This window comes from Sciurus carolinensis, chromosome X (genome assembly GCF_902686445.1).
Source record: "Sciurus carolinensis chromosome X, mSciCar1.2, whole genome shotgun sequence".
Classification (NCBI taxonomy): domain Eukaryota; kingdom Metazoa; phylum Chordata; class Mammalia; order Rodentia; family Sciuridae; genus Sciurus; species Sciurus carolinensis.
In genome coordinates this window covers 41874191-41946279 of record NC_062232.1, presented here as the reverse complement: position 1 = coordinate 41946279, position 72089 = coordinate 41874191, and the positions used below count along the sequence as shown (strand labels likewise).

The 72089-nt window shown below is 37.3% G+C and overlaps 1 non-coding gene and 1 pseudogene across 1 annotated transcript; both read right to left on the bottom strand.

The window, feature by feature from the left end:
• Nucleotides 1–2532: 2532 nt before the first annotated feature.
• Trnav-cac (transfer RNA valine (anticodon CAC)) lies at nt 2533–2606 on the bottom strand. Its single transcript has one exon. It is a non-coding gene; the product is annotated as a tRNA-Val (tRNA).
• A 21541-nt stretch (nt 2607–24147) lies between these two features.
• On the bottom strand, nt 24148–24432 carry LOC124972348 (small ubiquitin-related modifier 2-like; annotated as a pseudogene).
• Nucleotides 24433–72089: the final 47657 nt, after the last annotated feature.

The following is a 72089-nucleotide window of genomic DNA, read 5'->3' as shown; positions in this document are numbered from 1 at the left end:
AACTGTTTCTGTTGTTGTGATTATGGGGAGAAGATCACTGGAGGATCCTACTTAGTCATCTTCTTGTTCTGCCTTCCCATCAAGATTTATTTTATCAGATACTTCGTAATCTCTCTTTCCTTCTTATTTTATATATGATTTATTTTGGTACAATTGAAAACTCCCAAGAAACTCTAAAATAGTGCAGAGAGTTTACCTGTACTGTTCACTAGCTTCCTCTAAATGCAGTAAAACCATGATGTATAACTGTGGTACATTATCAAAATCAGAAGATCCAAACAGGTTTATATTTTGATTCAAGATCTTATTCTAATTTCACCAGTTTTATATGTACTTTTTGTGATATCAGGGATTGAACCCAGGTGTGCTTAACCAATGAGCCACATCCCCAGCCCTTTTTAATATTTTATTTAGAGACAGGGTCTCGCTGAGTTGCTTAGGGCCTTGTCAAGGTGCTGAGGTTGGCTTTGAACTTACTATCCTCCTGCCTCAGCCTTCTGAGCCACTGGATTACAGTCATGCACTACTGCTCCTGACGTATATGTACTTTTTATGGTGTATATTTCTATGAAATATTATTAAATAATATATTTGTGTTACATCATCAAAATCATGATATAGAATTGTTTACCACCACAAAGAAATATCTTCCTGCTGCCCCTTTATAGCAAACTCTCTCCACAACCCTAACCTCTAGATGGTACTAATATCTTTATAATCACTATAAATTTGGTTAATTCAAAATCATTGTGTGAATGGAATAACACAGGATGTGACTTTTCAAGATGGACTTCTTTCACTTAGCATAATGCCTTTGACATTAATCTAAGTGTTGCATGTCTCAAATAATTTGCTACTGTTACTGTTGAGTAGTAGTAAATGTTATGTTTATACTATAGTTTGGTTATCCACTAAGCTTTTGAATGGCATTAGGCTACCACTTTGGGGTGCACAATTCCTAAAACATTAATAACATTCACAATTTGTGCAAACTTCACTGCTATCTATTTCAAAACATTTGCATTGCCCCAATAGAAACTCCATACATATTTTTCCCCCTTTAGAAGGCAATGTAATTATTTTATTTGAAAAGGCATGACCAATCTTTGAACTAGTTTTAAAGGATGTTTCCCATGTCAAGTGCACAGTCATATTGTCTGGAATATATCCTAAAATGTTAGCAAGAAATGGTGAGGATTTTAATTGTACTTTACATCTCAATGGCAAAAGAACATGATGATTATAAAATCCTAACTTTTGATCAATTATAAAATGAGTTATACATGAAATATAAACACATGATTCTGTTTTTAACATTAAGATACTATTAAAGAAGTGAGAAGAGTTTTGCAAATAACTTCTTATTTCTTGTACCATTAAACCAACAGTTAAACATCACAAATTCAGGGTTTACTAGTTTAGAATTGGTATAGGTAGCCAGAGAGTACATTGAAACTTATCTTCTGGACACTTATATTAAAATAGGAAAATGTTTTACAAATCTATTTGTTATTCATTCATTCACCAATATTGATCCAAGAAGTTCATGTTTAAGCAATGAACAACAAATAAAATGTTTTTGGATCTATTAAATAATAGCACTCCATTGTCTTTTTCCTTGCCACAATTTACTTGCTCTCTATGAATTTGACCATTGTAGATATTGCATAAATGTGCAATCATAAAACATTTGCCCTTTTATGTCTGGCTTATTTAATTTTGCTAACTGTTTTTAAGATTCATTCATGTTGTAGCATATATCAGAACTTTATTCTTTTCATACCTGAATTATAATTCACTGTATGGGTAGAACACATTATGCTTATCAGTTCATCTGTTGATGAACATGGGTTCTGCCTTTTGGATACTGTGAATAATGCTGCAATGCATACTATCAAACAAGTGTTTAAATCACTATCTTCAGTGCTTTTCTTTTTCAGTGCTGAGGTTGTAACTAGAGATGCACAAATGCAGGGCAAACACTCTACCACTGAACTATATCCCCAGCCACTATTATCAATTATTTTGGGTAATAACCTAAGGGTAGAATTATTGGGTTATGTGGTAATTATATGTTTAGCTTTTTGAGGACCCACCAATATTTTGCCACAGCTGCTGCATCCTTTTATATACCCACCAATATGAGTGAGCATCTCAATTTCTCAAAAACCTCACCAATACTAATTTCTATTTTAAAATATTACCATCCTAGTAGAGATAACCAGTATGGTTTGACTTTCATTTCAATATGATTAATTATATTAGGATTTTCTGAAGTGCTTATGTGCCATTTCTTCTTTGAAGAATGTTCATTCAAGTTATGTTGATTAGAGAGCTCAATCCACTTACATGTATTTATTTTGCTTGATGATAATAATTGTATATATCACGTACAATATGACATGTTGAAATATGTACACAGTGTGGAATGACTCACTCAAGCTAACATATGCCTTACCTTATCTATTTACCATTTTTTGAAGAGACAACACTTAAAATCCTCTTTAATGATTTTTTTTTTTTTTTTTTTTTTTGCGGTACTGGGGATTGAACCCAGGGCCTTGTGCTTGTGAGGCAAACACTCTACCAACTGAGCTATATCCCCAGCCCCTCTTTTAATGATTTTTAAAATATAATACCTTGTTATTACTACACTCACCAAGTAATACAATAAATATCCATGAGCATATTCCTCCAATCTTGTTGAAATTTATAACCTTTGACCAGCATTCCTTCTTTTCATACATCCTCTCCCAAGGCTCTTATAACCATCATTCTACTCTAGTATGAATGACATCTGACATATGATTGTATGTCATTTGCCTTTCTGTGCCTGGATTATTTCCCTTATAATGTCCATATTTTTACAAATGACAGACTTGCCTTCCTTTGAAGCTGAATATACACTACGTTTAAAAGAGTCCATTTGTCCTTTTGTTGATGGGCATTTACGCTGTTTTCATATCTAGTCATAGTGGATAATGTTACAATGAACATAGGCATACAGATTTTTCTTTAACATCCTGATTTAATTTCTTTTTATTATATATCCAGAAGTGATATTGTTGAATCAGTTGTCAATTCTATCTTTATAGTTCTTATTTTTGCCTGTAGAAGTGGCCCATCCTTCCTATTAAGGACTAGAACTTCCACCTTCACTTTCTGGAAGATGCTGCAAAATTTTTATGCATGAAAGGCAACAGGTGGCCACTTATAAACTACCCCTACCTCTTCTCTGGGATGGCAGGTTGAAAATTAGAGTTAAATCTCATTGTAATGCAATGGGAACAATCTAGTCCTGATGAAGGAGGAAAGAATCCATGGACCTTACAAATTACAAAGACTAGATTCCATGTTCTGGTAGAAATCTAGGGAGTGGCTTTAGGAGTGCATTTTGAGGGTGCATGATTAGGCAGATCAGAACATACAACTAAATAGGCAAAAATTCTTGGACTTGAGGGAATTTATTCAGGATATGGGATTAACACTCCAGCAAAAGTCCCAGGGAATGGGGCAGATTCATCACTAGATGGTTTTAGGAAGCCTAGGAAAAAAAGGCTAAATCTTAGTAAAATAGAAACACATGAATTGCTCTGGACAGTATCTGAAATAATAAAGAAGCTAACAAGATGTGACATTTTATTGAGTCTTAAAGTGTGAGCTCACCTGAACTAGTGAAGAAAGAGGACAATGAAGATTCCATAGGGACAGCTATTTGAAATAAGAGACCATGCTAGTTCTTACATCCATTCCAGTCCAAACTTGGAAACAGTTCTCTCTGCCTCTGAATGTGGGTATTGCCCTTTCATTCCCAGTACAGTTTCCATAAAGTATCTTGCTCAATTAACTTTGTGACTATCTCTCCCCAATATTGTGTCTACAGTTCAGTATTTTTTGGAGTTCCAGAGCTCTCTAGAGAAGAGACTTGAATATGAAAAGAAAGAAGGAAAGGAAGGAAAGAAGGAAGGGAGGGAGTGAGGAAAAGAAACTTAAGAAAGTGTAATTGCTGGCATGGACAGATTATGTAAAACTGGAAGATATGAGAGGATTACATTCTTTTCAAGGGCCCAGAGGACACACATTCACCAAGGAGTGCACTGATCAGAGGGACTCCTGAATCACTGAGAAGTTTGGGTGTAGCTCTTCTCAGTAGGCCAAGGATAATGGTGGGAAATAGTCACTGAGCTATGTTCATTAATATTCATGATATTATATGACCATGATTTAACAGAATCAGCTTGCAGCACTTAACAGACTGAAGGCAATTACCATAATGATCACCAACATTAAAAGGGTTGTCAATAGGGCTCAATCTTCAGGTGACTGTAGAGATGGTTAACAGGCAATGATATTCCTAAGGGTAAATAAACATGAAGCCATAAGTGTGCTCTTAACATTTAAATCTTTTAAAAAATGGAGAAGCAGAAGGCTTCATTGGAGTATGATCACGCCAATAAAGTTAGGGGTTCCTTGGTTAGTTCCCAGTTCCAACCAATTTTGAACTCTGAAAACCATTGACTGAAGAGGTGGTCACCGTAGGAGTACCAAAATATGGTGAATGTATGATGTAACAATTCTCTTCTTCTTCCTCAAAAGAGAAAGTCTAAACAGAAACATGGTATATAGTCCAAGCCTTTATGATATTCACCAAAGTTGCATCAATTCCTGTGCCCAAGTTGGCACACAGCTGTATAGGGAATTCCAAATGACCAGTTTAAAATGAATGGAAAAACTAAACTTTGGTTTACAGATGGCCTAAACCAAAATGTAGGTGCAAGCCAAAAATAGATGGAAGCAGCATTATTGTCACATTTAGGAGTGGCCATAAAATAATGTAGAAATGGAAAATCTCAATGAGCTGTGTTTCAGTATATCTGACCATCTGCTTTGTGTTGAAAGGCAGACAAACCAAAGTAAAGATGTATACAGAATCCTGGGGGGAAGTCAATATCTTAGGTGTCTGGTTAGAAAGACAGTGATTGGAAAATCAGACAAGGAGGTCTGAGGTAGAGGCATGTGCTTTAACACATTGGAGTGGGCACAAATGTGAAGATTTTTGTATCTTATAGTAATCCCATCAGAAAGTATATACCATAGAAGAGGAAATGAAAGTCAAGTAAATAAAATGATTCAGCTAGTTGACATAGGCAGCCTTTGTCATTGACCACTGCATAATAGCAATAACTACATGAATGAAACTGATTTGATGTATATATTGAATCATAGAACCCTATGTGGCACTTTGTCCTCAGTAGGGAGGATATAGGGGTCTAGGAACCTAGGGACAGAGACAAGTGTCACCCCCACTTGCAATCACTCTTGTTCACCTACTACAGATTTCAAACTCAATTCTGGACTCTACACTAGACAGGAATCTTAATTCCAAGAGTTCTCCTGGTGCACTTTTGTCAGGGAACACAATCTGTGTCCAATAGATCTACAAATTATAACTGTCTCACCTCTTCTCTCAGCATTTTGGACTTGTACTTAGAGGCTACCAGGTGAGAAATGAGTCATCAGGTTGACAGAGCTATCAGCTCTGCTTCGGAGAAAGGGATAGATAGGGCTGCGACAATACAATGAGGGAACAGAAGTACATATGAAGCCCACATGGTCCTTCTAGTACTCTCTTGTCCACTGTAACTGAACAAAAATGTGGGGATCCTGAACTGAGAGGGATATGATGATCAAGGGTTCAGTTCCTTCAGGAATGAAGGTTTGGTCATACCACCAGCTGAGCCACCAAACCCTGCCAAAACGATAGCTGTTGATGAAGGGAATTTAAATGGATAGTGAAGGACAAAAAGATGAACACCACTTGTGAACCCAGTACTACTGCCCATAATTTCTCTCCTTTCATTTTCACTTCAGGATGAGAGGTCCACAGAAACTGTGATGGAGTTGCTTCCCAAACCTATAAGGAAGTATAACTGTGCAATATAATTATGGGGATGCTCTGGTGGCCACAGATTGTGCCTCACAGACCCCTGAGAGGAAGCATAACTGACCCTTTAATCCAATCTTGGCATCTATTTGTCAGAGCACACAGACCAATATAGAATACTATAGAGAAATTTGATTTTTCCACTGAACAGTATGTCTTAAAGAATAATTCAAAACAATGGATAGAGATATCAGGTTGTTTTTTTTTTATTTATTCTTTTTAGATACACATGACAGTAGAGTGTATTTTGACATATCATACATACATGGAGTATAAGTCCCCATTCTTGTGGTTGTACATGATGTGGAGTTTCTTTACTAGTTGTGTATTCACATAGGAACACAGGAAAGTTATGTCTGATTCATTCTACTGTCTTTCCATTCCCCATCTCCCCTCTCTTCCCTTCACTCCCCTTTGTCTACTCCACAACTGCTTTTTCTCCAATGGATAGATAGACACTTTGAATATTCCAATTTCTACTTTTTATAACAATGCTGTATTTATACGCCTCTTTGTACATTTTTGCAAATTTTCTCTAGGACACATAGGAAGATATGTAATTATTGGGCCAGAAAATATTAGAAATTTAATAATATTGCTATATTGTCCTCAAATATGAGATATCACCTCGTATTTTAAGGATGGCTATTATCAACAAGAGAAGAGATAACAAATGTCAGTCAAGGTATGGAGACAAGGGAATGCTAGTACACTGTTGGTGGGTATATAGATTATTGCATCCATTATGGAAAACAGTATGGAGGTTCCTAAAAAAATTAAAAATAGAACTATCATATGACTCAGTAATCTTTTATAGAGCTATACCCAAAGGAGGTGAAAGCACACCACCATGTAAAGATATCTGTATTATTTACAGCATTATTCACAATGGTCCAAGATATGAGAATAATCTAAATGCTCATCAAGTATAAAGAAAGAAGAATATTTGCCATATATATATGTACATATGCATATATGTATACATATACATGTATATATGTTTAATTTAGCCTCATATATGTATGTATGCATGTATATATGTATTAGTGCTTATATATTATAGTTCAGTCTTATAAAAGAAGGAAATTCTACCATTTGCCAAACCATGGACAGTCTGGGAGGACATTATGCTGAGTGAAATAAGAGACACATAAAGAAAAATATTATAAAATCTCACATGTGAAATATTTTTAAAGACTCAGTTGAACAAAAAATAGAGAAAGAAACAGTGGTTTCCATAGGTGGGTGGGAGGAGGGGAGAGGAAATGAGACATGAGTTAAAGGAGATAAAATAGATATTTAGGATAAACAATTTAGAGATCTAATATACAACTTGTCAACTAAAGTTCATAAGATTATATTGTTTTAGGATTTCTGTTAAACAAGTAGATTTTAGATTCTCCTTCACACAAAAATTATCTTTGTGATGATAGATATTTTAAAATCAACTTTGCTATAATAACATCTAACTATCTATAGGTACCTATAACACCATGTTATAAATCTCAAGTATACAAAATTAAAAAAAACATTTTTAAAAAAAATGCAATACTATATAACACATTACTACCTGTAATGGTAAAATATTTTCTCTTACCCAGACTTAATATTGCTAGTGCTTTTTCTTCATTTTACCAATCTGATGCATGAAAAACTAACTTATTATTGCTGCTTATATGCTCATTTATTATTAATTATAATTAATGCTTCCAAGATTATTCTGCATTTATCTCTAGGTAAATGCAATAAATGTATTGGTTTTATAAAAGTATCGGTTTTATTAGATTCACTAAATAGTTTGCACTAAATTATTACATATGACTACTATATTTATCTTTGCTATTTATTCTTATTTTTACACAATATCTTTATTTTTATTTATTTATTTTATGTGGTGCTGAGGATTGAAACTAGTGCCTCATAAGTGCTGAGCAAGTGCTCTACCATTGAGCTACAACCCCAGTCCCCTATTTATTCTTTCTTTTCAGTTCTTGGAATTGAACCCAGGGCCTCACACATGCTAGGCAAACCCTCAGGCCTATCTTTGATATTTATATAAATTTTAAATATTTTCTTCCAGTTTGTCTCTTCACTATTGTCTTTACTTGCTATATATTGTTCTAAATGTGTCTGTTGTCAACTTAGTCTTCAACTTTAAGATTATTTTTATCTTCTTTAAGAAATCTTTCTCTATCTCCTGGTCATAAAATCAGTCTCACCTTTGTTTTCTAGAATGTGTATAGCTTTGATTTTTACCTTTGGTACTTACCCATCTTACATTTGTTTGGGGGGATGATATAAGAGACACATGGTTTTTCCAAAACCATGAGAGCCTATGTTCTTAACACCAATAAAATGAAATATTCCATCTTTTCCCCCACTGAGTTAAAAATTCCATGTTTGTTAAATACAAATTCCTATGTCTGATGGGTTGTTTCCAGAGTCTCTTTTTTTGCAGTTGTGTATTACTGTACCATTGCTGTCCTCTTCTTTAAATTGTTAGAATTTAAATACTTTTCATGTGTACTTTTTAATGACAAATTTTCACATCATGTTTAAAAAGATTTTTAAAAGTTGTTTTAAAAATGTTTGGATATTGTTTGGAATAGCTTTCAAATATATGGGTTCATTTGAAATAACTGTATTGGTATTCATCAAGAAATAAGGTGTATCTCTCATTTTCTGCATGACTTATTTTATGTTTTTTTCTTATAATTATTATATATGTGTGTTACTATATATGTATGTGTCTATATAAAGATAATTTATGGATTTGGACTTTTGCCACTGTATAGAACAATACTTGTTATTTTGTGTGATAATGGAGAAGTCTGCTTAGATTTTTAAATTTTCATATTAGTTTTGAAAGTTTAATGGTTGAGTCCTTTGCATTGCCTAGGTATAAAATAAATCCATACCTTTTTATTTCTAGGCATATTAATTCCAAGATCCCCATTATCCCAGTGAATGGCATTGTCAATTGTGGTTTCAATTGTTTTGGATATTAAGTATGGTGATTGCTATAGCTTTTGGTACACGCAGTTTTCCTATAGTTAAGAACATTTCCTTCTTTTCCATTATTTGTTTAATCAATAGTAAATGTTCAATGTCTCGATACTTGCACTGCAACTATTAAGATTGTTATATTCATTATTTCTATTTTCTTAACTCCCATTGGACACAGAGTTTGAATATCATGTTCACCTGGAGATCTGCAGTGTGATTATAACTCCACAGATACTTAGTTTAAGGGTTTAGAAACTGACTTAGTTCTAGCAATTGAGCAAGGGTTTGCACCTACTTTTTACTTGAGTGACTTCCCTCAGTCTCCTGTGTATCCAGAGTTGATTTTTTCTGTTGATACAAGCAGAATGGTATACTCATTAGCTTTCCATCTTTTTTCCCATAGGGACACCATGTTCTATTAATCATCTCCATAACACTCTACAAGTCCAACCTCCCTGGTGCCTTTGTTTCCTTGCCTATCTTTGCAACTATGTAAACCCTTGGCTTCTGGTAGTTAGAAACTGGCACTTCACTTCTATTGTTTCAGAGTACTCCCAATGTAACCAATGAGTCAAAATATTTAGCAGCATCTTCTATAATCTAGCCCTATGGTAGAGGACAATACTATCGAATGTCTTAGTGATTACAGTACTTCCCTCAGTAAATTCATTCTTTATGACTAGGTAAATGATGTGTGCTCTAGTCTTTTTCATGGAATATAATTTGGAGGAACTTCTGTTCATATCTACTTTATTCCAACATGCTTATGTCCCTGAGCCCTTTAATCCCTTCCTTACCATATCCCACAATTCTGGTATTTCAATTTCACTTACCATGGCCATTTCAATTCCAATGCTTTTTAGGAACCACCCTACTAATAATGGGTTTGCACAATCTACTGGCAGCACTACCAGTGTTTTGAATCTTGTATCTTAGGAGAGTGCTCCTGAATCAACAAACTCTTCTTATGTGGTTTTAAATTATGACCCCCTTATCAGGCACCCTTACAATATAGTTCCACTCATAGGTTCCTAGCTCCTTTCAGAATATACAATGTATACAACAAATCTAATCATGGAAATCCAGTGCATGCCTGCCTGTGCATTCATCTAACAATAAAGTCCCAAACTCTTGACGTGTCAAACATTGTTTTGAATGATCATGCTTGACCTATTTCTTTCATATTGATTTCACCACTCTCCCTCTTCTATGTTCTCCACACACCGGAAGTACTGCTTTCTGATTTGATCCCAACAGAACCCAGATTATTTCTAGCTAGAAGGTTTCTACAGAACTATTCTCTCAGCTGAAATAACACCTCTAAATTTATCTCATTGTTCTTTCCCTGGCTAACCCAAGTTTGTCTTTCCAATTTTAATTTAATGAACACTTATTCAAGAAAGTTCTGCTTGATCTGATAACTACCACACTAGGTCAAGATCTTGCTCTATTCTTCCATAACTCCCTTTACTTTTACTATGTATGTTAATCTCAGGTTTTTTTTTATTTATTCTTTTTAGATATATATGACTGTAGAGTTTATTTTGACATATTATACATAAATGGAATATAACATATTCTAATTAGAATCCCATTCTTGTGGTTGTATGTGATGTAGAGTTTCAGTCTTTGTGTATTCATATATGAACACAGGAAAATTATGTCCAATTCATTCTACCGTCTTTCCCATTCCCATCTTTCTCCCTTCCCTTCATTCCCCTTTGTCTAATCCAATGAATTTCTATTCATACCCCCTTATTGTGTGTCAGCATCCACATATCAGAGAGAACACTCAGCCTTTGGTTTTTTGGGATTGGCTTATTCCACCTAGCATGATAGTCTCCAGTTCCATCCATTCACTGGCAAAAGTCATACTTTCATTCTTCTTTATGGCTGAGTAATATTCCATTGTGTTTATATATACCACATTTTCTTTATCTATTCATCTGTTGAAGGGCATCTTGGTTGGTTCCATAGCTTAGGTATTGTGAATTGAGCTGCTGTAAACATTGTTAATCTCAGTTTTACCCAGTCACTATGACTGATCATATGTCTGCTTTTCTGTTGGACTAAAAGAGTTTCATGAGGGCAGAAATCCTGCTTTCCTTATTTACTTCTGCGTTCTCAAACTTCTTCTTAAAAAAATGTATTCACTACAGTCACATCAATGTTTATAGCAGCTCAATTCACAATAGTTAGATTGTGGAACTAACTTAGATGCCCTTCAATAGATGAATAGATAAAGTAACTGTGGGATATATACACAATGGAATATTATTCAGTCATAAAGAAGAATAAAATTATGGCATTTGCATGTAAATGGATGGAATTGGAAAATATCATGCTAAGTGAAATAAACCAATCCCAAAAATCCAAAGGCTGAATGTTTTCTCTGATAAGTGGATGATGATACATAATGGGGGCAGAGGATAAGAGAAGAGTGGAGAAGCTTTGGATTATGAGAGGGAAATGAGAGGGGGAAGGGGCAGGAGTACGAAAGATGATGGAATGAGACAGACATCATTGCCCTATGAACATGTATGATTACATGAATGGTGTGAATCTACATTGTGCAAAACCATAGAAATGAAAAGTTGTACCCCATTTGTGTACAATGAATCAAAATGCAGTCTGTAAAAATAAAAAAAATGTATTTACTCACATTCCTTGACCTAAAAGCCTCTTAGTACTTTCCTTTGGACCTGTAATCTTGGTTCTTATCCCCACGTAATTTACCTGAAACTTCTTCCATGCTGGTCTATAGTTTCCTAAATAAAACAATAATAATAAGCATTATAATCATTATAATATATATTGTCAATAGTGATTTAACATCCAAACTAAAATTACACCAAACAATTTAGTTCAAAAACTCAGAATGGTCCACCATCACCTTGCTCTGACTCTATTACAATGAATCCTCAATCATATGTTTTTGCTTCTGTCTGGCAAAGGAGACAATCAACTGACTGTATCAGCAGACTGTAGAGATGAACAACAGAATGGGAGAAAATATTTGTTAACTATTCATCTGATAGGTGGTTAATATCTAGAATGTATGAAGAATTCAAACTTAATAATAAGAAATAAGTAATATAACTTAAAAATGCCCAAATGATCTGAATAGACAATTCTCTAAAGAAGACATACAGTGGGCCACAACATATGAAAAGGTTCTGAATTTCATTAGTCAACATGGAGATATTTTACTGCTAATAACCTGTTACAATGGCTATTATATTTTTTAAAAGAACTAAATCTTGTGAGGATGTGGAGAAAAAGAGTCTCTTATACACTGTTGGTGGGAATATAAATTAATATGACATTATGGAAGTTCCTCCCCTCAAAAAATAGATCTACCATATGATAGGGCTATCCTCCTTCTGAATATATATCCCCAGAAAATGAAATCAGCATACTAAAGAGATCTGCATGCCCATTTTATTGTGACACTATTCTCAATAACTAAATATGAAATCAACCTTGGTGCCCATTGATGGATGATGGATGAACAAAATGTATTACGGACAAAATGGTGTATTATTCAGTGACAAAGAAGAATAAAATCCTGTTATTTTACCACAAAATGGATGAAACTGGAGGACATTAAGCGAACTCAGTCAGACAAAGTCAAGTATCCCATGTTCTTTTTCAATTGTAGAAACTAAATCGAGTTGATCTGAAAGTAGAATAGTGATTATTAAGGATTAGAGAGGGTTGGTTGGGGAAGGGTAGAAAAAGAGTGGTTGAATTTGAGCAGTGCATACTCTATGCATATATGGAAATATCATACTCAACCCCATTAATATGTAGAGCCAATACATGTTAATTTAAAACAGTCTTCTATATCTCAGTATATTTTTCGATGAAGGCAAAAATAGGAAGTTACCTAGTGTCGTTTTGTTAATATTTCTTAAGAAGTACAAGTTTAGTTTATATACAAATATTCATATGATGGATGATACATTATTTCTGACTGCCTCATTTTACATTCTGTAATGTCTGTACCCATAAAGCATATAAAATCCTGGTAATACTAATGTTCAATAACAAAATTAACATGAGTAGGTAATTAAATCCCTAAAAACAGAAAAAAATTTTATTGTAATTACTTACATATAATATTTTATCATTCTCACCATCTTCATATTTAAACTTTCTATCGATTTTAAATATGTTAACTCACAAAATATTCCAATGCCAACACTCAATTGTCTTTGGAAAATTTACACCTAATTGCAGTTGCATGATTGATTTAATTGATCACCTTCCTCACTGTGTCATCTCTGGAGCTCTACACAGCAGCTCAGAGTTTTATCCTATTTTAAACAATCCTCTCCTGGAAACTTAAGAACATAATGTGAAGTGAAATAATGCAGACTCAGAAAATTAAGGGCTGACTGTTTTCTTTACTTGTACAAGCTAGAGAGAAATAAGGGGTAAAAGGGAGTGATATCATGAAAATAGAAGGGGGAGCAGTGGAGTAGAGGAAGGGTATGTATTAGTGATGGGAAAAGGAAGCAACTATGAAATTATTGATCAATGTGTGCTGTATGCACATAGGAATACATCACAACACATTTCACTTTTATATGGAACCATAATATACAACTAAAAACAATATCTGGTATGGTGGCACATACCTGTCATCCCAGCAATTCAGGAGACTGAGCAGGAGGAGTGCAATTTTGTGGCCAGCCTCAGCAACTTAGTGAGACCCTGCCTTAATAAATAAATAAACAAACAAACAAATAAATAATAAAGGCCAGAGATGTGGCTCAGTAGTAGAGTGCTCAGTACTACCAAAACAATCAAACAAATGAACAAACAATAAATAGAATAAAGATGAGTAGGGGAGAGGAAAGGAATCAGGGGGTAGGAGGGGATTCAAATGGAGAAGTATTGGGGATTAAGAATGAGCATAATACATTATATACATTTATGATTATGCAAAAATGAACCAAAATGTTATGTACAACTGTAATGTACTAATAAAAAGAATTTTAAAACTAATAAATTCCCATGAGAGATTAGTTCACAAGTGCTTGTAAATTCCCGGAGGTAAGACACCTCTGCTAGTGTGCAGACAAGCCGGGGTCCAGCAAAGCTCCAGCTTCTACCTGCCCAATCTTGTGCCTCAGGTAGCAGGATTAACAGTGATGGATTGTTCCATTTCTCATCCTGAAATATTGCAGGGGGTGAGAAAACGTTACTTATGCAAAATGAAGGGAATTATTACCTAATAAAGATGAAGCCTCTTTAAAATGATACAAAACAATATGGCAAGTGTTCTGTCATCTCCCAATACCACATCAAAGTGAGAGTGGCCTCCATTTCTGCAAAATATGCAGACAGTTATCTTTAGTGAAGATTCAGTTCCTAATAACATTTTGTATCAAAACAGCCATGAAGTTTCTTTATCATGTCAATAAAATATGAGTCTGGAAAGACTGCTGACATGTTCTTGTGGTTTTGATCTGCTTAAAGAAGACAAAAAAAGGAAGACAAAACCATATTTTGCAATTTCTCACCATATATTTGCACTCACATATTCACATTTCCCCAGTATGAACAGCCATACATTAAAATCTCTTCATATTTACTCAACAGGTACTCATTCATCCAGTTCAACACTATTCTTAGATGATTTTATTTGCCTAAGAAAAAGCAAGCTTCCCCTTAGCTCCAAGATTCACGGGTTAAAATCACAAGGTCCTTCCTATAATGTGTTATGATCATCTGCTTGTGGTCCTGCCTCCCTTATGAGCCTAACTGACTCTGGAGGAGAGACCATGTTTACACCCTTCTAAATTCTCAGCATTCAGGATGGTGGCTGGACCAATGTATTTCCTTTGTTTTTATTTAAGGCAGTGGTTCTTCAAGTGTTGTCCCCTGACCAGCAACACTGAAGTCACCTCAGAACTTGTCACAAATGCAGGGCTCCATCCTGACCTACTGTATCAGGAACTCAGTGGTGGGGGCGTGGTGTTGCAGCCCTGCCATCTGTGTTTTAATAAACTCTGCTCATAGAGCATGCATCCTGATGAATGAATAACAAATGCTAATACAATGAAAAATGCATAGAATACTCTGATTCTATTCTAGTGACATTACTAGAGTTTGTGCATTGCAGGAATATTCTGTATCAGTTACAATATGTTTAATTATAAGGGACTACCAAATAATCTAAATAAATGAATTTGTACTATAATCATGGATTATAAGTGTCATTATTATTATAATATAAATTCTCCCTACATCAATCTACAAATTTAACACAACCCCATTTATAATCTGAGGCCTTTTTGGTAGAATTTGACAACAGTTTCTAAAACTGATATGGAAATTCAAAGTAAAAAGAGTAGGCAGAGCAGTATTGAAGATGAACAAAGTTGGAAAACTTACACTAGCAGATGTTTTAAACTTTACAGGGCTATTATATTTGACACAGCATGGTATTGGTATGAAGCACACAACCTTATTAAGCCCCAGGGAAATGCAAATTAAAAGCACTGTTCACATCACCAAAATGGTGGCATAGAACATATATTAAGAATGATTTGAAAATACCTGAAGACTCATACATTACTGGTTAGAGGGTATATTTGCAAAACCACTTTGGAAAACTGTTGAGTGTGATCTATTAAGGTTAAACATATATATGACCTATGGCCCAACAATTTGAATCTAGGAGGAGGAAATGGAAAATGGAGAAGAGTCTGTCACACTAGAAGAGTTTGTCACTCTCTCTCTCTCTCTCTCTCTCTCTCACACACACACACACACACACACACCACCACCACCAACAACAACAACCAAAAAACAAATTGCACAGTAGAAGATGAGAATTTCAAAGTTTCCCAATGAGAGATTATCTGTTACTAAAGCTCATCCTTACCATCCAGCAAGGACAGTACAAAATGTGGGAGCGCCTGGGCTGAAAGACTGTAGTTTAGCTTGCCAAGAGATAGGACCTCATGGGGGTTGTGCACTGCAACTGGCGTTATCCTCTTCTGTGGATTACCTAGAAAACAGCCCCTGTTGGGCATCCCTTTTCAGTCTCTAATAGCAACAGAAATCTCCTTCTAGAACAAGGTCCTCACCTTAGCTTCTCATATGTTTCAAGACTTCCCTGCCCAGAAACACACTCACACTCCCCACTGAGCACAGATTCACAGCCAAGTAGAAGGTATCACACCATGTCTCCTCTGTGAAATAGTATTCTAAGTCCAACAACCTTGTGAAGCAGGTATCACTACCTTAATTCTTTAAAAAAATTTTTTTGCAGTTGTAAATGGACAGCATACCTTTATTTTATTTATTCATTTTATGTGGTGCTGAGGATTGAACCCAGTGCCTCATATGTGTGAGACAAGCGCTCTACCACTGAGCCCTCACTCCCTTAATTCTTGTTACAGACTTCAGAAACTCCATATTTTCCATGCTCCTGGTGATTCAGAGTGCAAGGGTCTTATGGATGTTCATGAACACTCAGCCTGTCCTCTGTATGACATCATGGACTGCATGTCCTCATTTATGAGAACTGAAAAAAATGGATGTTCTGTCTTTTGTGATACACAGGCTCCTAACCCACCTCTCACCTCTTTTCTCTATCACAAAGTGGTTTGCTGTAACCTTGTGACCTACTTCAGCTGCTAATATCTTATGACCCTTACCCCACTGAGAGTAAAGAATTACGTGTGTTTTAGCTGCCCAGGAAAAGACTTGAATTTTCTTTGTATCTGAGGACATTGCACACTCCCTGGGGTGCTTAGTGACTAGAGAGTAACTGCAGGAGCCAGCCTGTGCCCAGCATTTAAGCAAGCAGTCACCATTTACAGTGTAATGGCAGTGGGAATAGAGGGAGTACTCTGAACAGCAATCACACGTCATTCTTTGCTGACAGCTTGAAGCAGAAACATTAACTATTTCTACTTCAGCTTACATGCTGAAGGATAATTGAGCTGTGTGTCTTTAAAAGGCCCTGTCACCAGGCTTCATTCTGATTTTTGAGAAAAAGTTCTAGGTCTTTCTACTCTGTCTTTCTCTGGGTTCAAATGAAAGTAAATCATAGTAAAAACTGGAAATTGTAGATTAGGTCAGGGAGGCAAAATAAGAAGGGAAGAGACACCAAGTTCCCTCCCTATGTGGATAGTCTCATCGCTGAAGGAATGAACTCCATGTTCATGGAAGACTTTAGAAGAAAGGAATATAGAGATGTCAAGGTAGAGGACCTACTGAATGGTGAGGTTCAGAGAAGCTTCCAGGTAAAGGCAATAGCAGGGGTCTCTTTCTCAGAGGAGGATTTGAAGCTGGGTCAGAAAAGAAGTGACAGCATTCGAGGAGAACAGGAAGCCAGGGCCTGGGAAAAATTCTAAGTGAAATGGCAGATTGAAGGGAAAAGCAGGGGGTACAAAATTCACAAATGCAGATAACAGTAGAGATGAGTGGATATTATATGTATCTGTATATGTGAAGAAAGGGTTAGAAGGTAGGAAAATTGATGAGAGAGGTCTTAGGGCTGTAACTCAGCAGTAGAGAATGTGCTTAGCATTTGAAAGGCCCTGGATTCCATTCCCAGCACCCCTCAAAAAAAATGAAAAAAGAGAAAAGTGATTGTGAGCTGTACCAGTGATTCAGGAACAAAGACACAATTTGTTGACAGTGCTTGAAAGCCATGCACAGAATTGGAGCCTGTATGATTATCAAGAATACAAGTAACAACAGGTGTTGGAGAGGATGTGGGGAGAAAGGTACACTCATACATTGCTGGTGGGGCTGCAAATTAGTGCAGCCACTCTGGAAAGCAGTGTGGAGATTCCTCAGAAAGCTTGGAATGGAACCACCATTTGACCCAGCTATCCCACTCCTTGGCCTATACCCAAAGGACTTAAAATCAGCATACTACAGAGATACAGCCACATCAATGTTCATTGCTGCTCAATTCACCATAGCCAGATTGTGGAACCAACCTAGATGCCCTTCAGTTGATGAATGGATAAAGAAACTGTGGCATATTTATACAATGGAATATTACTCCGCAATGAAGAATGATAAAATTATGGCATTTGTAGGCAAATGGATGAAATTGGAGAATATCATGCTAAGTGAGATAAGCCAATCTCAAAAAAACCCAAGAATGAATGATCTTGCTGATAAGCGGATGATGACACACAAAGGGCGGTGGGAGGGGGACAAGAATGGAGGAAGGAGGGACTGTATAGAGGGATAAGAGTGGTTGGAGTGGGGGAGGAAAAAAGTAACAGAATGAATCAAAAACTATTACCCTAGGTAAATGTATGATTACACAAATGGTATGCTGTTACTCCATGTACAAACAGAAACAACATGTATCCCATTTGTTATGATAAAAATAAATTAAAAAAAAAAGAATTGGAGCCTGTATAGACAGAAGCCTGTGTAGAAACATGATCAGGAGGCCTGTATCTGAGGAAGGCTCTTCCAATTCAGGGCTTTTCGAACAATTCATAGAGAACCCTAGGATTCTGAGTGTCCAAGCTTACTATGCTGAGAAGGAAGAAGAGGTGCTAAGTGGATTAGTACTCAGGCTTACAGTCTCTTCTTCAATTACAACTCTCTGCCATCCTTGTCTTCATACATTGGGGTTTACACACAGTGAAATGACTGCTATCCTTTTGTGAGAAATAATTCAGATGAATTTTGCACTAATAAAAATTTGCAAACGGGCTGGGGTTGTAGCTCAGTGGTAGAGCACTTGTCTCACACGTGTGAGGCACTGGGTTTGATCCTCAGCACCACACTAAAATAAATAAATAAGTAAATAAAATAAAGATATCGTGTCCATCAGCAACTAAAGAAATACTTTTTAAAAAAAATTGCAAACAAGACAGGTATAGTGGTGCATGCCTGTAATCCCATTGACTCAGCAGGCTGAGGTAGGAGGATCACAATTTTAAAGCTAGCCTGAGCAACTTAGTGAGACCGAAGAAATTTAGGAAGACCCCGTTTCAAAATTTCAAAAATTAAAAATGGATTGGGGATGTGGATCAGTGGTTAAGCACCCTGGGTTCAATCCCTGGTAGCAAAAAAAAAAAAAAAATGTGAGCAACATCCTACCATCTTATATAATACTGTCCTATAAAAAACAAAAAAGAACATTGTCCTCTTGAAACCATGAACACAAGTTTACCCACTGCTTCTCTAATTAGGATGGCATGAAAATATTTTAGACACTTTAAGAGTCATGACAGAAAACCGGGGTGATTTTGGAAAGGCATTAGATACTCTCAGCCTTGGGCTAAAGGGGTGTGGGGAGTCCACGTAGGAGGCCTTGTCTTTATACAACAAAGGGATAGGGCAAACACAATAAGATACATAGACAATGAAACATTAGTGTATGTGGTGGGTGGGATGGTGATTAAGGGAAAATGGGAGAACACCTATTTTGTAGATATAGGTAAGGGGCTGAGAGGTGTCCCACAGTTATGGAAAGGTGAATTATAAAAGAGTAGAGGTATGGTTATCAAATCAGTTTTCTGAATTTGTATTTGGGCAATATAATCACTTTAATTACAGCATCATTCCTTAGAAAGAGCATTAGACTATAATCTCTGAGTGAATCAGAGTGTCCCATAATCATCTAGTATCAGTTTCAGGGTTCATAGTACAAGTAAATGTTTAGAATCCAGGGAAATTGTGAATATAACATTAAGTCCTATTTTAATAAATAGATAATAAACATAAAAACACTGATTATTAGTTGTTAGGGATGAGGAAAGACACTGTCATCAATTCATCATATAAAAAGATTAATTATTAATTCATTAGTGAAATAAAACTTCAATGTGACATCTTTATGCAAAAAATGGGATGTCTAAAATGAAATTTAAATAAATACCTAGTGTTGAAGAAGATGTAGAGTGATCAGTACTTTCTCAAATGCAAACCCTGCGTTTCAGCCAGGGCAAGATGGTGAGTGAGGAAGTCAGGGGCAGGTCCAGACCAAAGGAGTGTGAAGAGGACCTTCTTCCCGGTTGACAAAAGTGGTCATAGACACGAGTGGGAGACACAATCAGACAGACACTTTTGTACTTGTGCTCCTAAGTGGAAGATCCAATAGAAAAACTAAACAGATGTGTGGACAGAGGGGCACCAGTCAATAATGGTGAGGAGCTTGTGGACTGGGAAGGAGATAGGAAAGGAGGAAATTCCAGAGACTATAAAAAGAACAGGCCAAAATTCCCCCACTGAATTCCCAGGTCTGGGGCAACTTCTCTTTTGAGAAGTCTATCTCTATCACTTTTGCGATAAACCTGCTGCTTGCTTGCTGTCACCGTGTCCTGTTCTTCAAGTCTTTGCTGAATGGAGACAACACCCCTAGATGGTAACATCAGCAATTCAACAATTGAATATATACCCAACAGAAATGAGTGTGTATGTCCAGGAAAGGACTTGTGACAGGGGCTGTCCATAACAGCATTATTTATATAATAATAAACACAATGTATAATAATTTATAATAATAAAATTTATAATAAACACAACTCAAATCCTTGTCAACAGTGGAATGAATAAATAAACCACATCACTAACACGTTGAGCAACTTTTGCAGCTCTTCTCATCAAAAAAATCACTTGGTTAAGACTTAACTACATTTTGTTAGTTTTCCAAAATTAAATTTGTATTTCCTTAAATTAATACTGAAACAAAAAAGAGAGTCAAATAAGCCCTATACTTGTTATTTCTACTGAAGGCAAGGTTCTGTCACTCTGTACAAGGTCCTTGGAACATTTGGTCTTTCCAAGTCATGTGGCTCAGTACATCTCATGGTTTTGTGTCAAAACTCTCTGCCTTCAAAATTGTCCTCATGGGTCTCAGATAATCCCTTATGCCTCTTCCATCTTCTAAAGCTGTCTCAAGTTCATTCACTAGAAAAGATGTGATCTGTGAAGTTTCTAATTAGAAATTCCTTTTCCTGAACACATCCTCCTCTTTTACTAGCCTGCCTGAAGGACTTTTCTTGTGACTTCACATGTTTTACATACACATGGGAACTTCAATACATCCTGTCATCCTTCATATTAGTGACTCACTCATTTTCAGTGTGCTGGACCCTAAATATTCAGAATTATCTATTGTAAGGATACTGGGAGTCTGAGATTTCTTTGAGGTTAACTCTGGGCTGCCAGAGACATTCCTATGTATTCTGTACCTCTTAATAGATCAGGCATGCAACTGACCTCTGACACAGAGTACAGACTTATTGAAGGTGAAGATAACACTCTGTTAGGTGGAGTGGAGTGGGCCTAGCGAGAGAGAGAGAGAGAGAGATAAAGAGAGAGAGACACAGAGACAGAGAGGCTCATGGCCCCAGTGTCTAGATATTAGGGTCTTATATCCTGAACTGTGGGGTGTTCTCTTCTCTATACAAACCTGATTGAAGACTTTACTCCATTTTCTCCCATTGGTTATCTTATTGTATGTTAGAATATTTTCCAATTTCCCCCATTGGTTACTTTAGCAAACCTAATCAGAATACTGCACACTTTACTTCCATTGCTCATGTTAAAATCTGAACCTGTGGTGGGAGTTGTCATGGTGATAAGTCTTTCATGGTGGGAGTTGTCATTGGCTATGGGATTTATTGTAAACAGGGTGAGGAGTCATCTCCTTGTCTTGTCCTCCAGCAGTTTCTTTTTTCTTCTTTTTCATCTCAAGGTATTATTTTAATTTTATTTTGATTCATTGTACACAAATGGTGTACATTGATCATTTCTCTTGTTGTACATGAAGTAGAGTCATACCATTTGTGCAATCATACATGTACATAAGGTAATGATGTTTGTCTCATTCTATTATCTTTCCTTCCCCCGTCTCCTCCCCACCCCACATTTTCCTCTAAACAATCCATTCTTCCTCTGTTCTTGCCTCCCTCCCACCCTCAATTATGTATCATCATCCACTTATCAGAGAAATCATTTTGGCCTTTGGTTTTTGGGATTGGCTTATTTCGCTTAGCATGATATTCTCCAACTCCATCCATTTACCTGCAAATGCCATAATTTTATTCTTCTTTATGGCTGAATAATATTCCATTGTGTATATATACCATAATTTCTATACCCATTCATCTATTGAAGAGAATCTTGGTTGGTTCTACAATCTAGCCATTGTGAATTGAGCTGCTATAAACTTTGATGTAGCTGTGTCACTGTAGTATGCTGATTTTAAGTACTTTGGGTATAGGCCAAGGAGTGGAATAGTTGGTTCAAATGGTGGTTCCATTCCAAGTTTTCTAATGAATCTCCATACCAGCAACTTCTTTCTAATACCCTGTCTCTTCTTTGCTTGATGTCCTTGAACTCCTACCTAACCAAACAAATTTGAAATCCTGCTTTTGGAGAAGAACACTGTGTAGTATGGATCAAAATTTACTCTGTAAGGGCTGTGAACTGAGAAGCTGAGATAAACTTTCCTTACCAATGTCAGCTGTTATCTGAAAATGGAAGAAGGGTATAAATATGAACAAATTCCATAGAGGGGAGAGTAGGTACAACTGCCCCTGGGAGGTTGTTATCCTCCAATTTTTGGAAATCTTCCTCCACCTAGGAACTGAACTGGACTTAGAGTTGGAAATTAGAGGTGAAAATATATTGGAAGTTTCCTGCCCTGAAACATGGAAAATAAGTGAACCAGGACTAGTATCATAACCTGAGTTGGCCCTTTCATTGGAGTCAGCCCTCCAATTTTTCCCCCACCTCCCAAGATGTCCATCACTTTTGCAATTCATATGAAGTTGCTGTTGAACTACTTTTATTCCTTCCACTGATTTTCAGGAATTTCAAATTTTGATTTTATTACTAAATATGTTCATTGTGCCTCAACAATTGATCTCAATTCCCAAAAACCAAAAACTACTAAATTCTGGTTTTCAAATAACTCTTTTTTCTTGCCTTTCCCAAGTGATTTATCATTTATGATTTCTACAAAATCCTGACATCTTTAAACGTTTGGATCAAATGTTCAAGCAGTTCCTAAGTAATAGGGACTACTTTAGCTGCTAGACAGCTTTACTACACTTCCATAGATTTGACCAGCAAGGAGATGAGCTTGAATGGATTTAGATAGTTTATTACCACTGACACAGCTGGCAGCCTGAACCTCAGGTTTACATTGGTTCCCCTTGTTTCCCAAGTCCTACCTTATATCACAGTTGAAACAGTCTGAGCATATGAAACCCCCAGTCTTTTAAGGGTACTGTAAGCAAACCTGACCAATGATTGCCCCAGAGAAAAACATTGTTATTATCATGGTTAGGAAATGAACCTGTTCTCTAACCCAAAGAGAGATATTAACTTCATCTCCTGGGGATGTCTTTGGGGAGAGCAGGAAAATTACCTTGGATTATAAGCAAATATGCTCCCTGACCTGTAACAGCTTTGCAAACATCCTTGAACAAAGCTGTAAATGCCCTGTGCTCAGATGTGCCAAAACACCTGACCCATGGAAAATTATCTTGAATAGTTCATCATTTCTTTCCTGGTTCCTGAGTTTTGTTACCTTATTTGCAAGTGGAACTACCTTCCCGGAGAGTGGGGGAGATGTCATTTTTTTAACAAGAAGTTTATTCAAACAAGACATTTGACTTGATGGTAAAACTATCTAGCAATCTCTAAGAGTAATTTACCCCTACTTAAAGACAGATTGCCCTACATGTAACAGCTACATACAAAAAAGTTATACAATTGTCCTTGGTTTTACAATGATAAATGAAAAACATTAAAATTCTCCAGTTGAACAAGGTATACAAGGATTTTTATGTTGTTTAGGGATTTTTTTGGTTGGTTTGTTTTCTCTTTTGTTAAAACACTGAGAGCAAAATAACTTACTGAATTATAAAGATAAGAGCCGAATGAGCATGCCACTAATGGAGAAAGGGAATAATTTCTTGGAACCAGTATTTTCCCCATCCCATCTCCATTTGATATCAATCACAACATATCATTGGTCACTTAGTTAAAAAATGTAATATACTTGTGCACATACACCAGTTACTTTATGTACAATAAAGGAATGGGGAAGGGGAAAATGAAAGAATAGAGAAAACTATACTGTAGTAGTCAAAATGTGGTGGAACCAAATTGCAGTTTTCTATTTAAGAATGTATTCTTGGTCTGTAAAACAGAGTTATGGAGTAAAGTAACAGGTTCCCTTTTTAGTAGATACCTACTGTCTGCTGCTGGAGCACATCAATTGGATCTTCATCCTCCATTTCCAACTGTGCAGGAGTGTCTGTTTCATTAATTGGTTGCCTGTCAAATTGGAATCTGATCTGCCTCATCAACAAACCCTGTCTTCACAATAGGCTTTCATTAGTTTACTAAGTGGTGTGTCTCTTAATCTTAAACTGCACCACAGAACCATCCTGCCCTGCCACCTTCAAGTTAATATGATTGTTGTTCTCAGTCTTAAATCCTTCCTTGAGCTTTTTGTCTGCCATGGCAAGTACTGGAGTCTCTTCAGCTGCTGCTTCACAAAAGAGATACCAGGTCCACACCAAATGAGTACACAACTGTCATTTGAATCACTGAAAAAAACATCACTTAAAAATTCATCATTCTGATAGTTCATATCTGAAAGTATTATGTGCCAGTTATTTACCAGTAGTTCTTCTGTTTCATGTGTTTTTTTTTTTTGACTTCCCTACTTTGTGAATGAAGTGTTCACTCAAACTTTGTGCTTTATTTAAAATAAAACTTGTATCCTTAGTTTTGGAGAATTTTACATACTTTGGACATTTTTTGGGTACAAAGGATTGAACCCAGGGGCAATCAACCACTGTGTCACATCCCCAGCCTTTTAATTTTTTTTAAAATTTGGGACAGGGTCTCACAAAGTTGCTTAGGGCCTTGCTAAATTGCTGAGGCTGGCTTTGAACTTGAGATCCTCTTGCCTCAGCTTCCTTAGCCTCTGGGATTGTGTGCATGTGCCACTGTGTCTTGCTTGGACAAAATATTTTAAGTTAAATGCACATAACCAACATCATCACTGAATATAATTGTGGCATTACTGCACACTAAACCTGTCAATGATTAAACAATAATGAAAAGTTCAAAAAATTCAACATTCCAATGCAATCTTTCAGTAAACCAGAAACAAACAAAAGCATCTTCAACTGGCTAGCTACATAAGCAAAAAAAGCAAGAGTATGTAAGATGGTGAAATACTAGGACAATTCCAGATGGTGAAATACTAGGACAATTCCAACTAAGGTGAAGCATCCCAAGTTCTACCCATTCACTAAAGAAGGAACAAAAATAGATATATAGAACAGAAGTGTAAACTTGTATGACAATATTCAGAAAGTGTGATTACACACCAAAAGAAGAAAAACACAGGGAATTCAATGGAAAAATAGTATCAGAAGTTAAAAAAAAACTTGATTTTGTTGGGATTATATGAAATAAATATATAATACTTTATGTTTTTATGTAAATAATCACAAATTTAAAAATTGTAAAAGAGAACAAAGTAGCAATGATAGGATTTTTGAGATATCTAGAAATAAACTTATAAAAATGAACTCATTTTCAAACAAAATGGAAAACCTTAATGAAAGTCATGAACAATTTGAATACATATGCATACTTAGAATATGGTATTCATACATATTCAGATTGAGACATGAGAAAAATTTTAGTATGATAATTGAACTTAAAGGTGATTTGAAGTGATAAATACAAAGCTATGGAACAAATATATAAGATAGTACTGAAGCAAATAAAATAATGAAGGGGAAATTACCCTAAGTGATAGCACCAATTAAACAGTGCTGTTCTGGAATAGGGATTAATAAATTAATCAAGGGGAAAGAATAACAGGTAGAGAAATCAATGAAAATGATTTATGCTATAGAGTGTAATATACTATAGAGTAAGGAAGAGATGGAAAGAGTCTGACTTAATTCTAATTCATTCATTCTGTTCTTCATCTCTTTCATTTTTCAGTACTCAGGATGGAACTCAGGGCCTTATGCATGCTAGACAAGTGCTCTACCACTGAGCTATATCCCCAGCCATTTTGCATTTTGAGACAGGATCTCACTAAGTGGTGCAGGTTTGCAGCCCTTCTGTCTAAGTCCCCTGAGTAGCTGGGATTACAGGTGCACAACCCATACCCGGCTAGAGTATTAATTTCTGCAGGAAACTTTCTTACCTTCAGAATAGATGAGGTTTTATAAATCTGTCACCCCTATCACTGCTATCAGCCCTGTTAGACACCAGGGAGGAATGACCAACTAATCTAGCAGTGTTTCTTGCTTTTCAGTTCTTCCTCAGGGCACTGGGAGGTGAGGGCATGGGTTTTTAGGTGGGAAGCCTTGGATTAGGAAAGGGCCCTAGATCCTGAATGCAGTGGAATGGTTAACTTCTTCATGAGGGCAGAGGCAACATTAGCACCAGTTATAGTGTACCCCAGAATGTCTGGCTGGCCCCTGCCATCACCCCTTGGGCAGGATGAAGCTCTTGCACTTCTTCCTGAGAGGTCTCCTGGAAGTGAGAGCCATGGCCCAAGGGGGCAGTACTCAGATCTGCAGGAAACAGGAAGTTCATTTCATTCCAGGAGTCAAGATAAGGACCCTGAGTTAATATTTAGAGTACCATCCACTCTGGAACAGTGAGGATGCTACAGAGTCCCATCCCAGTAGTAGTAGGATGCAATATTTCCTCATTTCCTTTCAGAGGTCTCAGGATGGTGAGGCCTTGTGTAGAGTAGGGGTGGAGGAAACTCAGCATATCAGGTGGGGATGGGAACCAATTTCCTGCCAGAAGTCAAGATGGAAATCCTGAGGCAAGATGAAAGGGACAGCCCACTCCTGAACAGAGGAGTCCCATAGAATTTGCTCTCAACCATGGGAGGCCCCAAGCAGGGTTGTCTTGTGGAGTCCTCTCCTTTCTCCTCAGGAGGATCTGTGAGAATTGGACTTGGTCTGGGGATTGACCTGCATTCAGCAGAGGGATGAGTCCCATGTCCTGCCAGGAGTTTAGGTAAAAAGCTTGACAGGAGGATTGAGACAGGATCTAACCTAGTTGCCCAACCTTGGAATCTTCCTGTCTCAGTTTCCCAAATACCTGTAATCCCAGCTAGTAGAATTAATTTCTTCAGGAGACTTTCTTATCCTCATATCCAGCTCAGAAGGTGCTCAGATCCTCAGCCCTGCTGTCTGCTTTTAGAACACCTAGGTAGACATGCATGATTACTTCCTCAGTGTCTTTGTGAAGTCTAAAAAGAAAGTTCCACAGAGGAAGGTCAACAGAGGAAAGAATTCCAGATCTTGCCAGCAGTCAAAGTAAAGACCTGAAAAGTTTGGCAGTTCCCAAGACCATCCTCACTATCTATAAGTTCAGGAGTTCCCAAGACCAAGATTGAAAATCTGCTAGGAGGACTCACAGAATTCACTGAAAGTCAATATATTCATGGTTATGGATCATTGCAGTGAAAAGATACAGATTAAAATCATCTAAGAGAATAGGTGCATAGGAATTCCATGCACAGAGCTTCCAGTTGTCCTTTCCTTATGGAGTCACAGAGAGTGTTAACTTTTGCAAACCATGTGTGACAATACACATGAAGTATGGCTAACCAAAGAAGCTCACTTGTACCTTGAATTTCACAGTTTGAGTTGGTGTTAATTCATGAAGACACTGTTGACCGCCCATGTGACTAACCTTAGTTTTAGTTCCCTGGAGGTTGATCTAAGCAACCCCAAGCTTCCATCATAAATCATTGTTAGTTTTGACTATTTGGCTTAGTCCAAAGCCTCTAGATAAACAAGGACACTATTACCAAACATAATATTCAAAAGTTTAAGGCAAATATCAGACAACTCTTTGGGGAGAATTGATTATTTAGACCTTTCCTTGGGCAATGCAATTCTTTGTAACATAGAACCCTTAGAAGGACTAAGGGGACCATCTTTGTCTAACCAGAAGAGGTTCCATAAAACCCTACCCTTGCTTCAGCTCTGGGGAGTGCTGGACAGGGGTGTTCAGTAGAGACTTCCCTCACTTCCTTTTCTGACTTATCATAGATTTGAGACTTTGGTTTGAGGGATTTAATTATATTTTGTAGGCTAGATAGGGCTCATGTTCTATTTTGATTTAAGATAAGACTAAGTAGACTGCCTAGCCCAGGTAAGAGAAGTTCTAGCATGGTCTGGCCCCTAATTTTCACCCTGGGAGTCTTCTACCCTTACATCATCTTCAGAGATATCCAGGAAGTGAGTTCATTGGTCTAAGTGGGAAGTCCTTGGGTCAGCAGTTGGCAAAGGGTGTAGCTGGTCAGCAGCTGGAGTCAGTTGAAGATCCTGAGTGAAAATGAGGGGACCAACTACCCCATAATACAGTAGGCCCCTTAGAGTAACATCACTGGGAATTGCTTCCTAGAGTCTGATGTGGCCCCCCACCTCCTCCTTGTGGTCTCAGGAGATAGGTTAACAAAGTGAATGGAAGAGTTCTGGCTGTGAACACCTTCAGACTCCAGACTTTTCACTGTCCCTGTTGAATACAGTCTTGGTGACCAGGAGTATGAGGAACATAGGTAGGCCCAACCCATGGAACTGAGGCATTGCCCTGGAAAGCTAAATTCATCCCAATTCTCCTAGATACTTCCACACCTCTACAGGAAATTGAGAGAAATGGTTTTAATTTCTAATTTTACTGAAACTACATAAGCTTTTGGGTTTAAAGGGTAGACTTGAGCTTTCCTTTTGGGGGGTAGAGAAGGCGATGGTTTGAATGGGGGCATCCTCATGTTGAGGAGGACAGGTCCTTCCAGGACCCCTGAATATGGAATGAATGCCACACCATCTTTTGCTCTCTCTGCCAAACCTATTTTCCAACAGTAAAAGGATCACTCAGGAGAAACCTGGAGGTCTTCAGGAGACTTTCAAGTCCAGAGTTAATCTCTGACCTTGAGTTGAAGGAAGTGAACATGGATGTCATGGAGAAATGTTACATCCTCGTCAACAAAATGGGGCTCTCCTCTGCCAATGGATTGAGTACAGATTGGAGCTTGCCCAAAACTGGTACTTTTTTTTTTTGCAGTGCTTGGAGGCTAAATCAGGGCCTCACACGTGTCAAGTGCTACACTGAGCTACATCCCCAATCCTCCAAAACTGGTATACTGTTGTACATCCTGGATGAGATTTTTGTGAAGTGCAATTTTGTACTTGAAGAGGACATCTGGAATATGCTGAACAAACTGAAGATGCTGAGATGAAGCACATTTGTACATATGCATGTAGAGAACACTTACCATCAAAGACTTTGTGCAGCCACAATATCTAAATTTAAGGCAGCTACCTAACTGTGATCTTATGCAATATGAATTCCTAAGGGGCCCTCAAGTCTACACTTATACCAGAAAGACAAAAGTGTTGAAGTTTGTGCACAAGATTAATAATGTTTACCTCTTTTCCTATAGGTCACTATATTAACAGGTGTTTTTGGTACCAGAGATTGAACCCTGGGGTGCTTAACCACTGAGGCATATCCCCAACCCTTATTTATTTATTTATTTATTTATTTATTTATTTATTTAGATAGGGTCTCACCAATGTGCTGAGGCTGGCTTTGAATTTGCACTCTTCCTACCTCAGCCTCCCGAGCTGCTGGGATTACAGGTGTACACCACTGTGCCCAGCTATTAATAGGTTTTAAGAGAAGATGAGGACAGAATCTAAGCCAGAATTTCAGGTTATATAGCTATTAATGCTGTGTATGGTGCTGGGGGACATGGTCACTGCCAGTGGTACAACTAATGCTAGTGCTATGACCAGCAGCAGACACAAGTGAGGCTGCAGTGGATTCTTCACTTTATGTTTGAAATAGGCAGTCGAATATCCTATAGTGAGAAGTAGTGAATGACTGAATGTGTGAGGGGGACACAAGATATATTCCATAGGGGAGTTTGCTATGCAGTTCATTGAGTCTCCCTAAAATTCAAGTGTTGAAGTTCTAACCTCTACTGTAATTTAAAGATAGGGCCTATAAGGAGATAATTAAGGTTAATTGAGGTAATAAGCATGGGGCCCAATGCAATATAATTAGTGCTCTTTTAAGAAGAGACTTCAGAGAATGTTTTCTCTCCTCATGTGAATGTGCCCAGGAAAGGCCAAGTAAGGATACAGTGAGAAGATTGCCATCTACAAGCCAGGAAACCTTCAGTAAGAACTGGCCATGCTGGTACTTTGATCTTAGACATATAGCCTCCAAACTGTAAGAAAATAAATTTCTGTTGTTTAAGCCACCCAGTCCATAACATTTTGTCATGACAGTCTGAACAGATTAACGGTGGTCTTATTTCATTTGGATCCTGATTTATCTGTTTTTTTTCAATATTTCAGAGAATTTCTTGATTTAATAGAATGTTCAATTGGCTTAAGAATTTATGCATGGCATGGGTAAAACATTTTATTTTTTTCTCCCAGGTATGGAATATGAGTTTTACTATCTTCCAAAACTTTCTATGTCAGTTTGTGATCTGGAAAAGGTTACATGGTGTTAGAATATGCTGCTTATTCAAAATGTACAAAAAAGTCACCAATAAATATTTGCAATCCAAAAATGGGGGGTATAAATATGGTTATATCCTGTCTTTCCTCCTTCCTTTTCAGTCTATTGTTCTATGAAATCGATAAATATACACATGAATTTCTTAATTATTCAATTATGTAGAGAAAAGAAACGCCTGATAAACACATATAATGCCCTTTGCAAATAGATTTGCCACTGATTGAACACCCGCTGTGTGTATGTTGATTTGCTAACTGTTGAAGTTTGTATGGTAGAAAAAAAATGTTTCTCCCTAAACCTCCACACCCTCAATACAGAACATTTCTTACCACCATATGTGGAGGTTTTCAAAATTGCCTAATTTTCTGATTGTTGGCAGACACCAGTTAGGCGTCCTACAATTCAAAGCAATTCTGTACCTAACTGGAGTTAGCATAGACCCCATGGGTTAAGGGAACAGTCCCAACAAGTCTGTCCCTATGGACATAGATATATTCACCAGTCTGGAAGCTCTCTGAACCCCACAGTTCAGGGCTTTTTATGGAGGCTTAATCATGTAAACATGATTGATTATTGACTCATTTTACAGTCCCTCACCTCTTCCTGGCAGACAGGAGATTGAGCTGAAAGTTCCAAGTTTCTGATGACGGTTTGATCTTTCTGGTGGCTGCCCCCATGCAGGAGCCCACCAACACTTACCTCATTGGGACAAAAGACACTTTTATCACCCAGGACATTCTGAGATTAGGAACTCTGTGTCAGAAACTGGGTCAAAGACCAAATAGCAGAACAAAAGATGCTCCCAGCATCCCATCACTCAGGAAGTTACAAGGGTTTTAGGACCTCTGTGTCAAGGACTTGGGGCAGAGAAGAAATAAATATTTCTCATTATATCACAAGAGCACAGAAGTATAAGGTAATATATCACCAAAAACAAAGGTAAGAAGTTATAAACCTCAAATTACTAATATTGTTTGGAGAAAATGAAAGGGGATATTATAGGAAGAAATTAAGAGGAAGTAAGACAAATTGTTTTAATTTTTCACAAAAGCCCAAGTGTAAAAATTAATTCCATGTATATATTATGTGTATTAGTGTTAATGCAGGTATATATGGATGAAGAGATGCATTAAAATGGAGACCAACAGAATATAGAAAGGGGATCAAGAGGGAGGGAGGAGGGAAAGGCTTGGAAAAGTACAGGGGAATGAAATCTACCAAAATATTCTGTGTCCATGTACAATGTACAATACACAATGAATTCTTATACATAATTATAATGCATTCATTAAAATAATAATAGAAGTGAGATCAGCAGAGTAGAGCAAGCAGATTGGGGGAGGGAGGAGGAGGAGAGGGAAAAGGAAGGCACTGGGGAATGAGATCAACAAATAATGTTATGTGTGCATATAAACATGGCATAATGGATCCCACTATTTTGGGGGGACTACCAGGGATTGAACTCAGGGGCACTCACCACTGAGCCACATCCCCAGCCCTATTTTGTATTTATTTAGAGATGGGGTCTGACTGAGTTGCTTACAGCCTTGCTAAGTTGCTGAGGCTGGCCTCCGACTTGCAATCCTTCTGCCTCAGCCTCTTGAGCCACTGGGATTACAGACATGTGTCACGGTGCCTGGCATGAGTCTCACTATTAAGCATAATTATAATGTACCATGAAAATTTAAAAAGAGAGGACTGGGGTTATAACTCAGTGGTAGAGCACTTGCCTAGCACATGTGAGGCACTGGGTTTGATCCTCAGCACCACATATAAATAAGTAAAATAAAAGTTCATTGACAACTAAAAAAAATTTAAAAAAATTTTAAAAAGAAAGCTGTATTAAAGGATTGTCACTGTGTTTGTTATCGTTGCCATATTACCACAAACTTGATATATTAAAACAAAATCCCATTTAGTTTCTCTGTTTTCATGGTCCACAAATCCATAAATGCTGTAGCCTAACTGGATTCTCTTTATGGTCTCATGAAACTGAAATCCTTTCCATAAGGGGAGGTGGGGAAGCCTTCCTCTCTACAGGCCCTAGGGAAGAATCTACTTCCAAGATAACAGAGATTGTTGGTAGAATTGAATTTCTTGTGAGTGTAGGACTGAGGTTTCTATTTCTCACTGAATGTCAGGTAGGGTTCTTTCTCTCTGGAACTTCAGACTGCTTGCATTCCTCCTCACATGGCATTCACATCTTCAGACCAGCAGTGAGATGTTGAGTCTTCATGCTTCAGATCTCTGACTTCTTTTCTCTTCCACACTCTGATCACACTAAAGTGTGATTATGTCAGGTCCACTTACATAATCCAAAATAAGGGCCCTATTTTAAGATCAACTGATTAGTAAACTTAATTACATCTGCAAAGTCACATTACATATTGACAGGTATACACCAGGGAATAAGGATCATGGGAGTCAAAATTCTGCCTGCGACAGTCAGAAAAAAATATTAATTTCAGTCACCTCAAGGTGGAGAAATTTGAAATGATCTTTACTTTTATTCACAGACATTCCTGAGTTATTTGAATTTTGAGAATGATTCACATTTTCTAATTATAATCAGAAAAAATAGGTATTTATTCCACAGGGAAATAGAGTGCACTTGCGTAAGAGCCCTGGCTCTCTATTACAGATTAGTTTTTGGTGACACAGGTGGAACTTTTGTAGACACCTGGTGACTTTGCAATTAGAGAATATGTTATCCCATCCTGTCACTTTCTTGCTTAAGATTATCCAACTACTTCCCATACTTTCATAATCTGGGAAATGTTAAAATTCATTTCTGTGAATTGAAGCCTATGTGGGAATCTGTGTGTCACTCCATCCATCCCAAATGCCAAAGATAGTATACTGAGCCTTTGCAGCAGTTACACAATTTGAGTTTTTCAAGCCATTTCCAGAAGATCATTTCTAGCATAGCCCTATGAAGACGAGTAGAGGCTAAGGGTGTAGCTCAGTGGTAGAGAGCATGTAGCACATTTGAGGCTCTGGGCTCCATCCTCAGCACTGAAAAAACGAAAGAAAAGAAAAGAAAGAAGTTCAATTCTAGTCTGGGAATATAGTGAAGTGGCACAGTATGTACTTAGCATGTGTTATGGTTGGATGTGAGGTGTCCCTCAAAAACTCATGTGTGAGACAATGCAAGAATGTTCAGAGAAGAAATGATTGGGTTGTGAGAGTCTTAACCCAGTCAGTGAATTAATCCCCTGATATGGATTAACTGAGTGGTAACTGAAGTGGTAGGGTGTGGCTGGAGAAGGTGGGAATTAGATGTGGCTTTATATCTGGTGAGTGGAGTCTCTCTCTGTCTGCTTTCTGACCACCATGTGAGTTGCTTCCCTCTGCCATAATCTTCCACCATGATGTTCAGCCTCACCTTGAGCCCCGAGGAATGGAGACTGCTGTCCATGGACTAAGATCTCTGAAATTGTGAGCTCTCAAATAAAACCATTCCTCCTGTACAGTTTTTCTGGTCAGTCCTTTTAGTCACAGAACAAATAAGCTGACTAAAACAGCATGTGTGAGGTAGCGGGTTCAATCTGCAGTACTGGGTTCCATCTGCAGTGTATATATATATATATATATATATATATATATATATATATACACACATAGAGAGAGAGAGAGAGAGAGAGAGAGAGAGAGAGAGTAGAGAGTCAGCTGGGTATGATGATACACATGCCTGTATTTCCATGTACTTTGGAGGTTGAGGTAGGACAATTACTTAAGCCCACAAGTTTAGACCAGCTAGGGCAGCATATTGAAACCCTGTCTCCAAAATAAATAAAGTTTGAAAGTCTCAGGAAAGCCCAGATTTTTCATTTTCTTTTGGGGAGAGCAGGAAGATTAGCTCACAGGTATTAAATGCTTGGTTAACAGGTTAGTAAACATTCTTCCCTGGTGACTCTCAGGTCTAACTAGAGAAAGAGAAGAGAAAACCCAGTCATGTGCTAGTCTTTTGTGGACTAGGGGCTACTATTTCTCAGAATCCAGTATTCTAAGTCCTTCTATGATTCCTGTTCTCTCATAAGAGATCAGAATAAGTCACGTTTTCAGGGAATGAAGTCATCCTTCCCATATTCTTTTCAATGACCAGGGATGTGATTGAATTGAGTATTCCCTATGGAAGAAGGAGAGTCCATGTTCTATTAGGAACCTCCTGGAGTTAACAGAGTGAACTATCCCTTGATGTTAGGTGTTCAGCAGTGTAGGGGGAGCAGAGGTCTGCAAAACATTCAGGACTATTGATGGCTGCTACTGAGAACAGAGGCCACACAGGAGGCCTCTGTTTGGGGCAGGAAGGATCTACCTGTATGGGGCAGACTTTTGCAGAGACACTGACTGATCCTTTTATGGAAGGTGCCTACTACAGGCCTTTCCTTAGAAATAGAATAGAATAGAACTTCATATAAAAAATTAAAAGAAAAAACATGTTTATATAAATATCTATCTTTGTAAGAAACATGGACTATTCATAGCAATCACCTCTTAGAGTAGTATCGAGGGTCAGGAGAATATGAATTTTACATTCATTTTTACCATATGAAAATTTTTAATTTTATTATAGGCCTATAATATTCATACTTATGGGGCACAGTATTCTAGTTCAATACATGTATATAATGTGTAATAATCAAATCAGGATTTTTGGCATTTTCATCTGCTCAAATACTATAATTTCTGTGTTGGGAACCTTCAAACTCTTCTCTGGTTGTTTTGAATAGTATAATTAATTCTTGTAGTTTATAGCTATTCTATTGTGCTATAGAATAATAGAACTATTGTCCCATAACTGTTTTTTGGTACCTATTTTCCCCACTTTCACTCCCCCTTGCCTTCTTAACCTCCAGTGACCTCTATTCTACCTTGTACTTCTACATAATCAGCCTTTTTAACTTCCACAGATGAGTGAGAACATGTGCTTTTCTTTATGTACCTGACTTATTTCTCTTAATAAATGTCCTCCAATTCTAATTCCATTCATGCTGCCACATGTGAAAGGATTTCCTCTGTTTAAGGTCTGAATACTACTCTATTGTGTATATGTAACAAATGCTTTGTTGCTTGTATTGTGGCAGAAAGGGACCATGGCATCATTCTGTCCCTCGGTTTTGTGTCTTCCCTAGTCTGTGGCCATGGACAGAGGCTTAGTAGCATCTCCCAGCCTTTGGCAGGCCCCTCAGCCCTGGTCTCAGCAGCTTTTGCTGTTCTAATTATACTGCTTGCTCCACCCCAGAGGAGAAGGCAAAGGGCCATGGGGAGAGGTCATGAAGTTCTTCTCCACCTGACATTGACCCTCAGTTGGATTCCATAGGTGTATTGGGTCACTTGCTTTTTGAATCCACATAGCAAGTTGTCTTCAAAGCCCCTTGATATTTCTTCCTGATGATCTGGGAAATATGAAAAATGTGTGTGATACAGCTAAGGAGGAAAAAATACCTTCACTGTGAAACATGAGAGCCAAGGTGAGTGGGAAGGTCTGTGGAATGGAGCATGTGATATTGACGTTCTTGGTTGAAGTGAGGAGGTTGCAATTGAATGTGTGTTTCCCTAGGAACAACAGCCCCTCCCTATCTGCACAGCCCAGCTGCTGTAACACTGAGTTTATTACTTCCAAGTTTCTAAATTAACCCCATGATCACAGCAGTCTCTTTCTTAAATCATTCTACATTCATTCCAGCCTTGTTGAGACAACTGCTCAGATTTAAGTATAGCTCTGTTGCATGAAGGATGCAGATTCATATGGAAAATTGAATTCATATTTCCTTCCACCCCCACATCCACACTCCCCACTCATTTCTATATTAAATCATTCCAGTCACAGAAGCCCACTGGGTAAAATCATTCTGCATTCATCTCAGCCTTGTCCAGAAAGCAAACCAGAAATAAAAAGTACAGCCCTGGACCTTAAGATCACACAGTATGACAGGGACAAGTACATTCTTAGGCCCCTCCACCCACAACCTCCATGCCTCCAGACCCCCAGGCCACACCCACTCAATCTTAAGCGCATATCCTTCTGAAATGCTCAGTAAAATATGTGGAGACAAAAACATTAATTATTGAAGCATTTACTTTGGATACATACAAAAGGAAAACTCCAGGGCAGTGGATTGGGTAAGATGAATTTATTCCCCTTTGAGTATCTCTGTTTTACTGCTGCCCAATCTCAGAATTGAATACAGCAGGTCATATCCCAAAGCTGAGGGTGACTTGGCCCAAGAAGACCTTGAAGTGAAAAGGTCTGGGTGTGTCCATGCTATAACAAGGAGAGGTGAGTGATCAGGCAAAGTTGTCACCTCAAGCACTTGGTGAAACATATCAGTAATATCTGGAATAGTGGTCACATAAGACAAAGATGGACGCTACATGCTCACCTAACAGAACTCCCCGAAATGGTGAATTCTCCATGGAGCATACCATGCAACTTAGAATAATTAGGTGAGATGACTTCATCTTCCAAAATAAAAGAAAACAGACACTTTCTTCCTATCCTTCACTGGGGGCATCTAGGAAATTAGACTTACTCTATAGGAGAGAAGCAGTCTCATCACCAAGGTCACAGAGGCCATTCTTCCAGGAAGATGTGATGAATAAGAAAACCAGAAAGACCTAGCTGCTGCAAGTTGAGGTCTTGCAAGGTAGTGAGCAATCCAGGCTTTTTCTATATCTCTCTTGGCCCACTCTTGGAGTACATGGAAGCCTCAATCAAAAGTTAAAGTATTTCTTGGCCTAGGGGTAACTTAGTACTAGAACATGTATTTAGCATATGCAAGGCCCTGTGTCCCATCCCCAGGGCAAAAAGTCAATGTATTTCTGATGTGTAGCCATGCCTGTATTTTTGCTTGTGTAACTTCATCCTTATCTCTCTTTCTCTAGTTTTCCTTTTTGCTGAGCCTCAAAGCCTTAAGTGGAAGCTTCAAACTCAATACCATGTTTCTGTTTGGTGAGTTGAACAGGAGTAACTACAAAAATGACAAAGGCACCCCAGACTGAACAAATGATAGTGCAAATTATTTCAATTCATTTTATTGGGCTAAAGCCTACATTGTTTTTTCAAACATTTAGCAGCTTCTTTTGATTTGTGGAAGAAACATATAAAAAGCAAACATTTAATATAAATATTTTTATTATGTAATATAAATGACTATATTATACATATATGCTGCATATATATAACACATGCACAGGAATGTGTGTATGAATACATGTCAAGAAATAAAACATTACAGCCTTCTAGAAGCTTCCTGTATTCCCCACCCACTTTCTGTTCCATCTAAAATTTCACTTTAAAGGATATTATTAATCATATATCAGCAATTTTAATATATTATAGAAGGCATATACACACTTAAAACAGTAATTATGAAGTATACACTTCCACAGCTACTACATAACTTAAAGAACAGAACACTTTGTGTAATTTGCAAACATTTAGTATGTCTGCTGACTTTTATAAAAACCTTCACCTTGTTTTATGTATACTTAGACTATCTTCATTTACACCCCTAAACTCTATAGTTTTGCCTGTACATAAAGTTTTTCATATGCAATCATACTCTACTTCTTTAATTTTAAAAATTTTTATAGATATAAATAGCACTGGGGTTCATTGTGATACAATTATACAAGTGCAAAACTTAATTTGCTCCAATTCAGTCCCCAGTACTTCCCCTTTCCTTCCCTTTTCTCCTCCCTCCCCCTGTTCTCTTTCCTCTACTCTACTAGTCTTTCATCTATTAATTATAGATTTTTAAATTAGTGCATTACAGATACAAATAAATGGAAATCCACTGCAGTATATTCATTCAGGTACATGAGATAGTTTGGTCAGTTTCATCCCATTGTTCCTCCCTTTTCCCATTCCTTGTCCCTCTCCCTCAATCCCCTTTCTCTACTCCACTGATGTCTCTTCTATTTTCATAGGATTCCTCCTCCCCTTTTTCCTACTAATTTTGCTCTAGCTTCCACATATGAGAGATGACATCTGATCATTGTTTTTCTGGGTCTGGTTTATTTCACATAGCATAATGTTCTCTAGTTCCATCCATCCATCAGCAAATGCCATAATTTCATTCTTCTTTAAGGCAGAGTAAAACTCCATTGTGTATATATACCACATTCTTTTTTTCTTTCTTTCTTATTTATTTATTTTATTTTCATACATGTATATAGGGTAATAATGTCTGTCTCACAATCTACTATCCTTCTCCTCTCCACCCACCCCACCTCTCCCCTCACTCCTCTCTCTGTACAATCCAAAGTTCCTTCATTCTTCCCTACCCATGCCCCACTATGGATCAGCATCCGCTTAGTAGAGAAAACATTTGACCTCTGTTTTTTGGGGGGATTGACTTATTTCACATAGCATGACTTGTTTCACATTTCACTCTCTAGTTCCATCCATTTACCTGCAAATACCATAATTTCATTCTTCTTTAAGACTGAGTAATATTACATTGTGTATATGTACTACATTTTCTTTATTCATTTATTTGTTGATGGGTATCTAGGCTGGTTCTTTAACTTGGGTATTGTGAATTGTGCTGCTATAAATATTGATGTGGCTGTATCGCTATAATATATTGATTTTAGATCTCTTGAATATATACTGAGGAGTGGTATAGCTGAGTCATATGGTGATTCTATTCCTTTTTTTTAAAAGGAATCTCCATAGTGCTTTCCAGAGAGGTTCCACTAATTTGCAGTCCCACCAACAATGCATGAGTGTACCTTCCCCCCCAACCTCCTCTCCAGCATCTGTTATTATTTGTATTCTTGATATTGTCATTCTAACTGGAGTGAGATGATATCCCAATGTCATCTTTATTTACATTCCCCTGGTTGCTAGAGATATTGAACATTTTTTTTACATATTCGTTGGCCATTTGTGTTTCTTCTTTTGAGAAGTGTCTGTTTACTTCTTTTGCCCATTTATTGATTGAGTTATTTGGTTTTTTTCATGTTAAGGTTTTTGAGTTCTTTATGTATTCTGGATATTAATGTCCTCTCTGAGAAGCAGGTGGTAAAGAACTTCTTCCACTGTGTAGACTCTCTTCTCACTCTTATTTCCTTTGCTGTGCAGAAGCTTTTTAATTTGATGCCATCCAACTTATTGATTTTTCCATTTTATTTCTTACACTTTAGAAGTCTTATTAAGGAATTCAGTTCCTGTGCCTGTAAGTTGGAGTGTTGGGCCTACATTTTCTTTAAGCTATTGCAGAATTTCTGGTCTAATCCCTAGGTCTTTGATCCACTTTAATTTGACTATTTTGCAGGGTGAGATAGGGGTAAATTTTCATTCTTCTACATATGGATAGCTGGTTTTCCCAGCACAATTTGTTAAAAGGCTATCTTTTCTTCAGCATATGTTTTTGGCAACTTTGTGGAGTAGCAGATGACTTTTTATGTGTATTTGTCTCTGTGCCTTCTGTTCTATTCCATTGGTCTTCATGTCTGTTTTGGTGCCAATACCATGCTGCTTTTGTTACTTTAGCTCTGTAGTATAATTTGAGTTCTGGCATTGTGATGCCTCCAGAATCACTCTTCTTGCTCAGTAATGCTTTGGCTATTGTGGGTCTTTTCTTCTTCCAAATGAATTTTAGAACTGCTTTTTTCTAGTTCTGTGAAGAATGTCATTGGTATTTTGATAAGAATTGTATTGAATTTATATAACACTTTTAGTAGTATGCTCAATTTGACAATATTAATTCTACCTATCCAAGAACATGGGAGGCGTTTCCATCTTCTAAGATCTTCAATTTTGTTCTTCAGTTTTCAATAGTTTTCATTGTAGAGGTCTTTTACCTTCTTGGTTAGGTTTGTTCCCAAATATTCTTTTGAGGTTATTGTAAGTGAAATAGTTTTCATAATTTACTTTTCAGCAGATTCACTGCTGAAGTACAGGTAAGCTATTGATTTATGTATGTTAATCATATATCTTGCTACTTTGCTAAATTTGTTTAGCAGCTCTACAAGTCTTTGGGTGGATTTTTGGGTCTTCTAAATATAGGATCATGTCATCAACAAACAGAGATAATTTGAGCTCTTCTTTTTTTTGGTGGTGCTGGGGATTGAACTCAGGGCCTTGTGCTTACAAGGCAAGCACTTTACCAACTGAGCTATCTCCCCAGCCCAAGCTCTTCTTTTTCTATTTGTATCCCTTTAATTTCCTTCTCTTTCCTGGTTGCTCTGGCTAAATTTGTAAGGATTATCATGAATAGGAATGGTGAAAATGAGCATCCTTGTCTTGTTTCTGTTTTGAGAGGAAATGCTAAAGTTTTTTCCCATTTAGTATGATGTTGGCTTTGGGTTTATAATATATAGGCTTTACATGATGAGGTAAGTTCATTTTATCCAAGTTTCTTAAGCATTTTAAACATGAAAGGGTGTTGAACTTTGTCAAATGCTTTCCTGCATCTATTTAGATGATCATATGATTCTTGTCCTTCATTCTATTTATGTGGTGAATTACATTTATTGGTTTGCCTATGTCAGAATGATCTTGCATCCCTGAGATCTCTGTTTGATGATGACACAATATTCTTAATGAGCTTTTGAATGTGGATTGCCAATATTTTATTATGGATTTTTGTATCTGTGTTCATCAGAAATATCAGGAATCATACTGTGATATCCACTGTGCACACAGCTTACCCTGTCTACTTTTGACTTGCTACTTTGGCTCACTTTAACGAAAATCATTTATCTTGATGCTAGTAGCTATAATTTCTTAATTTTTATGTTCCAAAATTCACTTCTATGAATATTCCATATTGTATTCACCCGTTCCGTTAATGAGAAACATTTATTTTCAGCTTCAAAATATCATGAACGATGATGCTATGTACATAGTGGAAAACTTCACATTAAAGGAACTCTGAGTAGTATTTACTTTTTAAATTGTCCTGTACATGTATACTTAAAATAAGATTCTTTTAATTTTTTGATAAAACATACAGGCCATAAAACAATCGTGATTTTTTCCTATTGATTAAGATCACTTTATATGGTTTTAGCATGCACAGTAATTTTCCTAATCTTTCACTACTGTGCTAAGCAATCAGATGACCAAGTAGTTGACATATATAATGTGGATACACTAGACAAAGGGATGATTCACATCCTGAGTGGAATGAAATGGGACAATGAAAGATTTCATCATGCTACTCAGAATGACACAAACCTTAAGATTTAGGAGTTGTTTATTTTTGGAATTTTCCATTTAATATTTTTGGCCTACAGTTGATCACAGGTAACTGAAACCACAGAAAGTAAAACTACAGATAAAGGATTATAATATTTAGCATCATTTTGTTGAATTCCATGTAAAATAATTATTGGGATTTTTTGTGATTTTGTTGAATACTTAAAATAATTCAGAGAAAACTGACATTCTTTTTTTTTATTGTAAACAAATGGGATACATGATGTTTCTCTGTTTGTACATGGCGTAAAGGCAAACCATTTGTGTAATCATAAATTTACATAGGGTAATGTTGTTTGATTCATTCTGTTATTTTTTCCCTTCCCCCCCACCCCTCCTGCCCCTCTTTTCCCTCTATACAGTCCTTCCTTCCTCCATTCTTGCCCCCCTCCCTAGAAAACTGACATTCTTATAATATTAAGTTTCTCTGTCAGTGAGCATAGCATATCTCTCTACTTACTGAAGTTATCATTTGTTTGCAAGGGCTGCCATGACAAAATTCTACTCACTGCATGCCTTAAACAAAATTCACGGTCCAAGAGGCTACAAGTACAAGATCAAGTGTCTGGAGGAGAGTCTTTGCCATGCCTCTATCCTAGGATCTGGTAGTTCCTTGCATCGTGGCAGCATAACTCCCTTTGCCACATGACATCCTCCTTGTATTCATGCCAGTCAGGAAAATTCATACCAAATTTTCCAGTTTTATAAGGATAATAGTTGTGCTAGCTTAGGAGCCCGTCCTGCTCTAGTTTTACCTAATTCCATAGATGCATATGCATTTTTTCAATCCATTTTACAGCAGCACCCCACTTCTCAGCACCAAAATCAGTATTATTTACTTGGGCTACATAAAGTACAACTGGGTGGATGAAATCATACAAATCCATTATATCACCAGCTCTGGAGGCTAGAAAGCCAAAATCAAGGTGCCAGCAGTATTGTTTCCTTTGGGAGTCTGTGAGAAAAGGATCAATTACAGATCTTTCTCCTTGTTTTGGAGATGGCTGACTTTTCCCTCTGTCTTTCCTCAATGTGTGTCTGTTTCTGTGTCCAAATTTTCCCTTTCTATTAGGAATCTAGTCAGATTAGATATGGGTCCAGTCTAACTATCTCATTTTAATTATACCTACAATGACCGTATTTCCAAATAAGGTCACATTCAGAGGTACTAGAATAAGAACATTATCATGTGAATTGGACAGGAGTAGCAGACACAATGCAAACTAGAGAATCTCTAAATAATGTTTTACATTTTTCCCTGTAGGTCTTTGTCAGATTTATTCCACAATTCTTGCATCAATTATCACTATTGCCCCCAGTTCTGACAGCATCCTTCCAGATATGCTCTCTGATTTGCCATGTCATTCTATTAAGCATTTCTCTTTTCGAGTGAGCAAAATGCTATGCTTTCTCAGTAGAGGGCAGTGGAGGGACACTGAAGGAGGAAGAGGCTTTCCTTCTATTTCCAGCAATGTTAGAGTGAGTCAGTGGTGTAGGTGTGAGGCCATCTGGTGGAACACTGCGACAGAACTCAGGGTCCCTCAGCACAACCATGCAGCCTCTGTCCAGTAATAATCTGCAGCCTTCTCAACAGAGAAAAGGGGGATCTGAAGGCTTCCTACTTGGTGCCAGCACTAGAATATCTCCTACCAACATGCATTCCCCAAGCCCTCTCCCCACATTAGAGTCCCAATTCCCTCTGCAGGCTCTAGTGCACAAGCCTCTTTGGCCTGAAAGGTGGAGACTGAGCTGCTACTCCCTCTGCAAGCCCTCTGCACCCGCCGCCTAGAGGTTTCCCAAACGCTCTGTCCACATCTTACATGTACATCCATGCCTCCAGTTTCTGATCATCTGCTCCCTGTCTGTACTCTGGAGAACTGACTTCTGCTTGTCCAGAGACTGAAGATCAGCTCTGGACTGGCCACACTTGTCAATTTCTCTACTCTCCTAGTGGACTGAACTATAGCTTATGCCACAAGGAGAGCTGAACTCCTTCCAAGTGTTTCCTTCCTTAGTTATTCTTCCTAGGCCTAGAGTATCATAGAAAATTTTCTGAGATCTTAAAATTACTTTGTATCATAGCTTAGTCAGTATCTGTATTAAACTTACTGTGTAGAACCTGCTACATAGTTTATATTTTGTGATAGGACCCACAATGATTTCTGATATTATTGTTAGGATATTCATTGTTTATTACGCTTTTTCAGATACATAAGTTTACAAATTTTATATAAATATGTGTATCATATATATTATCCAGTAGCTGGATATTTTTAGACAATGCTGGGGATGGAACCCGAAGTCTTACACATGCTAGACAAGCTGAGCTACATGCCAAGCTCCAGTAGTCATGCTTTAGATTATTTTATATAGATTATTTTGAGTTTTCTATCCCATAATCAAATTGCCTGTGAGTAATGACAGATTTGTTTCTTCATTTATAATCTTTACACTTTTATTAGTCTTGTCTTACTGAGTGAATTAAGATGTATAATAGAATTGTCAAGAGGAACAATTTCTCAATCCCAAAATAGCAATTTCTGTATTTTCTTCAGTGAATTTGAAGCTATATTTTTCAAATATTTGCTAATTCATTTAACTTTCAAATACATTATCACAAAATGTTGCATTTCTTCTCATTTTCTTTCATCATTGTGATGTATGACACATATACAAAATGTAAATAAAATATAAATATGCATATAAAATAGACATAGACAGTTCATAGCATACTTCAAAGGATCTATGCTTTTTCTTTCAAGTTTCAGTCCACCCAGAATGAATTTATTTATGATGCAACAGTAAAGACCAGTTTTTCCAAGACTGACTATGGGAAAGATTTCCCATGGTCTGTGGTGCTACAATAATCATAAATCAAGTGTTTCATATGCAAATTAGTCTGTGTCAGCACCACATTAACTTCATACCTTGCTCTTTTCCAAATGAATCTTCTTTTGCTTGGATATTTGAATTTTATAAAAATTTTAGAGTTGGTTTATCAATTTCCACACACATACACAGACAAAATGGAATTATTATTGGGTTGTGTTGAAAATAGTCATCAATTTAAGAGAATAGGTATCTTTAAAATATAGAGTATTCCAGTCCATTACATGGAACATATCTCTATTTATTTGTCCTGTTTTATTTGATTTCAGTAACATTTTATTACTTTCTACTCAAAGATGATTTATATATTTTATTAGTTTTGTAAACAAGTGCATGTTTTAATTTGAGATTATATTGATTTTATTGGTTATATTCATTGAGGTATAATTTTAAACCAATAAACTTCACTCATTTTGTATATAGTTCTATAAGTTCTGACAAATGTGTATAGCAGAATTACCACAATCAGGAAATCGAACAGTTCCACCCCCAAAATTCCTCCATAGGAAAGATGCCCTTCTGTGGACAAAGCCTGTCCCCACCACCAGCTCCTAGCAAAATGGCTGCTCTGAAGACAAGTTCTTGGCCAAGAAGTAGTTCTGCTGAAACCAAAATTCATGTGGCAGTATATTGACATACTCGGTGTCATAGTTGACCTTGTCAGCAGAAGGTGGTTCAATGACTGATGACATCTGTGTTTGGAATGCCAGGTTCTCTCTCCTCATTGGCTTTTCTAACAGTACCTTACCATGTCCTCCTACCACTTTGTCTTCTCCTTCTAAGTTTCCTCCACTGACTTCTTTTCTTCCTCCTGTAAAAAGTTCTCCCCCTGCCATTTGCCTTATCAAAAGTTATTTTTTTCCAGTTTTCAATATGCATGTTTCTTTCTCAGAGAAGGCCTTGAACTTCTTCCTACCACTTCCTCACTTGCAAATTTGGTAGGTCCCTATTTTTATATAGTTCCACAGCACCTATATTTTCCTTGACAATACTTTCCCAACTTAGAATTACTAGTTCAACATTTTGTAACAATTTGTTTAATTGTCACATGTGTTTAATGCCTAAATTCTGAAGCACTAAATTCTATGTTGCTGTTTTGTGGACCAAAATTATCAGAATCTACTATAGGATCTGTTATATGGGAATTGTTTAAAGGATGTGTATTATTTTCTATTTTTTGTTGCTATGAAAAAATACCTGTGGTTGTGTACTCTTTAATGAAAAGAAATTCATTTAGCTCATAGTTTTAGAGGCTGAAAGTTCAAGACTGTGTGGCTCCATCTGTCTAGTCTCTGGAGAGGTTAAACTTGTCTGTTCACAACATGGCAGATAGAATCATGGAAGGAATGTGTATGAGAAGGAGGGGTCACATGGTGAGATAGAAAGACAGAGAGGGATTCAAGGACCAGTCCCTTGCTCTTTTTATAACTACCCACTCTCAAGAGAACTGGTTCTATGAGATCAGCCTTACCCCTATCCTTGCGTGATTCCTCCAATGATCTAACCACCTTCTACTAGGCCCTACTTCTTAAAAGTTTCATCACCTCTTTATATTGCCACATTGTGGAGTCAAGTCTCCAGCACATGAATCCTGGAAAGATAAACCACATTCAAACCATAGAAGGTTGTTTTAACTGGTTGACCCTGATACATCCATGATGATGTTACTCAAATGCCATTCCTGGTCCCCCCTGTCCTTTTTCCTGCTATATTTCCTTTGCTCTTCTTCACTAATCTCCCCTCCATTTCCCCTTTCTTTATCTTATACTTCTTCAGTGTTCAAACATAGTCATGACTTCAGGTTACCACTATGAATGACTCTTCTACCTGATCCCTGTCCAGACCTCTCTCCAGTTTTCTGGGTCCATGTGTTTGAGTGTCCCGAGAAATATGAACTTGGAAGGCTGAGAGTACACATCAAAGTCTGTGACCTTGTTCCCTAACTCCACTCTTGCTCTATGTTCTACTCAAAATTTCCTACTTCCACTCTTGTGCTTAAAATATCAGCTCATAATACTGTTGTGTAACAAGATTCCCACAAACCTGGGGATATTTTACACTCGTCTTTCTTCCTTCCATCTTGTTACCAACTCTGGTTTACTCCTAAATCTAAAACACTCTCAACTCTATCTCCACTCCTCCATTCATCTCCATTACTACACTTTGAGTCCAGGGACACATCAATTCACATTGGTTCTTTTATTTGTTTTTGTTTCTCACTCTTAGTTGCTTGGATTTTTTCAGTGACCCCCTATCAAGACTTCTCACCTCTAGGAACACTTTTATCCTTTAAGCAAACACTAGAAAGACCTATCCAGAAGGCAGAATATTTTTTTCCTCTGCTGCAAACTACTCACTGACTTCTTACTTTCCACCTTTAGGATGAATGACAAGTATTACATTACAACTTATTAGGAGGGTCTTTGATATAGCTCCAGTATTGGATTCCTAATCTACTCCAGTCACATCAGATCCCCCAGAAACTGGACTCTGTCTGAGGCCTTCAGTTCATGTCTATGTATCACCGTTCATAGTCCATATTTGATATTTTCACATGAATCATTGATTCACAGCCTGTAAAAAAGCAACATCCAGATTCTAAAAGCAAATATTGACTACCAACCTTCCTATAGCAAACATGATATCTGACTTATGTGGCTTCTATAGAATTCCCTATTCATAAATAATTCATTGCTCTTTGCCACTACAACAAATTTCCATAGCAGTTTTGGTGACCATCATGTGGTGGCCTTCACTGCAACAACTGCTCTATAACATCAAAATCTGTGAGCTACCCAAAATGATCTCCTGAATACTCTGTACTGTGTCAACAATCCACATGAAGCCTATTCCAATAGGAATGGGGGAACCATGCAAGCCAGAATAATCTTGGGATGTGATTTGTATCTTCATATCTTAACACATGCCCATCTTCCAGCATTTTATCTTGCAGAGTCACTGAAATTGTGAGTTGCATGTTATTCCCCCGCTAATTATCTTTATCAGCTGTATGCCTCCTTCCACTGCTCCTAGCTACTCATGGCATTTCTCAACTGTCTACCATTACTCACCACCCTACTACCACATACCTCCAACCCCAGAAGAGGAAAGCTAGTGTATACAAGGGAAAAATGCCAAGCTCTTCCAGCAGTAAATAGCTTTAATCCCTGGTATCCCAGAAGAGACAAAAGATATATTTTCCCTAGATTCCTAGAATCCTAGTATGCCAGGAACTGGGTGATCTTGGGTTTGGATTCCAGGTAGAGGGGCATTATAGGCTGAATATTTGTGTCCTCCCTAAATTCATATGTTAATGTTCAATCCCATAATACAATAGTATTGAGAGGTAATGAAATATTTGTTAACAAAGTAACATTAAATTAAAATGAATATTAAGTTCAAAAAGTACTTCGTTTTAAATTGCTTATCATTATTTTTTAAACACATGTACATTACAGAAAAATGCAAAATACAGATATCCAGAAGACAGTAACAAAATCACAGATTATGGATAATTCTTATTTAATTTTTATGCATTTGGTATTTTACAATCATATGTATAGATCACATTTGTAGTCCTTAAAAACATTAAATATGCTAAGAGGCTACTTTTGTTTGGTTATCATTGAGCATTACTCTAGGTCCTTTGCTATCTAGTCTTATGAAAGCTAGATTTTAAATTGCTGAAGTAATATGACCCATTGCTCCTAGTATTAATATGTTAACATACTGTGTAATTCTCTAGAGTTATTCTAGTTTGTGACATGTGGAACTTGACAAAGTAAGGCGCCAGGCAATGAGAATGGCTTATTTGATGGAAGACCAGTATTTCTTTCCAAACAGCTATTAGATAGAATCAACTTTATTTAACAAGTAGGTATAAGAGGAGCCCCTTGTTAAAAATATAGACCCCCCATCTCAGTATTGGAGGCATCAATTTCTATGATACACAGCTTAGACAGGATAAGATGAAGCCACAGGCAAGTATCTCTATGGGACTCTAAAAACTGCCTGAAGAACCCATTTGATAACCTCTCCTCTTTCTGTTAAAGGTTGGTCAACAAGGTGTTGAGGGGGTAGAAATGTCATAATCTGATCCCTGGACCCCCCAATATATCTTTCATTTATTGTCTAGGCTTTTCCTGTGAGGATTATAATTACCTTGCCTTGCATGTTCTCTACCTACGAGAAGATGAGGAGGACCAGAGTCTTGGAGTGTGATAAGGGGCATGAATCAAATGTTTAAGAGGGACAAAAATATACTGAATAAGGCAACTGTCAGAAAATATGTTGTTATATTTTGAATCTGGACTGTCCCCCAAAAGCTCATGTGTTAAAGGCTTGGTCACCAGCCTGTGGTGATATCAGGAAGTAGTGGAATCATTAGGAGGCAGAGTAAAAAGAAGATAGGTCACCAGGGATGTGCCCATGAAGGGCATTGTGGTACATCAGTCTCTCCACCCACTCCCTTTTCTTCCTTTCTGCCATGAGGTGAACAGCTTTGCTCTACAACGCTTTCCCTGCCACAATGTTCTGTCTCACCACAGACCCTAAGGGACAGGGCCAAGTGACCATGGACTGAAACCTCTGAAACCATAAGCCAAAATGAATATTGACTCATTTAAGTTGATTATCACAGGTATTTTGTCACAGTAATGGAAAGCTGACTAAAGCATATGTGTTCCCCTAAACACCTGTCTGAAAAGTTGCATGGCTTAAGGCTGAGGGAATATGCTTTCATTTTTCTGGTGATCTAAAATGGGAATAACTGTCACTAGAAAATATTTTTTTGCCTTTTTCTCCCCATGAATTACTCAAAAGCAAAACCAAACTTAAACAAAACACCTCCCACTATTGTAATCTGCAGCCAATAGCAATCTCTCAAACTGTGTCCTCCCAGCCTAAATTGGATCATTGAACTTTTCTTGGAACAATGTCTCATTTGTTTGTTTGTTTTGTTGTTGTTTCTGGTACTGGGAATTGAACCCAGGGGCACTCTACCACTGAACTATCTCACCAGCTTTTAATTTTGAGACAGGGTCTTGCTGAGTTGCCCAACTAGGCCTGGGACTTGTGATCTTCCTGCCTCAGCCTTCTGAGTAGCTGGAACTACAGATGTTCTCCATCATGCCTGCCTCAATGTATATATTCTTGAATGTTATATAAATAACACCTATTCCTTTAGTTATACATTCATTCAACAAATACTTATTTATCTCCTAATATGTATCAGAAAGTATTCTAAGCACATGTAATTATGCTAAGCAAGTTTACTTAGAAAGGATTCTTGTCTTGAGAGTGAAGTAGACTAAGACCCTTTTAACGCTAATATTTTGGGATTCTAGTTAAGGTAATCCCAAGTTGATCCCTTTTACAAAACACAGCCCCCTTGCATTTTATTTATTTATTTGAAAAAATTCATATTTTATATTATTTTGCTTAATTATGAGCTTCCTGCTTTACATTCTTTTAGTAAAATTGAAAATGTGTATATGTGTTTTGTGCAGTTAGAAAAATATCTTTCAAAAAAATTTAATCAACGTGTCATAATTGCACATATTTATGTGGTACAGTGTAATAATTTGATACATGTATACAATATGTAAAGATAAAACAATAAATATAAATAGCATATCAATCTCCTTAAATATTTAAAATTTTAAGAGACAAAGGACCTCAGAGGTCCTCTATGTAATCCCACCCAGTGAATGTTTCCCTTCCACAAACTTTGCTGAGAAAAAGTTTTATGGGGAAATTACTAGTGAGCTGTCAGTCATCCAGGATTGGTATCTGGAAAAGGAGGAAAGAAAGTGGTAGGACATGTGCTCTGGAGATGAACAGAGTACAGGGAAGAAAGGAAAAGGGGTGCTGGGAAGGCAGGCATTGATGGTTAAGGAAATAGCTAATCCTTGGCAAGGCTGCTAAAGACTGAAGAAGGTTCCCTGCGTTTCAGGAAGTTGGTTCATTTACAGGGATGCCTGTGTGACTGGAGCAGAATGAGAAGGGGAGTAGCTAGAGGGAGATGAAGTCAGAGAGGGAGGCACGGGCTAGATCATACAGGGTCTTATAAGCCTTGATGAGAAATTTGAATTTTATTGTAAATTTGGGGACAAGTACGTGTGTGTTTTTAAGGACCAAATGATATTTATTCATTTATTCATTTGTTCTTTTACCATATCACGATTCTACCAGGACACTTCTCTAAGCAATCCCCCTGACTTATCACTTTAAACCTCACTCCGCAGGAAACCTGAACTACTCATATTCCCCTGAAAACACCAGGTAGAAGAAGCATATCATGTTTTCTTACATTTATGTGCAGCTCCAATTCCTATTCCTACAATTCCTTCCTCCTTGTCCTTTGTCCACCTACTAAATTGCCCTTTTTGTTGTCATATTTGACTCACCCATTGCCTCTTCTGGAGTTTCCCTTGACTTTCTCAGATCAATCTGGGTGCTTTGTAAATATCTCCTTTATTTCAGGAAGTTAAATTGGCAATTTATATGAAGTCCTTGAAGACTAGGGCAGAATCTGCTGTACATCCAAATTCACAGCATCTAGCACTGAGTCTGTATAAAGTAACCTATTTAAATATTGTTGAACACTTCTAAAACAAAAACTAATATTTTAAGAGCATGTGTTTTCTAAAATATAACTACTTCATCTTCAATGATATCACATACCACATATTTTCATTTTCTGGGTATATTTTGAAACTGTTTTATCCTGGTGGAATCATATGGAAATAACATAAATCAATTATTCCCTGAAAGCACCATGGAGTCTTTCAAAGATGACTGGAGAATTGTCCAAGATGACTACTAATATCAGTTTTAAAAGGTTCCAAGTCAAATCATGTGTGCCATAATGTGCAGAAATTGGGGGTCTTAGCTGGGTAGGATGGCACATGCCTATAATCCCAATGATTTAGGAAGCAGAGGCAGGAGGATCACAAGTTCAAAGCTACCATCAGCAACTTAGCAAGACCTTATCTCAAAATAAAAATAAAATATAAAAAGGGCTGGGGATGTGGCTCAGTGGTTGTGCCCCCCTGGGTTCAATCCCTGGTACCAAAAAAGAAATTTTTTTTCAGGGTCTTGGGTAAGTGTTCATATAGATATAAAATGTTGAACTTATAAGAGTAACTGATGGGGCTGGGTTTGTAGCTCAGCAGTAGAGTGCTTGCCTATCGTGTGTGAGGCACAGGGTTTTATCCTCAGCATCACATAAAAGTAAATAAATAAAAATAAAGGTGTCCACCTACAACTAAAAATATATATTTTAAAAAAAGAGTAACTGAAGAAAATTACTGGAGCATGGAGCTGGAAGCCAATAGCAATTACATGGTAGTCATTGGTAGGAATGGCTAGTGATTCGGAGCAGAATCTCTGGAGTCCCACTCCCTACCTATGTTTGAATCCTGCCCTCTCACTTACAAGCATTCACTCAACCCTTGTGATGTTTTTTGAGGAAACCTTCTGTTTCCATGACCATAAAATATTAATGATAATAATAACACCTAGGTTGCAGGACATTTATTAGGCTTCAATTACTGAATCAGGCAAAAACACTTAATATCAAAAATATACTCAATAAATATAAGCGCTGATGGTAAGGACAAAATGATTATGGTATGTCTGGCTCTTACCTAGTAGTCAATAAAAAAATGGAGCTACTATGTATGCAGGTGAACAACTGAAGCCAAAAGGCCAGTGATCTCTGAGCATCCCAGGTATTGACCCTCAAGTTCCCCACTCAACAGACTCATTTATTTGACATATATTGAGCACTTGATAAGGGCCAGGTTCAGCACTAAGGATCAATAAGAAAAAAAGAGGATAGAGCCAGATGATAGGTCACACTTTCATATTCTTCCCCATAGTTGAAGATGTGCTGAGGAGCCTCTTTGATGGTTCATAGTTTCTCCAAGTACTAATGAGCTGCTGGAGTGGCAGTGTTGCCAGGTGCTAAGACGAAGGAATGAGATCAATAACCTTAATTATAGGAAAAGATGAATTTCTGAATAGAACAGAGTTATGAGTGAAAAAGTGAGTTTCATGGGTCAAGCTAGGTCAATCGGAAACACCATATTCTTTGTGCATGTTGCTTAATGCACTTAAGAGACCTGGATGATCCCAAGCAGTAAGTTGTTGGGTACAAAAATGGAGAGAGTTACTTTCTTGGGTTTCCCACAAAATATGCTTTTGATATTCCTAAATAATGATTTTATATAAAGTAAGAGGCAAAGAGTCTGGAGGCAAGCCCAGTTTATTATTCAAACTAGCAGGGACAATGAAGGTATAAGAGGGATGTCTAAAATGAATCATGAATCATGGGGCCCACTGGACAGGGAAAGCCTGCCTCTGACAGGTATAGGCACTGTGAAAACTGAGTGTGAGACGGAAGTCAGAATGAGAGAAGACAGAAGACAATAGTTCAAAATGCCAACTATGCTGATGGTTTTATCCTCACTCCCAACATTCATTTGTGTGAGACTCTGAAACATTTGAAGGGCAGGGTGTAGAGTAACATGAATGGGTAGAGTTGACCCATGATACTCTTTGGGAAAACTCTACATATGAAGCAAGAAAAGCAAAGCATAAACACAAGAATTTATATCACAGGAGCTCAGCCTCACCAGAGGTACCACAAAGCAATGCACCCTAGTGCAACCCAGACTATGCTGTTTCAAGGCACATCAGAGGAAGGAAGGGCTGACTGCTGGGTTGGGTGGGAAAACTTCTTAGAAAATACCTGATTTGGGGCTTGAAAGACGGATAGATTTTCCAAGGAAGGAATAACTCATAGAGGCAGGTTTTGATCTAGCCTAAATTCAAACTTTGAAATGTTTTCTTCATTGCCAGGGGTAAGACAGGAGCCCACATTAAAGATACCTTTTCCTGAGTATTAACCAACGTCCAGGGTTCTAGTTTGCATGTCTGACATATGACCACCAGGTGGCAGCACTAACTTAGAAATTGCTTATCTCAGAGACTGCATTCCTTTGCCTAGAGCTCTCTCATAAATCAGGAACCACTTGATTAATACACAAGGACCAGGTTCAGCTATCCAGAATGTTTACAAAGTCCTGATCTCCAATAATGTGCAGGAAATAGTTGTATCCATATTATTTCTACAGAAGACTGAAGACTGTGATGGTACTTGAAGCACCAACATAGACTCTGAAGGTCTGTAGGCTGGAAGAGCCCATAGAGCCCATGGGATGCAAGTGGAAGCTTGAAGTAAACAAAGAGAGTAGTTGAGCCTTTCAGTCAAAGTCTTTTGTGTATTTGGAGCATTGGGTAGCCACACAGGAAACAGTATCCTTGGGCACCATTACCACTGGGGCATTCACTATATTTATGGTGTCTGGTTAACAGAGCAGGCAGCAGTGGCATTACCAATCTTCTATAGGCATAGGATCATAGAATGTGAGATCTGGACAAGGTCTCATAGATTGGAGTACAGTCTTTCTCTAGTGGATACTGTCATACATGGTCCAAGTCTTCCCTGAGGACTAAAGGACATATCCCTCTAGCTGCTGGAAGAGATGGCTACAGACAGCTCTTCGGGAATTTACATTCATCTAAGAGAGCTGCATTGCTCAAGTCTGCATTCCCAAGTGTCTTGTCAGCTTTCATCGCTGTGACCAAAATGCCTAACAAGAACAACTTAGAGGAGGAAAAGCTAATTTTACCTCATGGTTTCAGAGGTCTCAGTCCATGATTGACTGACTCTGTTGTTCTGGGTTCAAGGTGAGGCAGAATATCATGGTTGAAGGGCCTGGTGGAGGAAAGCTGCTCAACTCAGGACAGCCAAGAAGGAGGGGGTTGCAGGATATAGAGAGTCCAAGGCCATACCCCCAGTGACCTTCCTCCAGCCACATTCCACCTTCCTATAGTTACCACCCAATTGTCCACTCAGCAAGTGGATTAATTCTCTGGTGAAGTCAAAGCTCTAATCACTGCCCCAAAACTCCACCTCTGAACCTCACTGCATTAGGGATCTTGCTTTCAAAATAGGAGATTTCAGAGGACATTTCAAATCTAAACCATAACACCAAGGATTCATGTATTCAATGACTGCTTTATAGGAGATTATACAAACCTGCCTCTGTGGCTTCAATATAGGAGGGCCATCCTTATTCCAGAGTTCCCAATGGTGTCACCTGAAGCCTTTGTTGAGGCTGTATCACAGTTCAGCTTCTCACTCTACTATGTCTACTCTTCTTTCCTTTCCTCACAGGTGGTTCAGGGAGCATACCCAATAATCTTTAAGCTCTGTCTCAGAGTCAGCTTCCCTGGGGAAACTAAAACAACTTTGTGTTACTTGTGGGGAAACTGATGCAATTTTGAAGATCATACTTCAAAGGAGATTATAATTCTAAGTAGAATAGAAGTCAAAAACATGCTGAACATTAAGTGAACAATTCTCAAGGCCAGAGTGTCTGTCTTCTCTCTGGACTATATCCCTATGGTTCCCATGTAGTAGGCACTTATTATATATGTTAAATGATCAAATAAATGAACACTGACACTTATATTGCAGATACAAGTAGATATTTCCTCATATATCTCCCATAGGAAGTTATTGAGACTAGGATATACTTCCTGAAGTCCCTGGCCTGGGATTTGCTTTTAGAAACCCCATAGCTGTCCTCAGAGGAAACATTTCCATCAATCACCATTAGGCATGGCAGGAAGCTTTTGGGGGCAGCTTGACCAATGCTATACTTGCCTTTGGGTACATAGATTATATTGACTACATAAAACTGTCCAAATGAGAATAGATACCCATATCATCTTCATGAATACTTTCTGGAAGAATACAAATAACAGACCATATCTGCTTTGCTGAGGGCCCAAACAACAGCAGAGAGAAATTAGTTCTGATTACATCCTAGTCAGTGCAGAAAATATTCATTCATCTAATTCTTAACAAAGATTGATCTTGCTGACCCACTCAGCACTGCCAATTTTTAAAAATTCTTGTTCAACTAGGAAAGAGAATGACCTATGAAAAACAAAGACTGAGTTAGAGCATACTGCTGCAATCAATGATGCTTTTCTACAATTTTGAATACTGTTATTTTATTAGCAGCATGATCCTAAGCAAGTTTGTCTGCTTCAGTTTCCTCATCTATAAAACAGGGATGAAAAAATAGTATTTCCTTGGAAGTTGTGCTGTGAAGATTAAACAATAAATGTAATATGTATAGAATAGTGCCCAGCATGCAGTACTTTATAAGACTTAAATTCTACATTTACATGAGGAATTTCATTTTGTCACATTCCAAAGGAATCTAGGTACTGGATTATGTATCCAAGGAATCTGCAGAGTCCTGGATGCCCTTTGCTTTAGGATTATCTGCTTCTGTAGCTAATGTTTGTATAACTGCCTAGTATGTGACAAGCTGAAGGTCATGGTTGAAAAATGAAGCAAATGCTTTACTTCTTGCCACAATGAAGTCCCTGATACGCTATGTGTTATTATGGATCTTGAAGGTGCAGGTTATTTTTACTTATAGACAGTTTCTTCCTTTCTACAAGCACCACTGGAGAAATTCCAATCTTAGCCCCAGCTAACTCCTTCCTAGTTCTTATGGCAAGGGAAAAGTGTGCAAATTCCACACAACTTGAATACCCCCTTGAACACTTTCTAGATGTACGGAGGTGTAAGTAATCAACCATGGGTTGGTGGTATAGCTCAGTGGTAAAGCACTTGCCTAGCATGCACAAGACTCTGCATTTAATCCCCAGCACTGCAAACAAACAAAACACCTCAGTAACAGACTTAGGATTCCTCTGCAAGGTGTAATTCCAGGGAACCTTACTGAAATAATTCCAAGCCAATTGTCTACTAGTTACCATGAAATCTGGCTTTATGTTCTTCCTAAATTTTCTATAATGTTTATCTGATTGCTTAGAAAAATGGGATGTTCCATTGAGAGTCTATCCAAGGATAGAACTATCCATCATATTTGTTCTTCTGTTTTCTTGGGATAGAAATTCTAACTTATAGAGTAAAGCATTTCAGGGTCAGGGATTTTAGTGTTTAAGGTTCCTAAGGGAGCTACATTTGATATTAGGATTTTGATGGAAAATGTTTCATACGAGACCTGGAATCTCTACCTCACAATGTCCAAAAGGGTGACACCTCTTTTCTCAAAAGGGGAAAGAGAACAATGTCAAGCATAGCAAGCACACTGGGGCACTAGACAACCTCTCCATTTCTAAGCAGATTCCTATTCAACATGTCACAGATGAAGAAAAGAAGTGAGAAACAGTAACTACTTACCATCTATGGGTTTCTACTATTTGCCATAAAATATGCTAGACTCCTTATGTCAATTATCTACCAGGGCAGGGGTATGTTATTGTCATTTTAATTTGATAGGTAAGGAATCTGAGCTGAAAAAAAGTTTTCTGCCCTTGGTTACACATCTGGTTTAACACAGCCAGAATTTGAAACAAGGTCTGATTTCAATACCTATGTATTTTCCATTACACCAAAGCTGTCCCGTTGTCTTTATTGGTTGAAGAGTGAAAAGGTCTGCCATCAAAAAGAACACATGAGAAATGAAAAGGCAAGGTGTCTTTGGGTCATATAGTTAGATGGTCAGAAGGGCCTCAGTTTTCACAGCTGTACAATGAGGGACCTGGAATAATCCCTTTTGGCTTCAACACTCTTTGCCCATTTTCCCCTTATCCCACTATTTGCCAAACCCCAAGAGAAGTTATCAGTACAAAAGAACACCAGCTACAGTAGCATGGTGAAGTGGTTATGTATAAGTTCAAGTGCCAGACCATCTCGTACTAACTAGCTGTAGGCCTTAGGGCAAGTGACTTACATCTCTCTGTGCCTCAGTTTCTTCATCTGCAAAGTGAACATAACAGCACTTCTATCATAGTACTACAAGGAACAAATGAGAATGCATATAATATGCTCTGGAATGGCTTGACTTACAGTAAAAGACACAGAAAATGTCAGCTATTACAAGACCATGCAGGAGCTCCAGCATTGAGTCTATCATTACAAATAGTCCCCAAATTCTACCTTTAGAAACTTCTTTCTTTCAGAGATAGTAATGGTTCTCAAAATGTTGTTCTTGGAACTCTTACATCAGAATCCTTATAGAAAATTACTGAAAAATGCATATTTCTGGGCCCACACTTTCAGATCTATCAAATTAGAACCTCTGAGCATTTGGCCAAATAATCTGCAAGTCTGTATTTTCTTTTCTTTTCTCTTTTCTTTCCTTTCTTTCTTTCTTTCTTTCTTTTTTTTTTTTTTTGTACCAGGGATTGAACTCAGGGGCACTTAACCACTGAGTCACATCCCCAGCCCCTTTTTTGTTTTATTTAGAGACAGGGTCTCACTGAGTTCCTTGGGGCCTCACTAAGTTGCTGAGGCTGGCTTTGAACTCGCAATACTTGTGCCTCATCCACCTGAGCTATAGGCATGCACCACCATGCCCAGCACAATCTGCATTTTGAATGTACCCTTTGAAATTTGAGAACAACTGCTTTGTCATTTTAGTAGCCTAATATGGGTTCCTTCTAATAAAAATGGTGTTTAAACCTTTCTTGCTAATATTTAACTTCAGGAAAACTATCTAGGACCTTCCTAATTAAGAAATCAGTTCTTTTATTATCAATGTGTATAAGAACACTTGAAGAGACCCACATTGGATTGACTTGCCCTAATAGAGTTCTTAGAATGGGCATATAACTAAGAGCTGAGAGTTGGTAGCACTGGAGGTCCAGCAGTGTTCTTTACAGCAGTCAACAGGTCATAGAGATGACCACTACATTTGCATCTTTCTTTGCAAAAGTTTTTAACAGTCACTTAGAACTTGCCCTTACAGAAACCCATTTATGATTTCATAATGGAAGTCAGTGGGGATCATGACTTTCCACATTTGCTTCTGAATATACCCCACTGATTTGGGTTCAAATCGGATATTGGGATCTTGTTGGGAGAAAAATCACTGAAAAATGGCCCTTTGTATTTTAATAAGAAACAGAGTTCGAGATCTTTAGTCTCAAAAACAGAATCCAATTCTTGTGCCCTTCTCAGTAGTTCTACAGTCCTTAGGGAAAGTTGGTAAGTTCTGTGATTCTCTAGTTAGATCTTAAGTTCTGAAGTTGTTTCAAGCATGCTACAATTTCTGGGGTATTTAGAGCAGACTTAACTTCTCCAGGCCTAGTTTTCAGCTGTCCAAACCCCAGGGAATCTCAGAAGTAAGCGATTTTCTCACCTTGTCAAAGCAACCTGCATTATTCAATTGATAGGCCTCCCATATATATAGGCTCTTGGAGACTTACATGATTTATTTTTTCCTGAAGTTTTTAAACTAACATTAAATTTTTTTGACATTTCTTTATCATGAGTATACAACCTAGCTAAAAATCAATGAATGATTTGGTTCTAAGAGTTTGCATCATTTTTACTATGATTACTTTTAACATTGGCTACATAGCTCCTGCAGTGCTGAAGCATAAAGGACGCAATCCTTTTTCCAGAATTTAGAGTATAACAAATTACATTTACCTGCTTCAATTGCTACCTTTCCAGGTGAGCTCTGCTGCAGGAGACTTTGTGTTTCAATCTTTATAACTTTTTATTAGAACTTGGGCTTTGAGATATGATTCATATACCATTACAATTGCCCTATTTACAGTCTAAATTTCAATGTTTTATAGCATATCTACAGAGTTTTACAAATATTCAAACAATCAATTTTATAACATTTTCAACAATCTATAAAGAAATCTCACATGCCTTAGCAGTCATTATTCATTCCCCTTGCCCACCAGCCATTAGCAGTGACTACTAATCTGCTTTGTCTCTGTAATTTGGCCTATTCTAGGCATTTCATATGAAAGGGATCATATATGTGATCATTTGTGACCAGTTTCATTCATATAGCATAATGTTTTCAAGGTTCATTCATGTTGCATAATATGTCAGTATGTCATTTCTTTTTATGAATGAACAATATTTGATTGTATGGTAATACCAAACTTTATTCATTCACCAGTTGTTAAATGGGTTGTTTCTATCTTTAGATATTATGAATAATGCTGCTATAAACATTTAAGTACAAGTTGTTTTGCAGACATAAACTTTCCTTTTCCTTGGGCATACACCTAGCACTAGAATTGCTGTTTGACTATATGATCATTCTAAATACAACTTTTTGAGGAACTGCCAGACTGTCTTCTAATGTGGCTGAATCATTTTATATTCTTACCAGCAATATATTAGGGTTCAAATTTCTCCATGTCCTCAACAATGCTTGTTTGAATCTGTTTGTTTTATTTGTAGGCATTCTAGTGGGTATAAAGTTGTATCTCATTGTGGTTTGATTTCTATTGCCCTAATGATAATGACATTAGATATCTTTTCTTGTGCCTATTGACGATTTTTGTGCCTCATCTTAGGAAAATTGTTGATTCACATCCTTTGTCCAGTTTTGCCCTTTTATTATTGACTTGTATTTTATACATTCTGATGTTACACCATTACCAAATATTAATTTGTAAACCTCTCCCATTGTGTGGGTTGTAGTTTCACTTTTCATCATAGTGTCCTTTATAAAACAAGAATTCACAAATTTGAAAACAGATAATTTATCTATTTTTTTCTTTCATTGCTGGTGCCTTTGATGTCACATCTATGAAACTCTTGCCAAATCTAAGGCCACAAAGATTCACCCCTGTTTTCTTCTAACAATTTTTTAGTTTTAGCTCCTCCATTAAGGTCTTTGATCCATTTTGTACTAATTATTGTATATGATGTGAGATACAGTGTGTCTTCTTTATTTTGTATGTAGATATTTAGTTGTTCCTGTATTATTTGTTGAAAAGTCTACTATTTCCTCCATTTAATTGCTTTGGCACTCCTATAAAAAATCAGTTGACTGTAAATATGAGAGTTTATTTTTGAACACTCAATTTAATTCTATTTATCTTTATGACTAGTCTTATGCTGGTACTACAATCTCTTGATTATTCTTGCTTTATAGTAATTTGAAATCAGGAAGTATGAGCCCTCCAAATTTGTTCTTCCTTATTGAGATTATTTTGGCTACTATGAGTCCCTTGAGTCTCCCTATGAATTTTAGCATCATCTTGGCAAATCCTACAATGAAAGAAGTTGTACTTTGATGAGGACTGCATTGAATCTGTAAATCACTTTGGAGAGCATTGCTGTCTTAATAATATTAAATCATCATATTCACGAACATAGGATGTTTTCCCATTTACAACATATAGCTCTTCAATTTTTTTTCAATAATGTGTTGCAGTTTTTAGTTTACAAGTTTTATACTATCTTGGTTAAATGTATTCCTAAATGTTTGTTTTCTCTTTGATGCTACTGTAAATGGAACAATCCCTTGATTTTATTTAAAAAATCAATTACAAATGTATAAAAACAATAGATTTTTGAACATTGTTCTGCTGTCTTAGGAGATTTTGGATGCCAGATTTGCAAAACTGAAATGATATATGCAGTGTAAGAGAAACTGCATATATATGTATTGTGTCTTCAGCAAAGTTAGGATAGAAATGGAAGTTTTATATCTTGAACTGTCCAAAATATCAAACAACAACTTCTGATGGTAATGACTAGAAATGGAAATCAATATTTTTGTTGTTTTACTCTGGACCAGAACTCTACTAGGTATTTTGATTGCATTTTCATATCAAAATTTCTCAACAACCCTATTAGGCTATATCATATTCCTTTTGAAAATGAGGAGAATAAGTAACTTTCCAAGGTCACATAGTACAATGCAGCAAAAAGATTGTGGTTTATCTAGGATAACAGTTACATCTTCATGGAATAATCAACTTGTCATCTCATCATGCATTGTGTTGATCTGATAAAGTGCTATATTGTCCACATTACAGTATTCTGAAACTTCAAAGATCCAATTAAAATTATAAGGCTTTGTACATTAAAAACTAAAAAAACACTGTTGAAAGAAATTAAGGAACACCTGAATTAATGGGAAATCATTCCATGCTCATGAATGAGAAAACTTACTATGTTTAGAAGGTAATATCTTCCAAAGTAACCTACAGATTCAACAGAAATCCTACTAAAATTCCAGCTTGTTTCCTTGCAGAAATTGAGAAGGGAATTCTTAAGCTCATATGGAAATTAAGGGATCTAAAATAACCCAAATAGTCTTGATTAAGAAGAACAAAGGACACTGTGGTAGTGGTATAATGATAGACATGTAAATCAATGTAATAAAATTGAATATAAATAAATGAACTCATATTTACAGTAAATTGATTTTTGACAAGGGTGCTAAAACTAAAACAATTCAATGGGAAATGTGGGGTGTCATCCATGGCCAGTAAATAAAATATGGCTTGGTTGAACCACTAGACATGGAAATCTGGCTCTCAGGAACTGACAATGAAATTAGGAAATTATGAAGTATTGTTCAAGATTGCTTGGAGTATGTGGTTTCCATGCAGTGGTTCACCACTGGAGTTTGCAGGCCCTGGATGTGCCAATGACCCACTAGAGCAAAATGACTTGCTTAACTCCACCCCATTCTGTTTCTCACGGAAGATGCTCCCACCCGTCCCCTTTGATCTGTACTGCTATAAACCAAACACCCAATTCCTCCAGATTGTTAGAGCCAGACCCTTCTGAATAGTTCAACCCATCATTTCCCCATTCTAGAGATAAGTCTGTCTTCTGTCTTTCTTGATGATAAATAAATTTCTTAGAGATTAGTTCACAGCCAGCCCATCCCTCAGACAGGAACCCTTTTCCTTGTCCACACAGGATGCAGTGATAGGAAAAGTATAGTCTTTTCAACAAAAAGTGCGGGAACAGCTGGATATCTACATGGGAACAAATGAAGTTGGATGCCTTTCTCACACTGTATACAAATATTAACTCAAAATGGAAAAAAACCCAAATGTAAGCACTAACATTATAAAATATTAGAAGAAAACAGTTTCTTAGATATGAAACCAAAAGCAACCAGATCAAAAGAAAAAAATTGATAAATTGGATTTCATCAAAATTAAGATAATTTTATGTTTCATGGGAAGCTATTAAGAAAGTGAAAATATAATCCAAGGAGTGAAGGCTGGGGTTGTGACTCAGTGCTAGAGCACTTACCTAGCACATGTAAGACACTAGGTTTGATCCTCAGCACCACATAAAAATAAAAAAAAGGAAAGGTATTGTGTCCATCTACAACTACAAACAAATTCATGGAGTGAGGGAAGCTATATACAAACCATACATCTCATGAGAGACTTATAGCTAAACATATAGAGAGGACTCTTACAACTTAATGATAAAAAGACAAATCACCCAACTGAAAAGTGGGCAGAATATTTGCATAGATATTTCTCTAAAGAAGATTTATAGATAGTGTATAGGTACATGAAAAGATATTTGATATCAATCACTGGGAAATACAAATGCAAACCACAGTGAGCTTTTATAAGTGTTGTTAATGAGGTAGAGAAATCAAACCCTTATAAACTTCTGGTAGAAATGTAAACTAGTACAGCCACTTTGCAAAACCGTCTGGTAGTCTTTCAAAAATTGAAACCCAAAGTTACTATTTAACCCAACAATTACACTTCTATATAAATACCCAAGAGAAATGAAAGTGCATGTTCACTCAAAAAGTTACATTATGTTTTCAAGGTTCCATCCATTTTGTAGAATATATCAATACATTATGACAAGTGAAAGAACAAAATAACAGATATTGCTATAGTTCACTTACATTAAATGTTCAGTAAAGGAAAATCTATAGAGGCAGAAACTATAATTGTAATGACCTAGGATCAGAGTGGGAGGGACTTGGAGCTATAGTTAAGGATACAAGATTTCTTTATGGAGTTAAAAACATGATCTAAAATTGATTATCCTGATGGTTGTACATTCTTTACATGTACTAAAACCATTGAATTGTACACTTTAAATGGGTGTTTTTATGGTATTTGCATTATATTTCAATATAGCTTTTATAATTGGGAATATGCTAGATGAACAAGGCATACCCCAAACCACTCACGGTTAGTAATACTTGCTCTTGGTAGGGTTGCAATGTATTAGTTTTTTAATTGTGTGCTCTACAACTTCAGGAAACACCATTTTATGGGCCACAATGTGAATGGCATCCTGTTAAAGTTGTGCAGCAAACAATGTGCATGGCCTTAAGCTTTAGTTGGTTCTTAGAAAAACCCTAATGTTTATCATTATGGATTATCAATATCCATTCTCCCAAACACAAAAGGAAGCTAGTTTTCAAATAAGTGGCAGAGAGAATAATTTTCCCTGTACAGCTCTTTAACTCAGCATTCAGGCAACCATTATGCTCCTCATCTTTTATTCCTCTTATCCTAGTGGGGAATATTTTTGGCTTTCAATTTAAATAATGCATAATTATCATAGGATTAAAGGATATTCTATAAGGAAATAGGTCTACCCATAATCCCCTGATTTTATTTTTCAATCTTTACTCATATGCACACATACTTCTTTACATAGCTGTAATCATAGTGTATACACTTTTCTTCAATATTATTTCATAAATACGGTTGTTCCATAGTCTTTGTGCTTATTGTTTTAATGGATATATAAATTCCCCCTAGTTCATATACCAAAATGCACTTGATCCCTGAGTGTAAGACAATTAATATAATTATGCAATAACTACAATGTGGAAATGCCTACATTTAGGTATCTGCTTTACTTTTTTTCCAAAGCTCTTATCACAACCTATGCATCTGAATGGGCAATAAATATTTTTCAAAGAAATAAATTTTACATTATTCTGTTATAGTCAATTCCTAGCAGTGAGTCAAAGGGCATAAACATGGTTTTCTGAGCAAGATATTATAACAGGACTTTTTCCACCTCTATAGTGACCAAATGGACCTTCAACTAGAATCAGTATCACATGATTCTGGAGGTACTACTTGGGTCTTTCACCTACACCCCTGTGACCCACATTCAGCACCCTAGTTCCTATGTAATACCCAAGATAAAATTAGCTAGTTACAGAAAGGAATAACTGTTTCTCTTGTCAGCGAGGCTGAGACAGGAGGATTGAGAATTCAAAGCCAAACTCAGCAAAAGTGAGGCACTAAGCAACTCAGTGAGACCCTATCTCTAAATAAAATACAAATTGCACTGGAGATGTGGCTCAGTGGTTCAGTGCCCCTGAGTGCAATCCCCAGTACCACCCATCCCCGCCAAAAGAACTGTTTCTCCATTTAACATGAAAGTTTGAACTAAGGCCAGGCTGAGAAGAGATGTATCATAGGTTCTTTGAAAGCCATCTTTAGAAAACAGAACTTCTTTTTCATGGGAGTGGCCCCAGAATAAGTTACAGGTATTACAAGTATTATTATTCCAATTATTTGGGGGACTGACGACTCATTTGGACTCTGTAGATTTTTATGAAGAAGTGGACCTTAGCACCTACTTGGGCATTGAGCATAGCTCTCTTCTTTGGAGGAAGATGGTGATTTATCTACAGAAGGACACAGCCTCCTCCCACACAATATAATCCCTCTCTAACACTTGCCATGTTGTCAAGAAAATGCAGGAACTCTGTGAGATCAGGAAACTGTCTTGAGGTGACAGTGGGATTAGAGAAGAAAAGAAATGCACTGCTATGACTGAGTCATCCTGTGTGCCATGCTACTCAGTGCTCAACTGGACCCTGTGGGGAGCTGCTGTTCTTGTACCATTTTGAAGAAAAAGAAACTGGGGGACAGGGAGGTAAAGTAATTGTCTAACACCACGAAGTAAGTAGGAGAACAGAAATTGAAACCCAGGTTTGACTGACTTCAAAGTTGTCCTTTTCCTATGTAGTAATCAGAGACCATGGCAATTGTAGTTTAGAGACTACGAGCACTATCTTTTTTCTCTTGGGGCCTCAGTGTCCCATCTATACCATGAGAGAGTTGGACTAGCTGATCACTTAGTGACCTTTTTTGTATCTGATCCCAGCTGATTATCAAAACATACTGTGAAAGAAATTGAACAAATGTTATTATCTCTTTTATACATAAACAAATGGGAGTTTAGGGAGGTTTATGTTTTATGCATAATCACATAGCTAGGTTCTGAGAAAATTAGATTGAACCCAGGTTTTTGAACTAGAATGGAGCTTCAGAGGCCACCTGGCCAATATCATACCACTCTCTTTCTATTTATTCTCATTATGGGAATCCCCCAGCCCTATAAACTACAGTTCACATTAATAAAATGTCTATACAATACAGTACGATTTGAAACCCTTGCATATTTTTCTCTCAATCTGACTATGCCATCAGTTAGGTGCTTGTTCTTGTTCCACGGATGGCATAACTCATTAACTCACACCTTTTCTGCAGGATTTTGATGGGAAGAAGTGATGGTTAATGTACAGTAAGAATCTACCATGTATTAGACGCTGGATATGATTTCTTCTTTTCCCAGTTTTCTTTGATAATCAAAATCTCTGGAGAACTTGTTAAAAGCACAGATTCCTGCAATTTATTGAGAAGCACAAATTTTGAATAAGAATATGAAGTAAGTGCTCACACACAGTGGAGCCTCACAATGTTCTAGGGCTGATTCTCTAACAGTGTGGTTGAACAGTTGGTTTTGACCTGTGTGCATTCTGATTCTTTGAAACCCATGCCATTACACCAGTTGGAAACTATTCTGAATACCAGCAAGTAAGGTAGTGATCAAATATACCTTTTTGACAGAAGAGGAACTAAGGTCCAGAGATGTTCAAGAGCCTGCCCCATGATACACAGATATTAAACAGGTGGTTCTTATTTTCCTATAACCACAATAAGTGGTCATTGCCCAAGAGAACAGGTCATGGGATATGTTATCTGTCAGAGTTCTCCAGAGAAACAGAACCAATAGGAAATACATAAATGAAGAGATTTAAACCCAATCAATAAATAAACAGAAGAACTGAACAGGCACTTCATAGAAGAAGAAATATGAATGGTCAACAAATGTATGAAAAAATGTTCAACTTCTCTAGCAATTAGAGAAATGCAAATTGAAACTACACTGAAATTTCAGCTCATGCCAGTCAGAATAAAAATTATCAAGAATATAATTAACAATAAATGTTATCAAGGATGTGGGGAAAGTTACACTCATACATTGCTGGTGGGACTACAAATTAGTGCAATCACTCTGGAAAGCAGTATGCAGATTCCTGAGAAAATATGGCACCACCATTTGACCCAGTTACCCCACTCATCAACATATACCCAAAGGACTTAAAATCATCATACTATAGCGGTGCAGTCACATCAAAGTTCATAGCTGCTCAATTCACAATAACTAAAATATGGAACCACCCTAAATGTTCTTCAATGGATGAATGGATAAAGAAAATGTGCAATGGAATATTCCATAAAGAAGCCATAAAGAAGAATGAAATTATGACATTTGCTGGTAAATGGATGGAACTGGAAACTTATCATGCTAAGTGAAATAAGCCAATCCTGCCCCCCCAAAAGGTCAAATGTTCTCTCTGATGTGCGGATGCTAACACAAAATAAGGGGTGTGGAGGAAAGAGTAGAAGTTCATTGTATTAGACAAAGGGGAATGAAGGGAAGGGAGGGGGAATGGAAATAGGAAAGACAGTACGAACCAGACAGAACCTTCCCATGTTCATATATGAATACACGACCAGTGAAACTCCACATCAAGTACAATCACAAGAATGGCATACTAATTAGAATATGTTACACTCCCTATTGTATAATATGTCAAAATGCACTCTACAGTCATGTATATCTAAAAAGAACAAATTAAAAGAGAAGGGCTGGGGTTGTAGCTCAGTAGTAGAGTACTTACCTAGCACATGTGGGGGGCACTGGCTTTCATCCTTAGCACCACGTTAAAAAATAAATAAAGGTATTGTGTCCATCTACAACTAAAAATATTTTTAAAAATAAGAGAAACTGGGAAAAAAGGAGATTTACTTTTAGCAACTGGCTTATGTGATTGTGGAAGCTAGCAAATCCAAAATTCAGAGGGTGGACTAGAAACTCAGGTAGAATTTCAATATTAGATTCTTGAGGCCGATTTCCTTCTTTTTAAGGTACCTCAGTTTTTGTTCTTAAGGTCTTCAAATGAATGGATCAGCCCCATGTACATTACCAAGGGTAATTTCCTTTTATTTTATTTTTTTGGTACCCAGGATTGGATTCAGGGACACTCGACCACTAAGTTACATTCCCAGACCTTTATTTTGTATTTTATTTAGAAACAGGGTCTCACTCAGTTACTTAGCACCTCACAGTTGCTGAGGCTGGCTTTGAACTTGCGATCCTCCTGCCTCAGCCCCCTAGGCTGCTGGGATTACAGGTGTACAGCACAGCACCCAGCAAATTTCCCATTCTTAAAGTCAACTGATTTTAAATATAAATCTCATCTGCAGAAAACCTTCATAGCAATATCTCAACTAATAATTAACAAACAACTGAGCACCTTAGCATAGCCAATCTGATACATAAAATTAATAATCACAGGGTGTTTGGGGAGTGGACTTTTAGGGGGAAGCTTACATTTGAGCCTCAGAGGCAAAGTGTTCTACCCTACCACCATCAAACTGCTAGCTCTGTTCCTATTTATCTTAGACTTTTCTTCCTCTTCTTCCCATGACTGTAATCTCCAGACTCAGTGACTTAGCCAGATATTTGACATAACTTTCCTATGTACATATATGAATATACCACAGTCAATCTCACCATCATGTACATCCAGAAGAAATAAATTTAAAAAATAACCATGGGTAAATGGAACAAATATCAATAATGGGATGGGAGCAGGGGTAGGGAGAAGAAAGGGAAAGGAGAGGTACTGGGGTCTGAATTAGAACAAGATATATTCCATGCTTGTATAATTATGTGAAAATGGATTCCACTGTTATATATAACTAAGAAGAACCAATAAAAATAGAAAAAAATACAGTGGCTATTAACTGGATTGCATACCGTTACCAGAAGGGTAACTACTGAGGTTAAGGAAAAGAGATATTAGAGTTCTCTTTCTAAATAACTGCAGTAAATATACGGTTTATTACCTACATCATATCTGTCACCTGTTTCCTCATTTATAAAATGTAGATAATAATTATATCTATTGCTGTGGTGTTTTGTAGGAATGAAATCAAATTAATAGATGTAAAATGCTTAGAACAGTAATTTGCACAAAATGAACACTGCCTTACTCAGCTTTGCCATTGCTGTGACCAAAATACCTGAAAATAAAACTTAGAGGAGGGAAAATTTATGTCAGGCTCACAGTTTCAGATGTCTCAGTCTACAAATGACTGACTCCATTGCTCTGAGCCCAAGGTGAGGCAGCACCTCATGGGGCAGGGCATGGCAGAGGAAAGCTGCTCTCCTCATCATCGCAGCAATGAAGGAAGGGAAGGGGTGCAGAAAGACAAAACTGTCCAGTCCACACCTCCAATGATATACTTCCTCCTGCCACAACCCACAGGTCTATAGTTATCACCCAGGCAGTCCATTCAAACTAGGATGAACTGATTTGGTTACAGTACTCATAGCCTACTCATTTTACCTGTCAATATTTCTGCATTAACAGGAGCTTATATCCGAATCATAGCAAACACTATGTAAATATAGGCTGGTTTGTATTGTTGTCATTATCATTGTTATCTGTAGCAGCATCCTAGGCTGAGCTCTCTGCAAAAGTATGAACTCCGCAAGTTTGTATTCAAGGACCTCTTTTGATATTGGCCTGGTTCATGAGCTCCAGTGGTACAGACAACTTGGAGTGACTTAGCTCCACTCTGTCATGTCAGCATCAACCACCCCTGGTAAGTATATCAGCATGATGAAATCAGTGTGGTGGCCACATTAAAACAGTACAAGAATGTTCCCTAGAGTCTTCCTGTTTCCCTAGCTCCTTCCACCACATTCACAAGCCTGTTATACAGTCTGGACTCTCTAAAGCTGGCCACCCAATGTCTCTACATTACTCACATAAACAGGTTCTCTTCTCATGAAAACCCTGTGATTAACACTATCCTCAGAAAATGGAGGCCCAGAGAGTTAGAGATTTGCCCAAAGACACATAGCTAATAAAGGAAGAGCAGGGACTTTAACTCCGATATACGGGATTCTGAGCTCACATTCCATCCACTGTACCCTGTGAACTCATCCTAACATGCTCACAGTTTCAAATGGTCTAACTTGTCTCTTATAAAGAATTTGCATTTTAAAAGGGGAATCACATGGATGCAAAAAGCATGACTCTAAAGAAAGGGATTCCTTTTCATTAAATTGTGATTTGTTGAGGATATGGAAAGAATCATGATGAAGATAGATTTAAGAAACTGACAAAAAGGATGCCTTTGAGAATTTAACACTTGTCCTTATCTTTATCATAAACAATTTTAGCATATGTTCTTGGGTAACATCATGAGAAATTGATTCATAAAGGTGGAATGTTTTGGCAGTGTGGTAAGGCACTGGGGAAGAGATTTGGAAGCAGGAGTTCTTTTAGGGATTCCCCAGGAGGATACCATTATACAAAGTCTAGGCCTTAGATTTAAGGTGATAATCTTAATGACAAACCAACTCATATGGTAGCAGAGACTGCTAGAGAGCCCAGTGTCAAGCTTGGTTCTGTTAGGTTCTCTTTTTCCAGGCATGCACTCTGCCAGCCTGCAAAGAACTTAAAAGCACTTGGATTACTTTGGGGCTTGTCATATCTTAGTTAAGCTGTCAATGTGGAAAATCACAAAGCAATTACAAGTGCTTTCACTGTCCTTCTAAATTAGGCAATAAATAGGATGAATCACTGAATGAGACATCAGACCTTTCCAAGCTCTGCAGCATACTGAAAAAGGAAATTATTGAGTGAAAAGCAAAGAGCCACCCAAGCAGAGGTAGCCTCAAGGAATGTGTCTAAAAGAGAGGGGTTTTAAGACACATACTACTTTCAAACTGTGGACATTTTACAGATCAAGAAACATAACAAAAAATTGTAATTCAGTGACTGCAAATACAGTTATTAAAAAGTGTCTCGAAACTACCCTTCATCTCCTTCCTCAAACACAGCTTCTTTGGGAGACTTTGACAATACTGAAGTTTCCACAAAGAACCTACCTACTTGTCTTAGTCACTTCTGACTGCCATAACAAAATAACAGACTGGGAGGTGAAACAACAGAAGTCTATTTTCTCATAGTTCCAGAGGCTGGAAATCTGAGATCAGAATGTCTAGATGGTAGCTCCTTGTGAGGACTCAATTTTTGGATTGGAGATGGACTGTCTTCTGCATTTTCTGTCTCTGTCCTTCGGATCCCCCTTATTCTTATAAAACCACAAATCCCATCATGAATTCTCTACCCTTATGACCTAATATAACCTTAAGCACTTCTCACCAAAGGCCCCATCACCAAATACCATCATATAGGGGGTTAGGGCTTCGACATATGAATTTGGGAACAACAAAATATTCAGTTCATAATATTATTCTTTCCACTTACCAGACCAAAAGCACCATCTAAAACAACAGCATTGAAGAGTTGGGTGTCTCCCTTTGCAGTGAAAAATACATTCATGTGCAAACACCATTTTTTCATATTCTCTTCCTGCTCATAAACTTAAAATTGCTCCCTTTGCCTGTTAAATCAAGTCTAAGTTCTACAATTCCTCAACTTTGGTAATGAGATGTTTCATGATCTTTTCCAGTTCTATTTCCTATCTGAAAAAAAATCTCTTTAGGGGATTCATTATCTTCCTATGAAGTTGGAACTTAACACTTTTAGATTCAAAATTTGCAGTTTTGACTGTGTAAGTACAATGCCAATGTTCTACTTCGGGTTATATTTTGCAATTTTGCTGGAACACAGATTTGAATTAGCATCACTGTGGAAGCCAGTGTGCTGTCCCCAGATTCATAGATAGTCAGGATATCTCATTTGCCCTTTAGCATCCACACCATGATATAACTCTACTGTTCTCTCCCAAATGACATAAATATTACCACCCCTGTGTTACTAATGAGGCAATTGAAGAAATTAAATGTGATGTATTCATTTAACATTCACAGAGTGCCTGTCCTCGAAATTGAGGATATACCAGAAATAAAACAGCAATTCTGGAACTTGCATTCTTTAGGGGAAAGGATGAAAATAATCAAGTAATAAACAAGATGATTGTAGTGAAGAAGTGCTTTATGAAAATAATATGTAATAATATTAGAAACAAAAGAATGAGAAAATGGCAAGGCAAATAAAGGCAAAACTATAATTTCAGCACAAATCAGATGACAGAGGAACTGGTAAAAGTAAATTGTTCTACTTCACACAAAAACACCCAGTGCAATGAAATACCTCTTGAGGAAAGTTATTGAAGTACATTTAATAAAATAGAATATAAATTGCTATTAAACATGAATTTTTGTAAAACTTATTT